Genomic DNA, 72,089 nt, shown 5'->3' with positions numbered 1-72,089 from the left:
CTGCCCCAGGCTCTGGTGCACGGGAGAAGGTAATGTCCAAAATATTCAAAATACCCCGGCACACAGAATAGGAAGGAGATATCCAGTCACTGGTTCTTTTTAATATGCTCGTGATTTTTATTCAAGATTTATTTATAACAGTCAGTCCAACGTTTCAGCCCATACAAGAGCTTTCACCAGGGACATGAAATACTATGACAAGTTGAGACATAAAAAACAGAAAAGAGAAATTACAATTGTATCATGTTATAACAATCAGCATATCAACATATCGCCCATAAGACAAGGTGAATAACTAAGAGATAAAGATACCGTGCATAGGTGAAGAAGGTGTACTGATGTGGGCAACATCCGATTTTATGTAAGAAAGACCCAGGGGAAGAAGTGAGGACATAGAAGTCAAAAAGGGAAGAAAAGGAAAAAAAAGGGGGAGAAAGAAAAAGGAAGACAATGGAAGCAAGGGAAAGAGGGGGAAAAAGGACAGGTGAGACATACCTGTAATGTTTAGAGAAAAAAAGGTCCTATATACACAGGGAGAACTGGGAATAGAGCACTGTAGAGAAAAGAAGGGTTTATAATGTCAGGATCAAGGGGTTAGAGTTGGTAGTAGATGGAAAGAATGGTGACTTACAAGTAGTAGGAGGATTGTAAGAAGAATGTCAAGGTTCTGATAAAATCCGTAGTACTCAATGAGAGCTGCAGAAAGAAAAGGAGGGGAGGGGGAGGGAAAAGGGAATAGAGGTAACAATATGCTGAAGGAAAGGGGAAAAGGAGAAGACCTAATGAGTACATACCAGTATAATGGCTGTGCTTATCTGATGTACTGGGGCTCACATGTGTGAAATACAGATAATGCTGAGCTCAAAATTATGCTGTTACTGTGAAAAAGATAAATTATATGATAAGGGCAGTTATAAGGTATGAGAATAATAAGGATAGAATGAAGTTAACATACCAATATCTTATGTAAAGGGATTACATCAAAAGGAATCCGGGGATTACAATCTGTAACCGGAAAATGGGGGTAGATGCCTCATAGAGCATAGGAGAGGCTAAAATATAACGTGACAGCATAATTATTATATGAGAGAGATTTGTATGAGGTGCATAGATCACGATAAAGCAATCATAGTAAAGGAATTATAGTAAAGGAATTATACCTATTAGTTAGAATGAAGTTACTGGTATGTACTCATTAGGTCTTCTCCTTTTCCCCTTTCCTTCAGCATATTGTTACCTCTATTCCCTTTTCCCTCCCCTCCTTTTCTTTCTGCAGCTCTCATTGAGTACTACGGATTTTATCAGAACCTTGACATTCTTCTTACAATCCTCCTACTACTTGTAAGTCACCATTCTTTCCATCTACTACCAACTCTAACCCCTTGATCCTGACATTATAAACCCTTCTTTTCTCTACAGTGCTCTATTCCCAGTTCTCCCTGTGTATATAGGACCTTTTTTTTTTTCTCTAAACATTACAGGTATGTCTCACCTGTCCTTTTTCCCCCTCTTTCCCTTGCTTCCATTGTCTTCCTTCTTTTTCTTTCTTCCCCTTTTTTTTCCTTTTCTTCCCTTTTTGACTTCTATGTCCTCACTTCTTCCCCTGGGTCTTTCTTACATAAAATCGGATGTTGCCCACATCAGTACACCTTCTTCACCTATGCACGGTATCTTTATCTCTTATTTATTCACCTTGTCTTATGGGCGATATGTTGATATGTTGTTATAACATGATACAATTGTAATTTCTCTTTTCTGTTTTTTATGTCTCAACTTGTCATAGTATTTCATGTCCCTGGTGAAAGCTCTTGTATGGGCTGAAACGTTGGACTGACTGTTATAAATAAATCTTGAATAAAAATCACGAGCATATTAAAAAGAACCAGTGACTGGATATCTCCTTCCTATTCTGTGTGCCGGGGTATTTTGAATATATATGTGGGGTATGAAGACCCCCTGAGGTGCCTAAACAATGGAGCTCCCCCACAAGTCACCCCATTTTGGAAACTAGAGCCCTCAAATATTTTTTCTAGATGTTTGGTGAGCACTTTGAACACCTAAGGGCTTCACAGAAATTTATAGCGTTGAGCCGTGAAAAGAAAAAAAAATTTTTTTTACCACAAAACGGTTCCTTCAACTAGGTAGCTTTTTTTTTCAAAAGCCTATCAGGAAAAAATGCACCATAAAATGTATTGTGCATTTTCTCCTGAGTACGCAGATACCTCATATGTGGTGGAAAATAATTGTTTGGGCGCATGGCGGGGCTCAGAAGAGAAGGAGCGCCATTTGACAGCAAAATTGGTTGGAATCATTAGCGGACGCCATGTCACGTTTGGAGACCCCCTATGGTGCCTAAACAGTGGAGATCCCCCACAAGTGACACCATTTTGGAAACTAGAGCCCTCAAATAATTTTTCTAGATGTTTGGTGAGCACTTTGAACACCTGGGGGCTTCACAGAAGTTTATAGCGTTGAGCCGTGAAAAGAAAAAATTTTTTTTTTACCACAAAACGGTTGCTTCAACTAGGTAGCTTTTTTTTTCACAAGGGTAACAGGAAAAAATGCACCATAAAACGTATTGTGCAATTTCTCCTGAGTACGCAGATACCTCATATGTGGTGGAAAGTAATTGTTTGAGCGCATGGCAGGGCTCAGAAGAGAAGGAGCGCCATTTGACTTTTCAAACGCACAGACGCAGTGCACTGATCGGCCGCTGCAGGACGCACGGTCGGATGCGATAAAAAAAGCGTCGGGGATACGTAAGAAAAAAAGTCACGCCAAAAATTGACCATGGATGCGGATACGTTATGTGCATCCCTGATCAGCGCTTGGCGGGATGCACGGACGGATGCGATACAAAAAGCGTCGCAAATACGGAAAAAAGTCACGCCAAAAATTGAGCAGGGATGCCGATCCGTTATCTGCATCCCTAATCAGCGCTCGGCGGGACGCACGGACGGATGTGATACAAAAAGCGTCGTGAATACGGAAAAAAGTCACGCCAAAAACTGACCACGGATGCAGATCCGTTATCTGCATCCCTGATCAGCGCTTGGCGGGACGCACGGATGGATGCGATACAAAAAGCGTCGTGAATACGGAAAAAAGTCACGCCAAAAATTGACCATGGATGCCGATCCGTTATGTGCATCCCTGATCAGCGCTTGGCGGGACGCACGGACGGATGCGATACAAAAAGCGTCGGGGATACGGAAAAAAAAGTCACGCCAAAAATTGAGCAGGGATGCCGATCCGTTATCTGCATCCCTGATCAGCGCTTGGCGGGACGCACGGACGGATGAGGTGTAAAAATGGACAGGGGATACGGAAAAAAAAAAAAAGTTATACTCACAGTACCCAGAGGACTAGCAGGAGGATCACTGACCAGAAGAGCTGCAGAGGAACAGATGGCAGAGAGATGGACAGCTTTACAGGAGCAGCAGGCAGATCAGCAGAATGCCCAGGAAGGGCCCAGCGATGGACGCAGATGTGATCAGGCCGGTGAAGACAGGTAAGAGGACGTCGGGGGAGAGCAGAGGGGGAGGGGGGGGGTGAGAGCAGAGGGGGGGTTGAGAGCAGAGGGGGGGGAGAGCAGAGGGGGAGGTGGGAGAGCAGAGGGGGAGGGGGGAGAGCAGAGGGGGAGACCGGAGAGGGAGCTGCAGAAGCAGAATAGAGATAATGGGGGAGGCAGTCAAATTGCGGGGGGAGCGGATCGGGATGTCGGGGGGGGTGGGGGGTGGGGGGGTGGTTGGTTGGGGGGAGCAGATCGCGGGGGGGGGGCACGGCAGGGGCTATCACGGCAGCGCGCAGGGGCACCACGGGAGCGCGCACGGGCTGCAAAGTGAGCACAGTACTCACGTGCAGCAGCAGCAGATCGCAGATCGCAACAGGGAAGCACATTGGCAGGGGGCAGATCGCGGCAGGGAAGCACATGGCAGGGGGCAGATCACAGCAGGGAAGCACATAGCAGGGGGCAGATCGCAGCAGGAGGCAGATCGCAGCAGGGCGGCACATCAGGGAGCATGCAGGGGCCATCATGGGAAGCGCGCAATACTCACGTGGAGCCGGAGCGGCGGTGACATCGGCGGCAGCAGCGGTGGCGTGGTACCACAAGTACCAGCCACTGCACGCTGCAGACATGTTGGGGGAGGGCTCACAGGCCAGCACAGGCCTGGGGAGGGCGGCCACCGGCAGATCAGACCACCCCACTGCACACTGATTGGAGCGATTGCGCGTCATAGCACGATCGCTCCAATCAGTGCTGCAGGGGCTGGGGGCGGCATGTTTGAGGTCCACCTATGATATGCTGCTGCAGCTGCGGCATCTCATAGCTGGATCTCACAGGATCGCACTAATTCGGGCATTATTTTTGCCGAAATTAGTGCGATCGATGTGGTTGGCGGTTCAGATTTGAACAGCCAATCACATCGATCGTCGATAGGGGGTGGCGATGCCGCCCCCCCTGGGGTCAAGCAAAGGTCCCCTGCTGTAAGAAACAGCAGGGGACATCATTTGAAAGCCGTTGCTATGGCCACGGCAATCAAATGAAGTTTAGGCAGTAAAATTACGTCCCTGGTCGTTAAGTCACGTTAAAATAGGACGTAATTTTACTGCCCGCGGTCGTGAAGGGGTTAAGGCGTGAGGTTCAACAAAAAAACATTGAACAAAATACCCCTCAAATTACTGGCCCATCACAAAGCTTGGAAGCCATGACCAACCTGTATTCTGAAGACTTTTTTAATCTCTAAATTAAGATTCCCCCAAAAATTTGAGGCTTATTACACAGCTATGTTTAGACTGTAAAATAAAAAAAAGGGTCCTATCCTAAAGAATTATTTAATGTTTCAAAAAAATGTAAAACAATGTGTATGTTTATTTTTACACTGTCAAGTTTAGAACACTGTAAAATAAAATAAAACTAGTTTTCAATTGAATCTTTTTGGTTAAATAAATTGTGAAAAACAGTTTTGACTTTGTGTGTGTGTGTTAACTTCTTATTTTGTTTCATCCAAATTGTGACACAGTAATTACATCATTTTTCATTTAACACATTTATTTCACATAACATAAACATAACATAAATATGTTGCATTTGAGGTATTAATTAGGGGTGACAAAATGTGCGTTCCATTGAGCGTGAAAAAAAATCTTCAACATCTTTTCTTTCATTCGGGGTCCTGTCTTCTCTGCTGGTCTGGCTGCTCAACACCGACACTGGAGTATTGCCAGTGCACGGCACCTTCCGGACTCATAAAGTAGTCAGTGAAGGTCTCTCTCACAGAGACACCAGAATTACTAGGCCGACCAGAAACGGTCAATACTGGCATAAAGCTTCGTGCCTGTGCTTCTTCAACTACATCACTGGTGTACTGACGAGCAAAATTGTGGAGAGCACAGCACGCTTTTATGACAGCATCAACCGTGTTTGGTTTTAACTGGATGGCTGTGAAAGATCCTCCACTGATTACTCATGATTCCAAAGGTGCACTCCACATATCTACGTGCACGACTCAGCCGATGCACTCTTACATGTTTGCCATCGACGGCACCTATGCAGTTGGGGAAGTTGGCCACAGTCTTAAAGCCTGCCGCAACCTGCAGACAAGTCTCTTCGGTTGGGGAAGGCATCACTATGGGCTGCAACTTCTGCCAGATCACGTTGCATGTGCACCTCACAATTTCGGAAATGGTTGATTTACCAACCCGAAATTGAAGATGCAGGGATGCAAAACTCTCTCCAGTGGCCAGAAATCTGGAAAAGAAAAGAAAATGAAATGAAAACCAGTTTGGGACTTTTTTCAAAATTTACATACATTGCAATTTAATTCAACCAATTCGCAGCAGTGACCTCATTAGCGATCTCGCTGTGTGTGACACTGGGCAGCGAGCTAGCCCCTGCTGTGAGAACGCTGCTCGTTACACACAGCTCGGCTTCATTTTTTAGTTGTTGCTCTCCCGATGTGAACCACACATCGCTGTGTGTGACAGCGAGATAGAAACAATCTGATTGTGCAGTGAGCCGGCCTTTGCGGACGCTGGTAACCAAGGTAACTATCGGGGAACCAGCCTGGTTATCAGATATTTACCTTAGTTAATAGCTTCCGCCGCTCTCACGTTGCCAGTGCCGGCTCACTGCACGCATCGCCGGAGTACACATCGGGTAAATAAGCAAAGCGGTTTGCTTATTAACCCGATGTGTACTCTGGCTAGGTGTGCAGGGAGCCAGCGCTAGGCGGTGTGCGCTGGTAAGTAAGGTAAATATCGGTGAACCAAGCGCTTGGTGACCCAATATTTACCGTAGTTACCAAGCACAGCATAGCTTCCACGCGTCGCTGCTGGCTGGGTGCTGGTCAATGGTCGCTGGTGAGATCTGCCTGATTGACAGCTCACCAGCGACCATGTTGAGACGCACCAGCGATCCTGACAAGGTCAAACCGCTGGTGGGATCGCTAGAGCGTTACTGGCTGCGTTGTGACAAGGAGACATTACATTTAAAGGTGTTGGCTGTGCATTGTCCTCGAGTTCTGGCTGCATTGTGTAACAGCTATATTGACTTTAATGTTGCCAGGTTTTTAGAGAAATTAAGTTAAGTGCAACATGAACATTTTCCATCAAAACATAATCTACGTAATTCCCAGTGTCACATGAGGAGTGTGGCCAAAATGTCGAGATTCATCATGAAAGGGTGCAGATTCCTGTAGCAGACACACAAAAAACCAAAAACATTGATTGGTATATATTACGTTACAACTTACCGCAAGGTGATGAGCAGCCTTTCCTCAGCTGAGATAGACCTTCGCATCACAGTGTCCTTGTATGTTAGGTCCGTTTTGACAATTGCTAGTAGATGATCAAAAGCGTGGATCGGGAGCCCGCAAAAAGAAATGAATTTGTCTGGATACCTTTTTTTAAAAAAAAATAAAATAAATAAATAAATTAAAAAAACAATAACAACCAGAAGCAGAGATTACTGAATCCTCTCATGATTAGAAGCACATATAATTCATAATACATATAGTTGGCAGAGAATGCAGAAACATGGCAGAGAATGCAGAAACATGGCCGAGCAGGCGGAAGCATGTCAGAGAAGGCGTTAACATGGCAGAAAAGGCAGAAACATGGCAGAAAAGGCAGAAACATGGCGGAGAATGCGGAAAGATGGCATAGAAGGCGGAAAGATGGCATAGAAGGCGGAAAGATGGCATAGAAGGCGGAAAGATGGCAGAGAAGGCGGAAACATGGCGGAGAATGCGGAAAGGTGGCATAGAAGGCGGAAAGATGGCATAGAAGGCGGAAAGATGGCAGAGAAGGCGGAAAGATGGCAGAGAAGGCGGAAAGATGGCAGAGAAGGCGGAAAGATGGCATTCATAATACATATAGTTCACAATGGTTAATTTAAATAACATTAAGATACAGATTATATATGTCAACTGATACGTTATTAGCAAAATTTATAAAAAAAAAAGATGAAAATAGCCTATAGAGATGCATATAGAAATATGGTATAACATACACATAAACATATGTAGCAACATAAAAAAAGTAGGTTTTGCTCACCGCCTTAAATCTCTGTACAGTGAGGCAAAATGGCCTTTCTCCTCACGTGCCATAACAAGAGGATGCACCCACATCTTTTTTGTCATTGCCTACAACATATTGTATTGGTTAATAGAGCACAACACATAAAAACAGAAACATGATCAAATTTGGGGAAAAAATTACCTGGCGTCTACGACGGCGAAGTAATAACAGTAGAATAATGAGCAGCCGACTTCGTTGTGCCCTGCGTAGACGTATCTGTCCTGTGGGGTGCGCCATTTTTTCAGCCAAGATCACTCTGTTTCCACAATGGAGAATGTAGAGAATGTGGAGAAGGAAATAACATCACAGGTTTTTTTTTTCCCAAGGTCTGTTTTCAACAAACTTTATTGAACAGTGGCTTGGAAAACGTGCCTAAAAAAAACGCATGGAAAACGCATGCGTTTTAGATGCGTTTTTTTACCAATACGTATTGTTTACAATTGCTCCCTCTGCCAGAGGGTGCGTTTTTTTCTGCACCGAAAAATACGCAACGTGCGCACATAGCCTCAGCGTGCTGACGTCAAAGGCAGCAGCTGCTTGCCTCTGATTGGCCAGCGCGCTGCCTTTGAGTAGCGCCTGACAGGGGAACTTCCTCCCTCATCGGGATAGTTACCGGATACACATCCTGTGGAGGGAGGACCTTCCCCTGTCAGCTGCTTCACAAAGGCAGCACGCTGGCCAATCAGAGGCAAGCGGCCCCTGCCTTTGACGTCAGCACGATGAGAGCTGAAGGTCCGGCATCGGTTGCCTTGGTTACCCGATACATGCAAGTTCCAGGAAGCCGGCGAGGGAACAGAAGGTAAGGTGAGCATAATATGTGTGTGAACACGTGCGTGCGTGTTTGTTTGTGTGGACTGCAAGAGCGGGTTAGAGCGCGGTGGATGTACGGAACCGGAAGTGTGTGCGGTGAGTATTTTGCTCGTACAGCAAGGCTTTCTCGTAAACCGAGTTACAAATTTACAGAAAGCCTTGCTCGTTAGGCGAAAATGCTCGCTAACTGGGTTACTCGTTAAGCGAGGTTCCACTGTATCTTAATTTATTTTGATGTATAATAACCCATATACTACACGCTTGTCATTATTTTTACTGTAATACTGGTATATAATGGTATTTTTTTATTTCAATATACACATACGCATATTTTATATCTTGTATAAATGTGTTTCTGTATTTGTAAAATAATTTTTTCTACATCAAAACTTTGTGAATAGCTGTATACCTAGCACTTTATATCCCACTATTTGCATGATCCGTACCCTTAGTGATTCTGTGGCTCACAGGACCCTGGTGTATGTTCCCTACCTTGTGCTCCCTTGTCCTTCCTACCGCTTGTTACTAATTTAATAAAATTATTTTCATTGCTCGTAAATGCTCCTCTTTTGTTGTTGTTATATCGTATTTGGAGTGTGCTGTCTCTTGGTCATTCTGGGGGGTCTACTTATGCCCTTTTCCAGTATGACCTTTTTGAGACCTTAAGGCGAGACCATGAGGCTTTTTGTTTGGATATTTCTTCCTGGCAGAGTGGCCTTTCAGCCCATGTTGTGGTGCTCGTTTCACTGTGGAAAATGACACAATCTTACCAGCTTCCACCAGCATCTTCACAAGGTTTTTTCTTTTGTTTTTGGGTTGATCTGCACGTCTGACCAAAGCATGTCCATCTCTGGTATACAGAACTCGTATCCTTCCTGAATGGTATAAAGACATAGTACGTACACTTATTGTGTGGAAACTTTTCACTCTGCAGACAGTAATAAAAATATCTGAAAACATTCTCTCTCTCATTATTCCGACATTTGGCAAATAGAAATATTTTTTTTTCCTAATTGCCAGAAAACGGGAAAGGTTTATTCTGATTTCATGTCAAATAGTGAGGAAAAAACTGCAGATGTGTCATTATAGAGAGCAGAGGGAAAAACCTGCAGATGTGTCTGTAGAGAGAGGGCGGGAAACTAAGGGTTTACACAGTACCCGTCACTGGGGAACTGCGCCAGCCAGCCTCTCCCTAGGAAAGAGTAGCAGCCGGAGTCTCCCCAGTGACGGGCTGGCTTTTCCTCAGTGACGGTGTTATGGACAAGATTATGAATTATTATGAGTATATAAGTATATAAGAGTTACATGGAGATATCCATAAAGAACAGGATTTAAGATGGTGTTTGAACTGTACCCCACATATCTCTTGGCATAAGACTTAGACAGACAGTCTGGGCTATTCTTGTGACAAGTGAATCATGCTGACATTGCTTAATATAAATGAGGAACCAAGCACATTACAGTAAATTGTATATCACAGAATAAGCTGTTCTACTTTGTCCAATAGGAGACGTGTTACGTATTCTTGGCACCTAGCCAATAAGGTTATATATATTTGTACAACTTCCGGAAATAAATCAGTCTTACTTTCTATTCATATCTGAGCACGTCTCTGGTGTGTGAAAGAGTGGTTATGCATGCTACCACGAGTGACTCATAATTTGGACTGCAGACAGTTTAAGAGGGATGCATGATTAGATTGCATCAACCTAAATTACGGCCATATCATTTGGCGCCCAACGAACCTTAGGACGGAGCTCTGGATGGCGGACGGCCGTGCTGACACCTTCAGTCGAAAGGCAACTACACGAGAGGTGGAGAATTGCGCAACTCCAGCTGCAGGTGAGATCATTTGTATAATCTCACCTTGCAAACCTCCTGCGTGTACTTGCATTTCGAAGGGGGGGTTGGGCTGTCCCAGTCTAGACACCTAATGACCGCCATCTCGCATGAGATAAGCCGTCCTAAGAGATCTCACACCAAGGTGGTCAGGTTCACCTTAAGCTGTCTGTAATTTATGTAATGTAATTGTAAATCACATGAAATGTAATGTGGTTTTTGTCTGCTCTAGGAGAAAAGCAGAAGTTCTATGTTTTATTTTTCTCTGACAACTGCAAGGGAAAAAGAGGAAGTTGTTATATACGCTGCATATATGAATATATATGGTTATATCTGCAGGTGAGATCAGCCACCTGGATGGTGTATATAGTGTCCTTATTGTTATGTCATTGTGTTGACCTGTGTCTACCTGTTGAGATGTCTGTCTATTTGCAGCAGGTGGAATACTTGCTGGTTACGAGAACCGTGAAGTTCTATGTGCTTTGTTCGCTCGTACTTGCTGGTTTACGGGAAAAAAGAGGAAGTTGTGTCACGGGAATATATTTGATATAATTTGATATATTGAATCTGGTTTCTTCTATGAGATACACTGATACTGATGTGTGGCAAGTTCGCTCGATAGTTGATGTTTGATAAGGCCTTGGACGGACCTGATCTTCGGGGATAGAAGATTTGGAAGGGTTTTCTATGTACATGTGCAGTCTTGTATAAAGTTACAAAAGTGGGGGACTGACCCTGACTGTTACCTGGTACGGTGTTCCTGCTAAGCAGTGAGTTTAAGTTGTACTCATTGGTCTTGTTTTAGTGGATGTCAGTGTATTCTTACCTAGGAATTGAATACACTGGGGAAAACCCTTGATGTCAGGCTTAATCATTGAGTATTGATGTTCTGGACGGATTTGTTCAAATAAGGTGTATATAGTGTGAACAGAGGTTACTAGTACATGAAGTAAGAGATAGTGAGGGTGAATTTAGTTTCTATCACCCGCGTGACACTACTTCCTGGTAGGACAGCCCGTTTGTGTTTGTGGTTTGTGGACTGAGGTAGAAATTCTGTGTATTCTGTGGATGTGTATAGTCTATGGTCCAGAAGAGGAAGTGGATTACGGCATAGCAGACATCCAGATCGACGTGTTAGTTTTGGGTCGTATACCCTTGAAGCATGGGGTCTAATCAGTCCACACCTGTCAAGTTAACGGCAGAAGAATTAGTAAGCGAACGAGAAGGAATGGAAAGATGTTTTGTTAAATAAGCGAGGGATCTTGAAAGATAAAGATCTCCTTATGGATGCTGAGGCATGGTATAGAACGTCAAAAGATGTTAAAAGATATTTCTATATTGCATATTGCACCAGCTCAGAAAATGGCTCCTCAGGAAGTGGCCAAGCCCATTAGAAAGCAATGCCCACCACCCTATATGTCATACTCAGAGGGTTGGACTTGTGTAGTTTGTCCCCCTGCCCACCAAACGCCCTCCCTAGCCTGCCCAGACGTCATTTCAGGTTGGGCCGCACCTAGTTCCCTTTTCCAGCCATCTTCAGTCCCAAGGCCACTGGCTTATTTGTTGCTGGGGCAACAGAAGACACCGAGGGGGGGCAGGAAGATGACAATGATTTAACAATGATCCACCCCACCACCAACACTGTCCCTAGTAGAGGTAAACCACAGGTGCTGTCCTTATTTGAGGACGTCAGGCCACACATGGCATCGCACCATTATTCCGATAGTCCCAGACAAGAACGCCCTAAATATGTGACATGGAAGCCTCAAGAGGCTGCAGTCCTTGTGAAGGAACACTGAGATATATACACCTATGAGTGACGTGTCATCAATAATTGATGTTTGATACCTTGGACCTGATGTACAGGTGCAGTGTTAAGGAAAAAGTGGGTGAAAGAGCCCTGACTGTTACCTGGTACGGTTTTCCTGCTAAGCAGTGAGTTGAACGTTGTATGCGTATTCACTGGTCTTGTTTTGGTGGATGTCAATGTATTCTTACCTAGAATTGAATACATTGGGGAAGACCCCTAAACTTTGGTCTTAATCGGAATTATTGAGTATTCGATAGACCGTTCTCATGGAGGTGTATGTATATCGTGAATTCTCTCTCTGACATAATATCTCATATATAGTTTTCCCTGAAAGATGTTTTCACCCAGATTAAAGCTGGGGATTCTTTCTGGCCAGTAATGGAGCCAGGTTTGCAGTGAGGGTGCGTGTACCCTATCACCCAAGTGACACTGGAAGATGTTTTATGTATAATGTACGCAGTTTTTGGTGTGAAACACCATAGGAGAGTTGAAAGGAAGGAAAAAAAAAAAAAAAACAGGGAAGTGTTAGTTTCCATTTCAGTCCTGTGAATGAAATTCTGTGAAGTTTAGTTGTAAATGACACACGTATGTTGAAATGGAGAATTCTAGATGAGAATTGATGAGTAATTCTGAATCTAGCAACTACACTATGTGTATTTTACCTGTCTGTGATAATAAGAAACATAAGCTGATAGGGTGGACTTGTGTGCTCACTGTGTCCACGTAAGCCCACCCCATTATTTTCTGTTCTGAATGTAGATTTCTTTCTGTCACTCAGCCCTGGGTGGGGTATGGTATGGGGATAGTTATCAGGGTCTGACAGGAGATAGGGATACGCTGGAGGCTCGGCCCTGACCACCATCAGGTCTACCGTCGAGATGAGGGCGAGTACAGGGTCCCTAGTTACAGGGTCAGCCCAGGGGTCCCTATATAATCCATATTCCCGGTGACAGATTGAATGCCTCCTGAATGTAAATGTCACAATACATGTCACTCCCTCCCAGGACTCTTCAGACGCCATTTTTGGCCAACACCTACTTCCTCTTTTAGCGGCTGTTTCTTATCGGTAATTATCTTTAGTGGACGTTTTAACTCAGACACTACATAGTTCATCTTTAGACGCCATTTTAGTCCAGCCGACACCCAGTTCCCCATTTTTGTTTCAGCAGCCACAGCCACTGCTCTGTTTATTGCTGACATAGCAGGGACTGCAGAGGGGGGAGACAGGGACCTGGAACAAACACACTCCGTTTTTGGTCATATATGCAGTTTTTCCCACTAATGAACTTTTTCCCATTGTGTTCCCACTCATGAACCTTAGCAGAGGTTATTACTGATAGTCCTGTGGAAACTTTTCCCTTCACTTTTGCATGTTTGTTTTTGCTGTATCTAGTATACAGTGTTTAATAGACCATATAGACTGTTCACTATTAGTCCTGGTGGACAGTGAATATTTTTCTGCCTATGGCAGTTGCTGCTTAGCCTGGTTTTGAGATATTTTCACTTGTATGTTATCCTGTCCGGTATCTTGCACAAGAGTTCCCTGATAGAGAGGGTGGAGGTTCATGTGGTCCCAAGGGGACATTGATCATCAGGAGTTGACATATATTAGGGTTTTCGTTGGCAGCACCCAGTAATCCTTTGTGTCTTAGTTTTCAGGGTCTGACAGGAGAGAGGGATACGCTGGAGGCCTGACCCTGACCACCATCAGGTCTACCGTCGGGATGAGGGAGAGTGCAGGGCCCCCAGTTACAGGGTCAGCACAGGAGAGGTAGAGTAGATACGCTCCACTGCTTTTTCCTAGTTGTGTATATGTAGTCAGGGGGTGCTGCTTGGTAGTTTCCAAACCCTCTTGTGCTCTTTTCTCTTTCCCCGGGGTTTTAGGGGATCTTAGTTTTTAGAATTTCAGTGTTCTCCTGACCCCAAGTTACACTCATTGCTCTTTCTTACAAACCTGGGTATAGTCCTTTGTATCAGGTCTCCGAGAGCCCACATGTAAACTACAGCTGGTAAAGACCAAGACACCCTCCTTCAAATGGCAAGACGTATGGAGATGAATCTAGCAGCTTACAAGATCACCCCACATACAGATGTGCAGCAGTCACAGTCACCTGAGTTACAGTTACAGTCACCTGAAGAGTATCATCACGTCATCTCCAGCCCAGAAGTCATTCTACCTGTTTGCCATGGAGGAAGACAGCAGCCCTGTGAACACTACTCAGCCAGATTGAACACCTACCTAAAGCACCACTTGAAGATCAGTGCCCGTATGACATCACTGCTCCCTGACAAAGTCACCATCTCTCGGTGTGGGGTCCTTAATCCTGCTGAACTTCTCCCTCTTCCAAGGGGGGAGGAGTGTCCCACCTCTGACACCTTGGTGGAAGAGGTAGTCGACTCTGGCATAGCTGAAACTCTGGATTCGATACCCTGACTTAACACCTTTGGACCCTGACTTAACACCTTTGCGGATGGATCAAGATGTGCATCAAGAAGACGGTTCCACATGGGTATGGTGCTGGTAGCAGAAGACGCTGTGCTGATAGAGCAGTCGCTACCCGCATGCCTGTCTGTGAAGAAGCAGATGTATGTGCTCTCGCTGAAGCCTGCAAGATGGCAGCCAGCATCTACTCTGTGGAGGACAAGAGACTTGATCACTGCCAAGGGAACTGTACGCCGCCATGAGGCCATAGAAGAACGGATGGAAGCTTTGCTATTGCCAGACAGAGTCGCGGTGAGCAGGGTTGAGGCCTACATTGGAGGAGTCAAGGGAAGCAGTAAGAAGTGCCCTCACTGACAGAACATCCAAAGAAGCCCCAAGACCACTTACGAGAGAAACAGTCAGTCAATCTGTGCTTTTCGAATGACCCAGATGTGAAGAAGAAAGGAAGGATGGAAAGTCTTGAGAAAATGTTGTCCTGACCCTACAAGAGCAAGTCCCAGAAGAAGAAGACTGAGATAGGGTGCAGCTGTGGGCTCCCGGAGACCATAGGAAGTGGCTAGTGACCTGCTTTCACTGCCAGCCAAAGAGATATGGCAGGCCTTAGACACAGAACTGACTCTACACACCCCATACCAGCCACAGAATAGAGGGAAGGTTGGGAGGATGGGGCAGTGTAGAAGGCAAGGGCATGAGAGTCTTCGCTTGCATTGTTCAGTGTCAGACACACCCCAGCAGGGATCACTAGGTTGAGACCCTATGAAATCCTGTTTAGAAGTACCCCCAGATACTTCAACTAAGCTTGTTGTTTGTTTAAACATGTGCCTAATATACGTTTTTGAGTTTACTCCTCCAGATCCAACCAGATCTAGATTTCTCTCTCTTTTCTTTTTCTCTCTCCTCTTTTCCTCTCTCTTTTCTCTTTTCCTCTCTCTCTCTCCCTCTCTTCTCAATCTTTCTCTCTCTCTTTCTCTCTCTCTTCTCTCACTCTTTTTCTTTCGGACGAAGATCCATGCATTCCACTACAAAGAGATGTCGGACCTGCCTGAGACCAGGAGATGGCTGTCTTCCCTCTTCTACCCGATACTTTGTGCCAGGACGATGATATCTAAGCATGTGGACCAGAAGACGACTCTACATCCCACCTTTGATGTCCCACCATTACCGCCTGAGGACTGAGGAGCATGAGACTTTGAGTGAAACCAACCCTGATAAATATTAGCCCATTAGAGGACTACTGCCACGTTCCCCCTTCCTGAATAACGTGTGCCAGCGGAATATAGCCATGAGGACAGTCTAGAGAATACGGTCAGGATCTGGCTTCCTATGCATAGTCTGTTGGGTGGGAAGATTCATCCACAAGGGATGGGGTATCTCGTATGTGAGTGAGGTAACCATCAGCATTAGGACAGATCAATAGACCTGGAAAAGTAAGGAAAGACTTTTTGGCTATCTCCAAAGGGGGGACTGTTATGGACAAGATTATGAATTATTATGAGTATATAAGAGTTACATGGAGATATCCATAAAGAACAGGATTTAAGATGGTGTTTGAACTGTACCCCACATATCTCTTGGCATAAGACTTAGACAGACAGTCTGGGCTATTCTTGTGACAAGTGAATCATGCTGACATTGCTTAATATAAATGAGGAACCAAGCACATTACAGTAAATTGTATATCACAGAATAAGCTGTTCTACTTTGTCCAATAGGAGACGTGTTACGTATTCTTGGCACCTAGCCAATAAGGTTATATATATTTGTACAACTTCCGGAAATAAATCAGTCTTACTTTCTATTCATATCTGAGCACGTCTCTGGTGTGTGAAAGAGTGGTTATGCATGCTACCACGAGTGACTCATAATTTGGACTGCAGACAGTTTAAGAGGGATGCATGATTAGATTGCATCAACCTAAATTACGGCCATATCAACGGGTCGGTCCCTCCCCAGTGACTGGCCTGCCTCTCCCCAGTGACGGACCGGGCCCTCCCCAGTGAGGGGCGGCTTTTCCTCAGTGACGGGCAGGCATTTCCTCAGTGACGGGCCGGCTTTTCCTCAGTGACGGGCCAGTCCCTCCCCAGTGACGGGGGGGGGGGGGGTTTCCTCAGTGACGGGCCGGTCGTTCCCCAGTGACGGGCCGGCTTTTCCCCAGTGACGGGCCTGCCTCTCCCCAGTGACGGGCTGGCTTTTCCTCAGTGATGGGCCGGCTCTTCCTCAGTGACGGGCCTGCCTCTCCCCAGTGACAGGCCGGCTTTCCCTCAGTGACGGGCCTGCCTCTCCGCAGTGACGGGTCGGCCTCTCCCCAGTGACGGGCCGGCTTTTCCCCAGTGACGGGCCGGCTTGTCCTCAGTGACGGGTCGGCTTGTCCTCAGTGACGGGCCGGCTTTTCCTCAGTGACGGGCCGGCTTTTCCTCAGTGACGGGCCGGCTTTTCCTCAGTGACGGGCCGGCTTTTCCTCAGTGACGGGCCGGCTTCTCCTCAGTGACGAGCCGGCTTCTCCTCAGTGACGGGCTGGCTTCTCCTAAGTGACGGGACGGTCCCTCCCCAGTGACGTGCGGCTTTTCCTCAGTGACGGGCCGGTTTTCCTCAGTGACGGGCCGGTCCCTCTCCAGTGACGGGCCGGGTTTTCCTCAGTGACCGGCCGGCTTTTCCTCAGCGACGGGCCAGTACCTCCCCACTGATAGGCCTGCCTCTCCTCAGTGATGGGCCGGTCCCTCCCCAGTGACGGGCCGGCTTTTCCTCACTGACGGACCGATCCCTCCCCAGTGACGGGCCGGCCTCTCCGCAGTGACTGGTCGGCCTCTCCCCAGTGATGGGCCGGCTTTTCCTCAGCGACGGACCGGCCTCTCCCCAGTGACGGGCCTGCCTCTCCCCAGTGACGGGCCGGTCCTGCCCTTCAGCACTGCAGGGCCGGCCTCTCCTCAGTGACGGGCCGGTCCGTCCCCAGTGACGGGTCGGTCCCTCCCCTTCAGCACTGCAGGGCCGGCCTCTCCTCAGTGACGGGTCGGTCCCTCCCCTTCAGCACTGCAGGGTCGGCTTCCCTCAGTGACGGGCCGGCCCCTCCCCAGTGACAGGCCGGCCTCTCCCCTTCAGCACTGCAGCGCCGGCTTCCCCCAGTGACGGGCCTGCCTCTCCTCAGTGACGGGCCGGTCCCTCCCCTTCAACACTGCAGGGCCTGCCTCTCCCCAGTGATGGGCCGGTCCCTCCCCTTCAGCACTGCAGCGCCGGCTTCCCTTAGTGACGGGCCGGCCTCTCCTCAGTGACGGGCCGGTCCCTCCCCTTCAGCACTGCAGCACCGGCTTTTCCTCAGTGACGGGCCGGCCTCTTCCCAGTGACGGGCGGCTTTTCCTCAGTGACGGGCCGGTCCCTCCCCTTCAGCACTGCAGCGCCGGCTTCCCTCAGTGACGGGCCGGCCTCTCCTCAGTGACAGGCCGGTCCCTCCCCTTCAGCACTGCAGCACCGGCTTTTCCTCAGTGACGGGCCGGCCTCTCCCCAGTGACGGGCGGCTTTTCCTCAGTGACGGGCTGGCCTCTCCCCAGTGACGGGCGGCTTTTCCTCAGTGACGGGCCGGCCTCTTCCCAGTGACGGGCGGCTTTTCCTCAGTGACGGGCCGGTCCCTCCCCTTCAGCACTGCAGGGCCTGCCTCTTCCCAGTGACGGGCCAGTCCCTCCCCTTCAGCACTGCAGCGCCAGCTTCCCTCAGTGACGGGCCGGCCTCTCCCCAGTGACGGGCGGCTTTTCCTCAGTGACGGGCCGGTCCCTCCCCTTCAGCACTGCAGCACCGGCTTTTCCTCAGTGACGGGCCGGCCTCTCCCCAGTGACGGGCGGCTTTTCCTCAGTGACGGGCCGGCCTCTCCCCAGTGACGGGCCGGCCTCTCCCCAGTGACGGGCGGCTTTTCCTCAGTGACGGGCCGGCCTCTTCCCAGTGACGGGCGGCTTTTCCTCAGTGACGGGCCGGTCCCTCCCCTTCAGCACTGCAGGGCCTGCCTCTTCCCAGTGACGGGCCGGTCCCTCCCCTTCAGCACTGCAGCGCCGGCTTCCCTCAGTGACGGGCCGGCCTCTCCTCAGTGACGGGCCGGCCTCTCCCCAGTGACGGGCGGCTTTTCCTCAGTGACGGGCCGGTCCCGCCCCTTCAGCACTGCAGGGCCTGCCTCTCCCCAGTGACGGGCCGGTCCCTCCCCTTCAGCACTGCAGGGCCTGCCTCTCCCCAGTGACGGGCCGGTCCCTCCCCTTCAGCACTGCAGGGCCTGCCTCTCCCCAGTGACGGGCCGGTCCCTCCCCTTCAGCACTGAAGGGCCTGCCTCTCCCCAGTGACGGGCCGGCCGGCTTTTCCTCAGTGACGGGCCGGTCCCGCCCTTCAGCACTGCAGGGCCGGCTTTTCCTCAGTGACGGGCCGGCCTCTCCCCAGTGACGGGCCGGTCCCTCCCCTTCAGCACTGCAGGGCCGGTCAGACTGTCGTTAGTCCCAAGACTTCTATATAAGTAAGCCCGCCCATTGGAAGACATCAGCCAATCATCAATGAGAATGTCATTTCAGGGCGCTCTGGGCCAGCCCCTCCCGCTGTGCTGTGCTGTGACGTCACGTGGTCGATGACGCATAGCCCCGCCTGTCCCGGGCGTAATATAGGGCGGACAGACACACCTTCCAGCACAGAAGATGGCGGCGGCTTCCTCCGTAGTCATATAGACTCCTATGATCATAGGGGCCACCTCTGCCTTCGGGATCTGATCTGCCAGAAACAAATATGGCGGAGGAATGCGCGTCACGTGACATAGGCGGCAAGTTTGAATGCAACGAAGCACCGGAAGTGATCACAGAGAATCTGCGACTCCTAGAACGGGTGAGTGGCGAGGGGCGGACCGGGGCCTGCACACGGCATGACACCCATCCCCCTCCTCGTACACCATGTATAGCCCTATATGCCGTATATACTCTCCTGTACACTGTGTATACCCGCCTGCACACTATATACGCTCCTGTATACTGTTTACACCCCTCCGTACACTGTATATACCCTCCTGCACACTGTGTATACCCGCCTGCACACTATATACGCTCCTGTATACTGTTTACACCCCTCCGTACACTGTATATACCCTCCTGCACACTGTATACGCTCCTGTATACACTCCTCCGTACACTGTATATACGCTCCTGTACACTGTGTATACCCGCCTGCACACTATATACGCTCCTGTATACTGTTTACACCCCTCCGTACACTGTGTATACCCCTGTACACTGTATACGCTCCTGTATACACTCCTCCGTACACTGTATATACGCTCCTGTACACTGTGTATACCCGCCTGCACACTATATACGCTCCTGTATACTGTTTACACCCCTCCGTACACTGTGTATACCCCCGTACACTGTATACGCTCCTTTATACACTGTATATACCCGCCTGCACACTATATACGCTCCTGTATACTGTTTACACCCCTCCGTACACTGTATATACCCTCCTGTATATACGCTCCTGCATACTGTATACACTCCTCCGTACACTGTATATACCCTCCTGCACACTTTGTATACCCGCCTGCACACTATATACGCTCCTGTATACTGTTTACACCCCTCCGTACACTGTGTATACCCTCCTGTACACTGTGTATACCCTCCTGTACACTGTATACGCTCCTGTATACTCTCCTGTATACTGTATACACTCCTCCGTACACTGTATATACGCTCCTTTACACTGTATATATCATCCTGTATATACGCTCCTGTACACTGTATATATCATCCTGCACACTGTATATACGCTCCTCCATACTATATACATCCCTCCTGTACACTATATACCCTCTCACCCCTCGTACACTATATACACCTTCTGGAACACTGTATATACCACCTGTATACAACCCATGTATACTGTATATACCTCCCATACACGCTGTATACCCCTGTATGCCGTATATACCCTCATGTACACTGTATGCCGTATATACCCTCATGTACACTGTGTATACCCCATTACAGTGTGTATACCCTCCTGTATATAATCCATGTACACTGTACCTCCCATACACTATATACCCCCTTTATGCCGTGTATACCCTCCTGTATACAACCATGTACACTGTATATACCTCCCATACACTGTATATACCCTTATATGCTGTATATACACTCCTGTATACAACCCATGTACGCTGTATATATACCCCCTGTATGGCGTATATACCCTCCTGTATACAACCCATGTACACTGTATATACCTCCCATACACTGTATATACCCTTATATGCTGTATATACACTCCTGTATACAACCCATGTACACTGTATATACCTCCCATACACTGTATATACCCCTGTATGCCGCATGTACTCTCCTGTACAACGATGCTGAAGTTGGTTTCTTATTCAGCAATTTAGTATTTTCAGTTTTTTACAGGTTTAACACATCACAATAATAAGATACACTGCACTGATGCCCTAATATAAATATACTAAATCAGCTGCGAAAATTATAAAACTGGCATTAAAATGGGCACCGAAGTATGTTAGTGAAAGGGTTAAATGGCTTTGTTCCACTGATCTCACACCACATTTACATACCTAATGATGCCCCACATCAAATTCATGTCACTCCAGCCTGGCCCAGAGGGGTTCTAGGCATCAACTGGCATCAAAGTGGGCAAGCTTTCACAATTGCCCACTTTGATACCAGTTCTGATGCCCAGAACCCTCTGTTCTATTTGATTATTTGCACTTTAGTTTTTTTTTTTTTTTTTTTGTTCCATTATTTTCAAGAGTACCTGATATACTGGGAGAGAGACCCAGTGGTCTCTGTATTTTTTATCAGGAGATTGCTATTTTTTGCTGGCCACAATCAGTTATCTGTCCTGTTCTATCTAGAAAGTCGGGCCTCGCCTTTGCTAATCCATATTGCCTATCTGTGTATTGTGTTTTCTTACATCATCGTTGGCTTTATATGTTGGGGGCTTGCTATTCCTTTGGGAACTACCCTAAGGCAAGTTAGAAATGAGGAAACTTATCTGTGAAGTGTAATAAGTTTCTCCGGCTGTGACGAGACGTCTAGGTGTGTTTAGGAACGTTCCACGGCTACTTCTAGTGTGGTATGACAGGGGATTATGGTCAGCTCAGGTTCCAACTTCTTGTGTTTTTCTGCTGATGGGATTTTTGTGATTGTCCACGGTGACCAGATCATAACATGTCCCGTTCTGTATACTGATAGCGCGGTTCCGTTATGGGGCCGATCCTCAACCCCGGATCCTATGTGCTATTTGCTGCAGACCGATGGGACGTGTCCGGTGACTTTTCATAGCCGTTCCCCGCGACCCTTGCAGAGTTGGTGAACGACGTGAAGTCTATCTGCGCTAGGATTCTGTATCCCGACAGCGCCGGTCCTGTGGAAGCAGCTGCCTGCTTCTCCCAGCGAGTGTTGAACGCCTTGGCCTACCGAGCTGCTCGTGGCACGTCCGCTCCGCTCTGTGTCTGAAGCTGAACTCCCCTGTTCTGGTGTGTTGTGTGTTCTGAGCTGTTGCCCCCAGCCGCTGACACCGGCTGGTTCACTACTCTCACTAGGTCAACCTGCTCTTCCCACTGTGCTCCTAAAGGCTGCTTTACACACTGCGACATCGCTAGCGATAGCACCCGCCCTCGTCGTTTGTGTGTCACGGGCAAATCGCTGCCCGTGGCGAACAATATCGCCGGTACGCGTCACACGAACTTACCTTCCTAACGACGTCGCTGTGGCCGGCAAACAACCCCTTTATTAAGGGGGAGGTTTGTCCGGCGTCACAGCGACGTCACACAGCAGGCCACCAATAGAAGCGGAGGGGCGGAGAGCAGCCACATGAAAGTCACTCCCACCTCGTTGTCGGAGGACGCAGGAACGCTGTTGTTCATCGTTCCCGGGATGTCACACGTAGCGATCTGCTGCCTCAGAAACGACCAACAACCTGCATCCAGAACCAGCAACGATATTTTGAAAATGAACCAGTGGCGAATGGCAGCACTCCCACGCTTCAACATTTTACAGCAATCGCCACATTTTTGTTATGCATTAAACTAAAAGCATTTCTTCCCTGTATGGGAGGCACAGCATCTTGAACGTTGCAAACTGGTTAACTCTGTACTTTTTTTTTTTTTTTTTTCCTTTTTTTTTCCTCTAGCATTATCATCACATTCACACACAAGATATACATTCTGTACATGGCAATATTAACATTACTTTAGCAGAGCATATTTACATGTCATTTACATTTTCAGCAGAGCATTATCATACCTTCAGTAAGGGAAAACCCGTCATTAACGTATGACTTTGGAGTCCAGTGTGTCACCGGTCGGTGCACCACTTCGGCAGTTGTCCCGAAGGACCTAAAAGGTTGCAACAATTCTGGTAGGGTGCACAATGTGTGTAATTATTTACAGGTAAAGTTCCGACCACACAATGTCCAGCAGCATGGTTGTCCATTATTTTCAAACAATAAACATATTAAAACTCTACTGGGAGCGTGGGAGTTCCTGACCAGCCGGTCTTAGGTAACTTTCCCTTGGTGTTTTTGTGGCTTTGTGGCAATACCCCTCTTTGCAAGGCTCTCTAGGCACAACAGGTACCGGTTTTGGCTGCAACGACTGGTATGGGTGCTATTACTGCAACTGCCACGTCCGGACGACAGAGTCCCAAATCCAAAGCAAACCAGCCCCACACCCCTTTTTGCCGAGTGTAGATTACCCCATTACCAGGGTATAGGTCCCTTCCAGGATGACCACTAGGGAGAAGGGCTTCAACATCCCGCCGGGACACAAACCCTTTCCTCCCCAGTCCAGTGATGAACCCCCACCCCTTACTCAGGTCAAACTTGGTAACCGTACCTTTATGGATGGCCCGACGGCACTCCTCATCAGCGTCCACAAACATGGAGTCCTCTGTTAGGGCCGCGTAGGAGGCAGAATTGGCCCATTCCCAAACCAGTCCTGGGTGGGTGTCATCCGGTTGGAGCCTCAGCTCCAGATTCTCCACACGCTCCCGATTCAGTGCCAACAGGTCCCCCCTGTTACCGATGCTCGTGAAACGTGGCAGGCGGTCTAGTCTTCGCCAGCCTGTTCTGTGGCTACCTGGCAAGCAGTAGCTGGATCTGGGTCGCGGTCAGCAAACTGATCTTCCCCACTCTGGTCGTCGTTTCCCTGGGCTGCCGGGTTGGAAGCAGCAGGATCGTCGGTCACTGAGATATCAGCTACCGGGTCCTCTGTCACCTGGTTGGCATCAGCCTGGGCGTTGGCTGCTGGTTTGGAAGCAGCGGGGTCGTTGGCTACTGGGATGTTGGCGCCCGGGTATGCAGCCCTAGGTCATCGGCGGCCGGTTCCAGGGTTTGGTCACAGAGCTCCCGATCAAGGGCTGTAGCAGGCAGACAGGTCTTTGGTCCCTAGACGGCATCGCTTTCAGCAGGGGCAACAAGGTCAGTTATCACCCCTCTGCTTTGCTCTTCCTCCAGGTGTAGTGTCCTTGGTTTAGCGTAGGCCCGCATCACCGAGCCCATTCCTTGATAGTGTCCAGCTGCTGCTGTCTTAGCAGCTGAGTTAGGCGTAGCACCTCCACCTCCAGATCCTCCGATATCCAAATGCAAAGGTGCATGGGTTTGCCCCCTTGGCGGCCGGGTTCTGCCGTCCTGTAAGCTCCTCAGCGCATGAAGCTAAAGTGCGACTGTGACGACATGGACACCCAATGCCTTGCATGGGTTAAAGTTTCTTAAAATTCAGCCAGACGTATTGTTCTTCTGTGTGTTAACTCATGTTTTCTAAACTATAGTTTTGGACCAGACCCTTCGGAGCAATCATTGTAATGTAGTTGTGCATTGCTAATTTAATGTAAATTACCTTTTGTAGCCATTGTCTAGTCTGTGACTTGCAGTCTTCATGTAAATATCCTCAGTCTTTCTGTCCACATCATTTAAATGAACATTATCCATGCAGCTTGAAATTCATCCAATAAGAGAAGCAACCTTGTACAACCAATCCGATAAGGGCACAGTTTATCCTAAGGGAAGGTTATGGCTATAAAAGGGATTTCTTTAAGTCACCAGAGGTTGTTGGGTGTCGCATGATCCAGTCTTAGCTCTTAGGAGCTGGCTAGGTGATCAGGACCAGGATACCTTGTGGACTCGGTCTAGGGACTTTGGCTCTGACTAGAGGAATACTTGGCTACATGACTTCAAACCAAAGACTACTTAAGGAGGAAACCCAGGTTGGGACAATTTGGTCACCTGGTACAGACTTTGCAGACCTCAGCCAGCTTCCTAAATCTGGCGTTATTCCAGTCTCGGTGGGTGCCCGCCAAAAGCGGGGTGCTGCTGGATTGGAGTAAATAGCCCTGGAACCTCTGAGGCATGGACATTCTAAATCCCTGGTGAGCCAGTGGAAGGGGGAGACTCTGTTGCCTGTTACATTTGTGTGTTTTGCTGGTTATGTGTTATGTGCCGTTAATAATTTGGGGATCCAATAAAGTCTTAATATTGTGATTCCCTCACCCTGTGTTGTCTGATTAGTGTTCCGCCCACGGTTAAGGAGGTCGTGAGTTCAGTTGGGATGAGCCCTGAGCCACGCTATCTTTCTAAAGGCGGCCAGGCCAGCGGACAAGAGCACCCACTGAGCCCCGTGTCTCCACAGCGACCACCTCCTTGGAGCTCCAGGCTAGAGAAACTCCGGAACACTAATGACCTCCAAAAAAGTAGTCAAGTCGAGTTCATGCTGTGATCATTTTATTAATCAAAAAATTGATTCAATTGTATATTGCTGTATAAGGAAGTGTCCACAGAGGTCTTCGTTTCGTCCGGCAGGCCTTTGTCAACAGGGCTGTGGAGTTGGTAAGCCAAACCTTTGACTCCGACTCCTCAATTTCCCTTGCACTGACTCAGACTCAGACTCCCACATATAGTGCTTATAGTTAATGAAAAATTTATTGTAGTACAGTGTGAACATCAGACGTTTAATCATTTTTATAATACAATAATCAAGATATTTAGATAAAATATATTTACTGAAATACAACTTTAGAACACAAAACTGTAAATTGTAAATATGTAATACACTATGTAATATACAGTAGATTACATATATATCATGTGTGTGTAAAATATATTAAACATATTGTATTACATATTTACAATTTATTACAGTTTGTGTTCTAAAGTTGTATTCCAATAAATATATTTTATCTAAATGTCTTGATTATTGTATCATAAAAATGATGTCTGATGTTCACATTGCACTACAATACATTTTTCACTTAAATATAAGCATTATACTAATTGTTTATTATTATTATTATTATTATTATTATAGCGCCATTTATTCCATGGCGCTTTACAAGTGAAAGAGGATATACGTACAACAATCATTAACAGTACAAAACAGACTGGTATAGGAGGAGAGAGGACCCTGCCCGCGAGGGCTCACAGTCTACAGGAGGAGAGAGGACCCTGCCCGCGAGGGCTCACAGTCTACAGGAGGAGAGAGGACCCTGCCCGCGAGGGCTCACAGTCTACAGGAGGAGAGAGGACCCTGCCCGCGAGGGCTCAGTCTACAGCAGACCTGGGCAAGGGGCGGCCCGCGGGCCACATCCGGCCCGCCTGCTCTCTGTGACCGGCCCGCCCGTCTTCAGCCGGTGCAGTGGAGCCGGGCTGCAGCGTGCCGAGCAGGAAGAGATCCTGTGCAGGTCCGCACTCCGCACAGTCAGTGCAGGCAGCGGAACGCAGGAGTCTTTCCTCTGTTCCCTGCCGGCACTAATTGTCAGTGACACACGCGCGCTCTGACGTTGTCAGTACTGCGCTGCGTGTGTCATTTCAAAAGTTCCCGCCGGGCAGGAGAAAGAAGCAGCACAGCAGACGGAGTAATTCATCTTGCAGGACCTGCGATGATGTCACGCCCATGTGACTGTGTGGGAGGAGACACAGGATGCCGGGCAGAAAGCAAAGATACTGAATCCTGAAGGAGATGTGGACACATGATGACTGGTAATAAGAAAAGAGGGGACATGAGGGGGAGGGGGGCTACAGAGTGAGTGCATATGAGGGAAGATGGAGTTGCAGGGTGAGTGCATATGAGGGAAGATGGAGTTGCAGGGTGAGTGGCATATGAGAGCTGCAGACTGACAGAAGGATGTGAAGGGGTGCAGAGTGTTTGAGAAGGGTAAGTTGGGGTACAGGCAGGGTGAGATATGTGGGCATGGTGTGTGACATATGGGGGTGTAGTGTGTGTGATATGGGGGTGCAGGCTAGTGGTGTAGTATATGGGGGTATAGTGATGTAGTATATTACAGGTGTGCTATATGGAGGTGTAGTATATTACAGGTGTACTATATGGAGGTGTAGTATATTACAGGTGTACTATATGGAGGTGCAGTATATTACAGGTGTACTATATGGAGGTGTAGTATATTACAGGTGTACTATATGGAGGTGTAGTATATTACAGGTGTACTATATGGAGGTGTAGTATATTACAGGTGTACTATATGGAGGCGTAGTATATTACAGGTGTGCTATATGGAGGTGTAGTATATTACAGGTGCTATATGGAGGTGTAGTATATTACAGGTGCTATATGGAGAGATGGGGAGCCAGCACGATCTGAAATTGGCATGCATAATATAAAAAGTGAAAATTCACAGATTTATTCCAACTGTACTACAATAAAAAAAATGAGATTTTTAGCAAATAATTGATCAATTTTTTGAGCCACCCCTGCCAACGTCACGGCAAATCTCAATAGGGGGGTCCTACTCTACATTCTGTATTTCATGTGCCATGCGGCCTCCTAGATAAAGTTAAAAGCAGAACCATAATAGAGCACACATACCTGTAACCTGTATATAACCGCTTCTATGTTGCAAAAAAGGCACTTGTGGATAGAGACCAGCCCAGGTCCCAGCATGTGGAGCAAGCTCTGCACCATACCAGGACTATATCAGAACTGATCCTCCCAGTGCCAGAGAGCAACCATTGATAAAGGCGGACCAGATCCAAGATGGTGCTTAATTAGCATTGCCTGTGGAAAGGGGTGAGGTAACTGAATCTGAACAGCTACCAACAGGAGGAATACATAGCAAACCAAAATCAGGCGTGCATGGCATGGTGGTGACCGGCCACCAGAATTTGTAGCATAACTACGACCAAACCCCTTTCCACAGGCAATGCTAATTAAGCACCATTCTTGGATCTGGTCCGCCTTTATCAATGGTTGCTGTTTGACACTGGGAGGATCAGTTCTGATATAGTCCTGGTATGTGTAGGGCTTGCTCCACATGCTGGGACCTGGGCTGGTCTCTATCCACAAGTGCCTTTTTTGCAACATGGAAGCGGCTATATACAGGTTGCAGGTATGTGTGCTCCATTATGGTTCTGCTTTTAACTTTATCTAGGAGGCCGCATGGCACATGAAATACAGAATGTAGAGTAGGACCCCCTATTGAGATTTGCCGTGACGTTGGCAGGGGTGGCTCAAAAAATTGATCAATTATTTGCTAAAAATCTCATTTTTTTTATTATAGTACAGTTGGAATAAATTTGTGAATTTTCACTTTTTATATGATGCATGCCAATTTCAGATCGTGCTGGTTCCCTTTTTTTTCTCTATATGGAGGTGTAGTATATTACAGGTGTACTATATGGAGGTGTAGTATATTACAGGTGTAGTATATGGGGTGTAGTGATGTAGTATATTACAGGTGTAGTATATGGGGTGTAGTGATGTATATTACAGGTGTATATAGGGGTGTAGTGATGTAGTATATTAAAGGTGTACTATATGGAGTTGTAGTATATTACAGGTGTGCTATATAGTGATGTAGTATATTACAGGTGTGCTATATGGAGGTGTACTATATTACAGGTGTAGTATATAGGGGTGTAATGATGTAGTATATCGGAGGTGTATTATATAGTGGTGTAGTATAATACAGGTGTATATGGGGGTGTAGTATATGGAGGGAGTGTAGTATAATACAGGTGTAGTATATAGGGGTGTAGTGGTGTAGTTTATTACAGGTGTAGTATATGGAGGGGGTGTAGTGATGTAGTATATTGGGTAGAACTGAGGTAATTATATTAGTCCGGCCCTCTAAACCAATCCCAATTTCTCATGCGGCCCCATGGGAAAATTAATTGCCCACCCCTGGTCTACAGGGAATGGGTGATGGTACAATAGGTGAGGACAGAGCTGGTTGCGCAGTGGTCTACTGGACTGAGGGCTATTGTAGGTTGTAGGCTTGTTGGAAGAGGTGGGTCTTTGGGTTCCTCTTGAAGCTTTCCACGGTAGGGGAGAGTCTGATTTGCTGAGGTAGAGCGTTCCAGAGTATGGGGGATGCACGGGAGAAATCTTGTACGCAATTGTGGGAAGAGGAGATAAGCGAGGAGCAGAGAAGGAGATCTTGTGAGGCTCTGAGGTTGCGTGCAGGTAGGTACCGGGAGACAGATGTAGGGAGGAGACAGGTTGTGCATGGCTTTGTAAGTCATGGTTAGTGTTTTGAACTGGAGTCGTTGGGTGATGGGAAGCCAGTGAAGGGATTGGCAGAGTGGCGAGGCTGGGGAGTAGCGAGGGGAGAGGTGGATTAAGCGGGCCGCAAAGTTTAGGATAGATTGGAGGGGTGCACGAGTGTTGGCAGGGAGGCCAGAGAGCAGGAGGTTGCAGTAGTCGAGGCGGGAGATGATGAGGGCATGCACTAATGTTTTTGCTGATTCTTGGTTAAGGAAAGCACGGATCCGGGAGATGTTTTTGAGTTGTAATCGGCATGAGTTGAAGAAGGCTTAGATGTGTGGCTTGAAGGATAGAGCAGAGTCGAGTCACTCCAAGGCAACGAGCTTGTGAGACTGGGGAGAGTAAGCAACCATCGAGTTTGATGGAAAGGCTTGTTGGAGGAGGAAAGACAATGAGCTCTGTTTTTTTCCATGTTAAGTTTTAGGAATCGCGCAGAGAAGAAGGATGAAATAGCACATTGTGAAATTTTGGTTAGTAGAGATGTAATGTCAGGTCCAGAGAGGTAGATCTGTGTGTCATCGGCATAGAGATGATACTGGAAGCCGTGGGACTCTATGAGCTGTCCCAGGCTGAAGGTGTAGATTGAGAACAGCAGGGGTCCAAGAACTGAGCCTCGGGGGACACCGACAGATAGGGGACGAGATGAGAAAGTGGTGTGAGAATGGGAGGCGCTGAAAGTTTGGTCGGTTAGGTATGAGGAGATCCAAGATAGGGCCAAGTCTGTGATGCCCAGAGATGAGAGAATCTGTAGTAGGAGGGAATGGTCTACTGTGTCAAAGGCAGAGGACAGGTCCAGTAGGAGGAGGATAGAGTAGTGTCGCTTGGCTTTGGCGGTTAGTAGGTCATTAGTGACTTTAGTTAGGGCAGTTTCAGTGGAATGATGCGGTCGGAAGCCAGATTGTAGCTGGTCAGAGGGAGCAGGAGGAGAGGTATGAGGACAGGTCAAGATGGACATGCTGTTCTAGTAGTTTTCAGGCATAGGTGAGAAGGGAAATGGGGCGATAGTTTGACAGAGGATGGGTCAAGGGATGGCTTTTTGAGGATGGGTGTAATAGAGGCATGTTTAAAGCATGAAGGGAATACACCAGTTGTTAGTGATAGGTGGAAAAGATGGGTTAGGGCTGGGATGAGGACTGCGGTGATGTTGGTGATAAGGTGCGATGGGAGCGGGTCCAGTGCACAGGTTGTTAGATGTGATCTTGAGAGTAGAGTGGAAATATTGTTTTCTGTCATGGTGGAGATGCTGGATTTGGAGGAAGAGGGATGAGTAGCTATGATGAGGGGTTGTGGTGATTGTGGGCCAAAGCTTGCTCTGATGTTGTCAATCTTCTGCTTGAAGAAAGAGGCCAAAGTCTTCAGCTGAGAGGAGAGGAGAGGGAGTTGGTGCTGGTGGACGGAGGAGAGAATTAAAAGTGTTGAATAGCTGTTTAGGGTTGTGAGAGAGAGAGGATATGAGGGATGAGAAGTGGGTTTGTTTTGCAGCAGTGAGTGTGGACTGGAAAGTGGTCAGGGACTCTTTATATGCAATGAAGTGGTCAGTGGAATGAGACTTCTTCCATCTGCCCTCAGCAATTCTGGAAGCCCGTCTTAGTTCTTTAGTCTGACTCGTGTGCCAGGGTTGCCTGTTGATTGTGCGGGTTTTGGTGTGTGTGAGGGGGGGGGGGGACGGCTGATTCGAGAGCTGCAGAGATTGTAGTGTTGTATAAAGTTGCAGCAGCATCTGCATCGTGTAAAAATGCAATATCCGTGAGAGGGAGAAGGGACTGAGAAAGGGCGTGTAAATCAATGTGTTTGATATTTCTGCGAGGGTGTGAAAGTTTGTGGAGGGGGGGTTGCGTACTTGGAGAAGAGAGGGAAGAGAATGTGAGTAGGTTGTGGTCAGGCAGGGGGAGAGGTGAGTTAGAGAGGTTAGATAGGGAACAGAGGCGAGTGAAGATGAGGTCCAGCGTGTGGCCATCTTTGTGAGGAGCTGCAGAAGACCATTGGGTGAGGCCGAAGGAGGAAGCGAGTGTTAGAAGTTTGGAGACAGATGATTGGGAAGTGTCAATGGGGATATTGAAATCACCCATGATGACGGTGGAGATGTCAGTGGAAAGGAAATGTAGTAGCCAGGTGGTGAAATGGTCAAAAAAAGCAGTGGCTGGCCCTGGAGGGCGGTAAATGACAGCCAGTTGAAGGTTGGAGGGGGCATAGATGCGTACGGAGTGCACCTCAAAAGAGGGAAGAGTAACAGAGGGTTGTAGTGGAATTGGTGTAAAGGAGCATTGGTCGGACAGGAGCAAACCAACTCCTCCACCATGCTTGTTGCTGGGGCAGGGGGTGTGAGAGAGTTGGAGATCGCCATAAGAAAGTGCAGCAGGAGAGGCAGTGTCAGAGGGGGTGACCCAGGAGAGGCAGTGTCAGAGGGGGTGACCCAGGAGAGGCAGTGTCAGAGGGGATGAGCCGTGAGAGGCAGTGTCAGAGGGGATGAGCCAGGTTTCAGTGATGGCGAGGAAGGAAAGTTTATTAGTGATGAAAAGATCATGAATGTAGGATAGTTTCTTGCAGACAGAGCGTGCGTTCCATAGAGCTCCTGTTAGTGGGACTGGGGGAGTGGGGGCTGGGTGGATGTGTATGAGGCTTGAGAGGGTGCGGAAATTTGTGTTAGGTTGTGGATGAGGGTTTGAAGTAACAATAGGGATGTGGTGAGGAGGACCAGGATTAGGAGAGATATCCCCAGCAGTGAGGAGAAGCAGCGAGAGTGTTAGTAGGTGGGAGCAGGAGAGGCCATGAGGTGGCCACGTGTCTGGAGACACTGGGTGCAATGTGCAGTGGAAGGAGAGATGGGTGGGGAGGATGGAGGGAGAGATGGGTGGGGAGGATGGAGGGAGAGATGAAAAGTTCATTACTAGGTGTAGAGATCAGTAGGGGCAGTAGAAAGTGAAGTATTATAGAGGTGAAAGTTAAGAGACACACGAACATTGTTTACTGTGACTATGTATCCAGTTACCTTCCGGTCACTTCTGGCCTAATTCAATGCATCATACTTATATGGTGCATACTTATATGGTGCATACTTATATGGTGCATACTTATATGGTGCATACTTGTCATGGTGCAGACAGTCTTGTGCAGACTTTGAGTTGCCCCAGTATATACACATACAAGTGCAATCAGCTGTGAAGGGGTGGGGTGCCACAAGAACCCCTTGATCACTCAATCAAATTGCCAGATGCAGCTTCACATAGGCAAAATAAACAAAGGTCATAAAAGGAAGGTGGGGGAAAAAGGGGGGGAGAGGTCAGTGAGATGCTGGAGCATGCCAGGGAGATATTGAAGCAAAGAGGGAACAGGTCACATATATTGGGAAAGTAGGATGGATGATATACCATACCATTTAGTATGTTTTCGTTGAAAACTTTTTTTTTTTTGCCACTTAGTGTATTACATAGTGTTATCTATATGTAAGTGGCAAAAAACAGTTTTCAACAAAAACCTAGTAAATAACATTTGCACAGTCTATGAATTTGTTGTAAGAAAAAGAATTGCCTCCATCAGATCCTCCTTCGCAGATGACCTCAAATCTGACCTAATTATTTTAAGGCTGGAGAACAACCTCTCTACAGTAACTTGGGTTGGAGGCAAAGCCGTAACCACATGGGCAACATCTCTAACAATTTCCGGGTATAAAGGAATTGCCTCATGCACACTCAGTTTTGATGAACGGTTGAAATTTTCTATTTCTTTGAGAGCAAGTGAAACATTTTACTGAAATCTGGTCAATCTGCTGCTATAGGAGACGGAGTGAAATCTTTTTCCTTTCAGCAACGCTTTGCCTGCTCTGTCATCCAAATACTTGTCAAAGTTAAACTCCTCATCTGTTGAGGATGAAGATATGGCAGCAGTAGCACTGTCAGGCCCCAAGTCCTCTTGCGCCTGGCAGTCCTGTAGCCGCTCATCCTAACTGCTACCTCACTCAAAGCTTCTTTTCCTTTAGTAAGCTGTTGATCATCAAGCAGTATACGATGACTTGCGTCCACATGAACAGCTGCCAGAAGATTTTTTTTTTTTTTTTTTTTTCTTTTTCCAATAGCTGTGTCTCTCTCTCCGTTTCTTCAAAGCAGAAATGCCATCTGCGATTAAACCTCCTCTTTGGGACAGGTAAAATAGCAAGTTCTTCCACTCCCTTATGAAAATGCCAGGAGTTAAATCCTCAGCTTGTAATTTTTTAGTCACAGTAAATGGGTGATTAAGCAATTCCTTCAATTCAGCCACCTGTGTCCATTGACCTTCATTTAAGGTTACTTGGGGGTTCACCATATCTATAAGAAATTATTTTAGTTCAAGCAATCGCTTAGTCATTAAATAAGTGCTGCCTCACCGAGTGGCTTGATCGACAATTGCCCCTTTCCCAGCACGTCTCTTCAAGATGAAATCAATTTTAGGGGTTCTGGTGGCAATAACCAATTTCGATATTTCATTGGGATAATAAACCAACATTCATTGATAATTTGGATTCTAAGAGGACCCTCGCTAATTCTCTCCACTACCTAGCAATGGAGATATAACTGATGTTACACACACCCTAAATGTGAATTGGTGCCCCCATTCCTCGGCGGCTGTCCCTTGGTATCTATCCCTATATCTCCCTCCTTATTAATCAGGATAAATAGGGTAATAATATGATACCAGAAAAAGTACTTATCTCAGATGTTTTCAAGAGAACACCTCCATTCTACTCATTCTCTCCAATATTCAATAGTTCCCAGGCTCTCCATAGTCCTTATCCAAATCAGTAACACATATCAAAAGTCTCGACGCGTTTCTCCCTACTTATACATAGGGTTCATCAGGAGACAGTTACGGCTCAGTCGCCTGTGGAACAGATAACTTAAGAACCCAATTCACAGAGAAAAATAGTGTAACCAACGTCATATATTAAAGTCCATACATACCACAACAAAATTTCAGCTGCACATGTAGCAGCACAAGCCTCTCTGGGATGAGGCCTATGATAAACAGTGAGCACCTTCATTCATCCCACTTATATACCCTTTCTAATGTGCTCATCATTCACCTGTGTAAGTAACGCCCTGTTACCATGGGCACCACCGTTTGTTTATACTGGCGCCCAATCAATGTTCGTATACCAGGAAGTCAGTCCAGTGAGCAGTCACGTGATCATATTGGCTCCGCCCCCCACCTTCCCTGCGTTATTAAATGTAATACAGAATCATAACTAAAGCGTTAGAACGGTCTAACGATCCAAGGGGATAGATCACATCAATCTCGTGTAATCATATAATTATCATTAGTATTATATACGCATGGCAGAACAGAGCGCACTGTGCGCTCCCTCTTCTCAGGGCGTCACGTGAATTCTCTGGTTCCGCCCCTTTGTCCGATCACGTGACCCGTTACGTTTTCTCCTCAGGAGCCCGGCATCATGCGTTCCACCTCATGCAAAGTAGTTTAGAAATAAACAGGAAATCGTAACGGAGTGCATTCATGTTTCACTGGCGCCAGGTTTATACACCTCCCATATGGTGCACCCTCTACTGCAAAAAGATATTAAAAACACAGGAAAGGGATCTTTGGAGGCTATAATTCTTAAATTGAGATGGATTATAAAAATTTACCATGGATAATTATATTGTATTCGTCGACATCATCATATTAGGTAGATTTTATCTCATATCACACTATATGAATTAAGGGTTCAAAAAATAAATATCAATAAGTAGAATTCTCATAGCTCAATATAATGCAAATGGGGGTGATCTCATTTATCTCCCCATTTTTTTGGGCCCGTCCCTTCACGGGACTATAAGCCAGGCGGACATAGACTAAATTCCTTACCCCGAAGAAAAAGTTTTTCTGAGTGAGTCTGGACGTATCTACAAAAAACATCCGTAAATCAATTGTCCATTTAATCCTTTAGGCTGTACACAGTCAAAGTGGTAGATCCACTTGCACTCCCTTTGCAGGAGCAGCTTGTTCCAGTTGCCCTTTCTGGCAGGTTCTGGAACTACCTCATTAACTTTAAATCTTATGGACCTTGTGTCTCCCGCATGAATTTGTCGGATGTGCCTAGATACAGAAGTGTCTCTACTATTTCGCACATCCCCCAGGTGTTCGCCTATCAGTTTTCTCAGTTCTCTCTTCGTTTTGCCAGCGTAGTCTAGGGGGCACGTGCGTGTCGCCACGTACTACAATTGGCAAAATCTCGGATTTCATAGCCTTTGTAGAGGCAGACGTCACCTGTTTACGTGGGGAGTTCCAGTTACAAAATTTACAGTGCCCACATCTGTAAACTCCATTGATTTTTCTCTCCAGCCAAGTCCCTTCATGTCTTGGTGCCTGATAAAAGCTGTGTACAAGTCTATCCTTTTAGTGATTTCCCTTTCCTGAAGGTGATATTCGGACGTATTCCAATAAACTCTCTCAGGTTCGGGTCAGCTCTTTAAAATGCCCCAGTGTTTTTGTAAGATCGTATACACTTCACGATTAAGCGTAAGTCCCAATTATCCATGTGATGTGTTCCGTCTCATCCTTATTCCTCAATCTCAAAAGATCTTCCCTATCTTGGACTACCGCGTTTTTTAGGGTATCTGCCGGGTAACCTCTGTTTACAAATCTACGCAGAGCTCCCCTGCCTGTTTATGAAAGGTATGGCTATCTGAACAGTTCCGTTTTAACCTTAGATACTGTCCTCTTGGTATTCCCTTCTTCAAGGGATCAGGGTGATGACTTGTCCAATGTAAAAAGCTATTGGTTGCTGTACTCTTCCTATGCAACCGAGTCAGTTTGCCCCTCGGCCTCCCTCATTAGTAGTACATCCAAGAAAGCCACTTTCTCCATCCCAACCTCACACGTAAAGGACAAACCAATACTATTCATGTTTAGATCTTTAAGAAAGTCATAAAAAGAGCTGACTGTCCCGGTCCATAGGACCAGGATGTAGTCTATATAACGACCCCAAAAGGTTATGTGCTCCACCCACTTTGAGCGTGCTTCATGGAATACCAGGGTGTCTTCCCACCAGGAACAAATTTGCGTACGACGGGGCGCAGGAGCACCCCATCGCAGTGCCCCTGAGCTAGTGGTAATGCTTTTGATTTGAAGACAAAGAAATTATGAGTTAGTATGTATTCCATTAACTTTATTGTAAACCTATTATATTTCTCAAAGGCCCACCGCACGACCATTAGATAAGTATTATAAAGTGTTTATAATGTTCTCACAGCGGCCTGGGCTCTTATATACAGCATGTTAGAATACTGTTTATAAGAGCCCGGTGGTGGTGGCTGCAGCTTATACGCCAAAAAAGTGGTGACAGGTTCCCTCTAAACTTTCAATAAACTGCATAAATCATTAGTCCAGTGTACTGCGCGTCCCCTCTGTATGGCGCGCGTCCCCTCTGTATGGCGCGCGTCCCCTCTGTATGGCGCGCGTCCCCTCTGTATGCCTGGTGCTGGTTTGTTTTTTCTTTGAGCTCATGTACTTTTGGGAGGATAGCTTCTATACAATATACAGGGAAAATACAGCAGCAGGATTGCTGAGGACTTATATGAGGACTTGTATAGAAGCTATTATCTGTTATCAGTTTCTTTGCTTCCTCCTCTCTTTATAGACTGAAGCATCTGATGGGAAACATTTAAGCTGGTGTCACACATAACGACGACAACGACGTCGCTGCTACGTCACCATTTTCTGTGACGTTGCAGCGACGTCCCGTCGCTGTCGCTGTGTGTGACATCCAGCAACGACCTGGCCCCTGCTGTGAGGTCGCCGGTCGTTGCTGAATGTCCAGCTTCATTTTTTGGTCATCACTCTCCCGCTGTGACACACACATCGCTGTGTGTGACAGCGAGAGAGCGACGAAATGAAGCGATCAGGAGCCGGCACCGGCAGCTGCGGTAAGCTGTAACCAGCGTAAACATCGGGTAACCAAGGGAAGACCTTTCCCTGGTTACCCGATGTTTACGCTGGTTACCAGCCTCCGCTCTTGCTGCCAGTGCCGGCTCCTGCACTGTGACATGTGGCTGCAGTACGCATCGGGTAATTAACCCGATGTATACTGTAGCAAGGAGCCAGCGCTAAGCAGTGCGTGCGGCTCCCTGCTCTCTGCACTGTGACATGTAGCTGCAGCACACATCGGGTTAATTAACCCGATGTGTACTGTACCTAGGAGAGCAAGGAGCCAGCGCTAAGCGCGGCTCCCTGCTCTCTGCACATGTAGAACAGCGACGTTATGATCGCTGCTTCTGCTGTGTTTGACAGCTAAGCAGCGATCATAACAGCGACTTACAAGGTCGCTGTTACGTCACCGAAAATGGTGACGTAACAGCGACGTCGTTGTCGCTGTCGCTTAGTGTGACACCAGCTAGTGATTGGAAATTCACAGTAAAGCTATCTAATGACAGATTTTTACAAACTTCGGAAAAGAAGCAAAGAGAGGGCACAGCTAACCTCTGGGATCCCCCCCGGCACAGAACATTACATGTAAAGAACAAGGAAAAGAGCCAAATGAGGGATCGACCAGGCACAGTATGGGAAAAAAAGTAACAAGCGATTTTTTTATTGGTGTTTGCACAAAACACAAACCAGACATGAAGTATCAAAAGAGCCTTAAACAGTGAACACATACAATTAAAAACATTTAAACACTCTCGTCCTTGTACGGAGCTAATATCCTTAAAGTTTTGGGGAAGATAGAGGCGGATCGCCTGAATTGGAATAAGCTGCCAATATCCTGGTTAGGCAGGATAAATGCCATAAAGATGGATATTCTGCCTCGCCTGTTATATTTTTTCCAGGCAATTCCCATACCCTTGCCAGCTTCCCTTTTTTCACGATTAAAAACGGCCATAACCAGATTCGTCTAGGCACACAGACGCCCTCGGGTGGCCTATAGAGTCCTGAACAAGCCTAGACTTGAGGGGGGAGCAGTCCTTCCAGACCTCAAAAAATATCACTTTGCTTCATTGGGAACATGCCTTCTGGATCTCTACCATAACAAAACCTCTAAGCGCTGGGTGGAGGTGGAGATATCTCAGACAGACTGCACCCCTCTCATAGCGTTGTGTTCGCCAGCCCCTTCGCACCCATGCACTCAGGCCAGGCCGTTACTCGTAAAGAGCTTGTCCTCATTTCTCAGGAGTTCGACCACACTCCTGGGCATTTCCACTATACCTGGACCACTGACACCTTTACATAATAATTCTCTACTCCCGACAGATTTAACAGGCAACATATTTCTTCACCTGTCCATAGGCATGGTGCCCATAATGAGGGATCTAGTGTCCAATATGGGTATGAGGCCCCTTCTTTCTTTCCTGACAACCGCACTCCCGCAGGAGCTTGGTTTGGTTATGAGCAATAGGGAGTTAATAAAGCTCTTCATTCACCACAAACTAACTTTTATAGGCCCTTGACGCCCTTTGAGTCTCTGTGTCTGGGCGGAGACCTCTGGAACACACCATTGCCCTGCTATTCAAAATGTTCCAGATTGAGTTGTCTGGACGGGAGGATGATGCCCCTTTCTTCTTGAAATGGGAGGTGGATTTGGGGAGACCCCCCTCACGTGTGAGGAACGCTCAAAAATATTACTCTCTACCCACAAGTCATCTCTGGATGTAGCGTCACAGGAACGGGGCTACAAAATAGTTTCTAGGTGGTATCACTGCCCCTCCAGAATCCATTCCATGTTCCCATCTGTCTCTGAAGAATGCTGGAGATGCTCAAACGATAGGGGCTCATACATCCACATGTGGTGGTCTTGTCCTCTCATACAATATTTTTGGCTAGACGAGTTTGCCCTTCTGAATAAAGTGTCATCCACTAGGTTTGAGCCGACGCCAGAACTGGCTCTTCTATCATTAAGCAATATCTCGATCGCCAACTTCAAGAGAAGCCTGTTAAGGCATTTTTTGACGTGGGCAAGGAGATTAATCCCAAGGTACTGGAGGCAGACCAAAGTGCCCTCGCGGGCTGAACTGGTGTCCGAGATGAACCAGAGCTATAGGATGGAGGAGCTGGTCGGCCAGGCGTCTGACTCGGGGGAGCGAGTGTTCAGGCTGTGGGCGCCGTGGACTTTGTATAGAGAGACACCAGACCTGGTACTATGGCTTCAAGCTTCAGTTGGGGGCGTGAGACCTCTGTGATTGTCCATTCCACAAAACAAAAGTGCCGGGGGCTGCACACGACCCAGATGAGACATCTTCTTCCTTCTTTTCTTTTCCCTCTCCCCCTACATTTCCTCTTTTCTCATCTTTCTTTCCTCTTTTTGTACATTTTATGTTATGTTTACATTGTTAGAAAGGATTGCCATCTCAGGGACTTTGTTCTGCTACGTTGCCTCCTGTTTCTAAACGAGGCTGCATACATTTTTGTATGGGGGTCGGATTGTTGGTCACCCAGTGGACATCATCTCCAAAGCAAAGCTATTACATGGGTGATGATGGTCTGACCTGAAGTGTGTAATCAAAGGAATTATTAAGCAAGTAGAAAGTGTTGTATTACTTATTACCTCCAAGATTTGTTATTCTACCGTATATCATATGTTTCCTCTCCTATAACTTGTAAACATGTTCTTTATTCGAATAAATTCTGATTTACACAAAAAAACAAACATTTAAACACACATGGACCACCAGAGTATCCATGCATAAGCAATAAGTCAATACAGGACTGAGGAATCAAAATATCCATTCAAGCAGATTGATGATATCATTGTATCCTATCTGCTTGAATGGATATTTTGGTTCCCCAGTCCTGTATTGAGCATGGATACTCTGGTGGTCCATATGTGTGTTTTAAATGTGTTCACTGTTTAAGGCTCTTTTGATACTTCATGTCTGGTTTGTGTTTTGTGCAAACACCAATAAAAATCTTACTTTTTTTTTTTTTCTTTTTTTCATACTGTGCCTGGTCGATCCCTCATATATTTTGGCTCTTTTTCTTGTTCTTTACATATTTTACAAACTTTATATTTGTCATCTGTTCTATTGATTTATGCAAAGTTTTATTTTATTTCTATCTAAAATTATACAGTGGGGACAATAAGTATTTGATCCCCTGTCGATTCCCACCTACAAAGAATGGAGAGGTGTGACATTTTTATCATAGGTAACTTCAACTGAGAGAAACAGAATCTACAGGAAACGTCTGACCTCTAACTGCAAACAAAGGTTTCTACCAAATATATAGTTTTTCTATTGTATCAAATACGTATTTTTTTTTTTTTTTAGACTTTGTCCCTCACAGGTGAAGTGTACAATTACAGACCTCTCCATTCTTTGTAGGTGGGAAAACATGCAAAATTGTCAGTGTATCAAATACTTATTTTCCCCAGTGTGCATGGTTCCCTGTTCTTTCTGGAATTATTATATACATTTATTTTTTTTTTTTTTTTTTATAGGACAAAATTATTTTGAGACATTTTGTAATCATAAATTCAAAGACGCTCCCTATGAAGTCAGTTGTATTTCAGCATTTCACAGTGATTCAAGATGAAAAATATTGTGTCAATGTATGACAAGTGAGAACAAATGTTAAAAACAAATGCTGGGATGCTAAAATCAGTGCATACTGAGGCAGTGGTAAAAAATGCTCCTACAAGAGCTTCCAATCTAATGACATTTACAATGCTTCCACCCAGACGTTTTCAAAGCTGTGACTGAGACAGATAACAGCAGCACCAAGAAACCAGTGCCCAGCACATCCTGCCAGACAAAGGTGGAGGAAAGAGCAGCTCAGACGTCATTAACAAGATATTTTGTAAGTGACAAAGTTACTGTAACAATGACAGCAGAGATGTGTTAAGACGCTCATACAGCTTGTTGTGAAGGATGGTGTACCATTATTTACTCGACCAGCTTTTACAGCTCTTAATGGAGAAATGGCCCGCAAACTTGGTGTTTCTCTAGACAGAGAAAGTATTAGAAAATTAGTGATTGAAGAAGCCCTTAAACAAACGGAAGATCTTAAAAAGACTCTCAAAAGACGCTTCATGTTTTTTAAAGGGAACCTGTCATCAGAAATGTTGCTTTAAACCTAAAAGTTTCCCCTTCTGCAGCTCCTGGGCTGGGATTCTAGCAGGTTCCTGTACTTTTTGTGGCCCCTTTTAAACCAAATTAAATACTTTATAAACTTGTACCTTTTGCTATGTAAATTTTGTAAATCGTCCATGGGGGCGGGCTCAATTGCATCCGTTGCTGTTCCTCCAGCACATTGACGCTGTCCCCCAATGCTGAATTTCATATCTCAGGACACCGCCCCTGGGCGCCCGCGCATACGCTGTGCGACTGTAGTGGTACTGTGCACTGTGTGCACGTGTGACCGCTGGTGACGTTTTGCGCAGGCACGAGGTTATGGGCGGCGCTGTGTGTCATCAGCAAGTGCCGCCCATAACCTCGTGACCGCACTTTCCCCCACTGCCTCCAGTGTTCTGCGCTAGCGCTTGCTGGCCAGATGACCCGACACCTCTTTCCCATCTTGCCCTGCTGCAGGGTAGGATGGGAAGGAGGTGACGTTGGGTCTTTTGGCCGGCGAGCACTTGTGCAGAACACTGGAGGCAGTGGGGGAAATCGCGTCCACGAGATTATGGGCGGGCACTTGTGATGCAATCACAGCGCCGCCCATAACTCGTGCCTCTGACACACGTCACCAGCAGTCCTGGCGTGGGTGGCACCTTGGGCGCAGTGGGCGGCGTCCTGATGGATGAAATGGAGCGTGGGGGGACGGCGTCAATGTGCAGGAGGGGCAGCAACAAACACCAGAGAGCCCGCCCCCATGGACGATTTACAAAATTTACATAGCAAAAGGTACAAGTTTATAAAGTATTTAATTTAGTTTAAAAGGGGCCACAAAGTATAGAAACCTTGCTAGAATGCAGCCCAGGAGCTGCAGAGGGGGAAACTCATAGGTTTCAAGCTAAATTTCTGATGACAGGTTCCCTTTAAAATGGATGCCTACACATGTCAGAGAACTATTTTGCCATCAATGTTTGATATGTTTGTGACAACAAATTGTTACGAAGACCCTGACAGAAAAAAATACTAAAGCTCATCACACCGGCCAGTTTCTCCAAGCCTTAGGCGGGCTTTGCACAATGTGTTACCGATGCTGCAGCGATAGTCCCGCCCCCGTCGCACGTTCGATATATAGTGAAAGCTGCCGTAGCGATTATTATCGCTACGGCAGCTTTACACGCACATACCTGCCGTGCGACGTCCCTCTGGCCGGCGACCCGCCTCCTTCCTTAGGGGGCGGGTCGTGCGGCGTCACAGTGACGTCACACGGCAGGCGGCCAATTAAAGTGGAGGGGCGGAGATGAGCAGGATGTAAACATCCCGCCCACCTCCGTCCTTCTCATTGCAGCCGGGAGGCAGGTAAGGTGAAGTTCCTCGCTCCTGCGGCTTCACACACAGCGATGTGTGCGGCCGCAGGAACGAGGAACTACATCGTACCTGTCGCTCCCCCGGCATTATGGAAATGTCGGAGGCTGCAGCGATGATACGATGACGACGATTTTGCGCTCGTTCATCGTATCATCTAGGATTTACACACTACGACATCGCAAGTGACGCCGGATGTGCGTCACTTTCGATTTGACCCCACCGACATCGCACCTGCGATGTCGTAGTGTGCAAAGCCCGCCTTAGTGGAAAAAGTTCTGCAAGATTACGAATTTAAAAAGAAAAAAACAGGTTATTGCTATTGTAATGGACAATGCTTCAAACATGATAGTTACAATTAACTGATGAATGAGAGTAATGAACAGCTATAAGAAAATTTAGGATTCAGTATGTTTGAGATGGAGCCACAGTGCTGTTAATAACAAACAGATATTACAACAGAAGAACAGCAAAATGATACTTTAGAATTAGATGATATTTGTTGAAGCTGCTTCAAAACAGTTTCCTATTCATCACATGCGCTGTGTTGTGCGCACACTGCAGCTGTCCATAAGAGAGTCTGCAAGACGGACATGCTGCAAATCTAATTGAAAAACTGAGGAAATTGGTTATTGCCTCCAGAACCCCTAAAATAGATTCCATCTTGAAGAGATGTGCTGGGAAAGGGGCAATTGTCGATTTAAGCCACTCAGTGGGGCAGCACTTATCTAATCATTGAGCGATTGCTTGAACTATAACCGTTTCTTATAGATATGGCGCCCCCCCCCCCCCTCAGGTAACCCTAAATGAAGGTCAATGGACACAGGTAGCTGAATTGAAGGAATTGCTTAATCACCCATTTACCATGACTAAAAAATTACAAGCTGAAGATTTAACTCCTGGCATTTTCATAAGGGAGTGGAGGAACTTGCTATTTTGCCTGTCCTAAAGAGGAGGTTTAAAAACTGTAGGAGGGGGAAAAAGCGCAATAGGGTCTTATCCGATATGAGGGTAGACAGACAAGACAAAAAAAAAACACTCACCTGGTGAGGTTGTGCCAGTCACAACCCCTTATGATAGCCTGTGAGTGCCTGGTGGTTTAGCTGCAGCCCCGAGAGAGGATCTTTGTATTATAAACAATATATGTGGGAGTATGAGTCGGTGCAAGGGAAATTGAGGAGTCTGAGTCGCAGGTTTGGCTTACTGACTCCACATCCCTGGTTATGGGGTCTGTCCTCAACCCTGGATCCTAAATGCTATTTTCTGCAGCCTTGTGGGACGGGTCCGGTGACTTTTTGTAGCCGTTCCCCGCGACCCTTGCAGAGTTGGTAGACAACGTGAAGTATATCTGCCCTAGGATTCTGTATCCCGACAGCGCCGGTCCTGTGGAAGCAGCCGCCTGCTTTTCCCCAACGACCGTGTTGAACGCCCAGGCCCACAGAGCTGCTCGCGGACGTGTCTGAAGCTGTTCTTTTTTGTGGTAATTGTGTTGTGTGTTCTGAGCTGTTGCCCCCAGCTGCTGACACCGGCCGGTTCACTACTTTCAGTAGGTCAAGCTGCTCTTCCCACTGTCCTCCTGACTACCCCTTGTGGCTGCAGTCCAGTGGATCGGGGAGCCCCTGGTGTGAAGGCGTCCTGTAAACCCACCGCTGTAGTGCCCACCCCCACCCCCACCTACTGTGATCCGACCCTGGGTCGGTCCCCATCGGGGAGGGCAACCCACTGACTGTATGTTTGTGTATGTGTAAACTGACCTCGATCTTCCTCGGACCCAGGATGAGTACTACACCCCAATGGGGGTGCAGCACCCTGTGGTGCCTGAAGCCGCAGGGGTGCCACATATACACCCCTAAGTACACTGTGTATATACCCTCACTCCCTGTAGACTCTACATACCCCCCCATACACTGTGTATACACTTCTGTACACTGTATATACCCCCCCCGTACACTGTATAAAACCCTGTATATGCGTGTGCCCTGTGTGTACACACTCCGCCCGCTTCATTCCTCCCCTGTATCGTCACCTCTAATCTGTGTATATTCCCCTCTTGTTGTGCCCTGTATATACCTGTGTGTACACCTGCCACCCTGTATATTCTCCTGCGTGGCTGTATTACCCCCCCCCCCCTCCCGTGCGCTGTATATACCCCGCCTGCGCAACTGTATATACCTGCCCTGCTGCTGCACGCTGTATGTACCCCCTGTAATTGTAAGGCAGTAGTGGGGAGTGACGGGATTTGCCTGTTTGTGTTGACGTACATTTCCCCTCTGACACCTCAGATATGGCTGGCAGATGTGGGGGTGCTCGGGGAGGCGTGATTCGGACCTACGCCCGCCTGCGGCCTGTGAGGAGGGTGGAGTCTCAGAAGTGGTTTTCTCCTGTAGATCGGAAGCATCTCTTCTCTAGTTCCTCTTCTCACCTGGAATCTTCACATGAGGCTTCCTCTACTGATGACCCCGACTTTATACCCAAGAGGTGAGCCCTGAGCAAAACCGGGGAAAAGGACAGCCTCACATATCACATCTCGCTGTCTGGGGGGAGGGGTCGTACGTCACTGTTTAAGGGTGGCATCACTGTTCGCGGGGGAAAGCATTTCATCATTCATGACACACGTCTCCACCTGGGTGGGAGCATCACTAATATTACACATGTTGGGGGGGGGGTTGGGTTTTGGTGATGCGCGTGCCTGGGGGGAGGGGGTTGGGTGGCGGTGATGCGCGTACCTTGGGGGAGGGGGTTGGGTGGCGGTGATGCGCGTACCTTGGGGGAGGGGGTTGGGTGGCAGTGATGCGCGTACCTGGGGGGAGGGGGTTGGGTGGTGTGATGCGTGTACCTTTTGCTCACCTCCTGAGGGTAGTTTCTTGCGGCCCATGTTCATTATTGCTTTTTGGTCTTTGTAGAAAATCTCTTTTGCCTTGTATTGGAGTAAATCTGAAGCCAAAGAGACGAACCACTAGGAAGAAGAGATCTGTGCAGCCTTTGGCGCCGCATCTGAAGACATCCAGCACCCGGTGTAGTGTTCAGGAGAAAGAGAATGATGACATGTGAGGACTTGGGTAGAGAAGGGCAGAGGCCATCAGAGAGCTCATGTGGATGACCACCGCTGCCTCTTGCATGTTGTGGCAGAGCTGTCGTACTGCCACTGATTGATTGTGCTTGGCCAATTACTGATGCCTACGTGGTCATTACTGCCCGATGACTGGAGATGGTGGCATGCAGCGGTGCTTACAGGGAATTTCTGGCATCAGCATTGATCATATAAGGGAGTGTGAGGAGCGGTTGGATGCGGGCGCCTGTATGGCTCCCAGGATTCAGGGGCCCAATTTTTATATAGATGTCCCCCCATGTGGGTGGATGTCCCGTCTGTCACGTGACTGCTGGGTTACTGTCCAGTGTCTCCGGCCCTCACTTCTCACCTTCTCATTACATGTTTTTACATAAATGTTTTAGGCTGCACCCGTCCTCCCCTGGCATCTTGTCAACGCCATTGAGGAAATTTGTGACCATTCGTCGTAAACCTCCAGGATCTGTGGTGGAAATGAAGCGTCTGAGCTGTAAACCCAGAAGAGGAATGGTAAGATGTGACTGTGTCCTTCATCGAGGAAGTGATGAATGATGAGTATGGATCGAGGGAGCACAGGGAAAGCGTATGGAGGATAATGGATTGGGGAGCATGGGAAGCATATGGAGGACGATGGATCGGAAAGCGAGTGGAGGACGATGGATCGGGGAGCACAGGGGAAGCGTATGGAGGACGATGGATTGGGGAGCACAGGGGAAGAGTATGCCAGAGGAGAAGGATGGATCGGGAGAACACAGGGCAAGAGTATGCCTGAGGAGGTCGATGGCTCGGGGGAGCACAGAGGAAGAGTGGCTGAGAAGGATGGATCTGGGGAGAACAGGGGACGTGTATGGCTCAGGAGGAGGATGGATTGGGGTAGCACAGGGGACAACGCTTATGGCTCAGCAGGAGGATGGATCGGGGAGCACAGGGGATGCGTATGGACCAGGAGGAGGATGGATCGGGGAGCACAGGGGATGCGTATGGACCAGGAGGAGGATGGATTGGGGTAGCACAGGGGAGGCTTATGGCTCAGGAGGAGGATGGATCGGGGGAGCACAGGGGACGCGTATGGCTCAGGAGGAGGATGGATCGGGGGAGCACAGGGGACGCGTATGGCTCAGGAGGAGGATGGATCGGGGGAGCACAGGGGACAACGCTTATGGCTCAGCAGGAGGATGGATCGGGGAGCACAGGGGACAACGCTTATGGCTCAGCAGGAGGATGGATCGGGGAGCACAGGGGATGCGTATGGACCAGGAGGAGGATGGATCGGGGAGAACAGGGGATGCGTATGGACCAGGAGGAGGATGGATCGGGGAGCACAGGGGATGCATATGGACCAGGAGGAGGATGGATCGGGGAGCACAGGGGATGCGTATGGCTCAGGAGGAGGATGGATCGGGGAGGACAGGGGATGCGTATGGCTCAGGAGGATGGATCGGGGGAGCATAGGGGACGCGTATGACACAGGAGGAGGATGGATCGGGGGCGCACAGGGGACGCATATGGCTCAGGAGGAGGAGGATGGATCGGGGGAGCACAGGGGACGCATATGGCTCAGGAGGAGGAGGATGGATCGGGGGAGTACAGGGAACGCGTATGGCTCAGGAGGAGGATGGATCTGGGGAGCACGGGTGACGCAAATGGATCGGGGAGCACAGGGGACATGTATGGCTCAGGAGGAGGACGATGGATCGGGGAAGAGTATGGCTGAGGAGGATGGATCTGGGGAGAACATGGGATACGTATGGCTCAGGAGGAGGAGGATGAATCGGGGGAGCACGGGACGCGTATGGCTCAGGAGGAGGATAAATCAGGAGAGCACAGGGGAAGTGTGTGGCTGAGGAGGATGGATCGGGGGAGCACGGGACGCGTATGGCTCGGGAGGAGGATGGATCGGGGGAGCATAGGGGTTGCGTATGGCCCAGGAGGAGGATGGATCGGGGGAGCATAGGGGATGCGTATGGCTTAGGAGGAGGATGGGTCGGGGGAGCATAGGGGATGCGTATGGCTCAGGAGGAGGATGGATCAGGGGAGCATAAGGGATGCGTATGGCTCAGGAGGAGGATGGATCGGGGAGCACAGGGGACGCGTATGGCTCAGAAGGAAAATGGATCGGGAGCACAGGGGTAGAGTATGGATGCCACTGAAGGACATTATGGAGGCCTGCTGGTCACATGTTTGCTTCTCTTCTCTCCATTTCTGTAGCGTACCTTCTTGTCTCCTGGCTCAGGACCAGACATTACAGCTGATAATGTCAGGAGGAAGAAGCAGAGGATGTGCACAGATTTGACCAATCTCCTGAACTCCTCGTCTGAGATGCTGCACAGTCCTCTCCAGAAGCCTCCGCTCCTCTCCAGCACTCCGTCCATGATGCTGACCGCCGTGCCCAGGAAGAGAAATGCCTTTGTTCGGCAGCTGGCTTTATGTGAACCGCTGGAGGATAGTGTTGTCCTCTGCGGGGCAGACTCTGATTGTTCCTGTGATGAGCGCCCCCCATTCTCATGTGGTGGCCCCCAGGACGGGCTGTCTCTGCCACAGAAAGATGCCATTATTTCCTATGGAGGGAGAAGCGGCACACCTCGGACATCTAGTGAAGAACGCGGGAAAAGCGCAATGGAGACTAAACTCCCAAAGTCAGTCCATCAGGAAAGTGCTGAACCCGGCTCTGGAGTGAAACGTCTGATGATAAAAACGAGTAATGACCGGAAGTCGTCGTCTGTCTGCCTCTTGTCACCCATTGTGGTCTCTTCCCCAAGATCACAGTCCATTGTCTTCATCGGTGAGAAATCCGCGCGCCAGGAATGCTTCGCTGCATTTAGCCCCAGCGCTGAACTGTTCTCAGGTGACTTCCCCGTAGAGGAAGAGACGTCTCCGACCCTCCAGGTGAATCGGGAGAAGACACAGCAACCATACTGCAGCAAGAACTCCACCGCCTGTGTGCAGGGTCTGGGGAGCAGCCCACCGACTGACCATTTACAAGTATTTCCTCCTAGGAAGTCAAAAGATTTCTCCAGAAAAAGATTTCAGCCATTCGTCAGATTAAACTCCCAGACAGTGACCGAATATTTCCGTCAGAAGGGAGTAGATTGTATGGATACAGGCCGGGAGCGTTGTGACCTGCAGCTCCATGCTGTCACCGCCATGAGCAGAGGTCCTTCTCCCAGGATGGACCGCTGCGGGCTTCTGATGCAGCCTGTGGTGATTCTGGATTCTGTTGAAGTCTCTAAGTATAAACTAAAAGAGGCAGCATCTGAAGACTTTAAGAACCTCAATTCTCTTCCTAAGGTCGAGAACTCCGTGGTACTGGCCCACAGTTGCTGCTCACCCACTATCCAGACTCCCCAGATCACTGCCTCGGTGCTGAAGAACAATGGGCTGAAGACTGAGGCTCCACACACCATGGGCACGGGCAGAAAAGTTTGCATAAGTGGATTTAGTGCCAAGAGATGGGGCACACACAAGAAGAAAACTAAGCAGCAGCTCTCCTTCCAAGACAGAACCAAAGAGGTGGGTGATAGGTGTGACTCTTGTAATATGGGGGATATGGGTGTTTTGTGGGTCCTCACCATTGTCCACTGGTTTGTGTTCTTTAGGATCTTGGCTTTGGAGACGTGCACTCCCCCTCCCTTCTCTTCTCCACCTCACTGTTGACCTCATCATTCATGAACTCTACCACGGTCTTGAACCTTAATTTATCTACAGACTCCCTGACTGGTAGAGACCCTCAGAAGGACCATCAACGATGGGCACGACTACGGGCAGCTCTGTCGCTCCACAGACGGAAGAAAGGTGAGAACTCGTGTAATACACAGCAATGGTCTGTCAGATGTGCACTCCCCCGAACACCCCCCTCCCAAAGTGCTCCCTGCCTAATACACGCGGCCCCGTGGTCCGCCCTCCCTGTGGTGTGCTGTGGGCTCCTCCTGTACAGCCTGTGGCGTCCTCCTCCCTACACGCGGCCCCGTGGTCCGCCCTCCCTGTGGTGTGCTGTGGGCTTCTCCGGTACAGCCTGTGGCGTCGTCCTCCCTACACGCGGCCCCGTGGTCCACCCTCTCTTTGGTGTGATGTGGGCTTCTCCTGTACGGCCCCCTCCTCCCTAGACACGGCTGTGTGTTTCGCCCTCCATGCGGCGTAACGTGCTCTCCTCCCTACATGTCGCCCCATGAGCCGCCCTCCCTGCGGTGTGACGTTGGCTCCTGCACGGCCCACGGTGCCCTCCTTGTCTACACGCGGCTGTGTGGTCCACCCTTCCTGTGGTGTGCTGTAGGCTCCTCCAGTACGGCCTGTGGCGTCTTCCTCACTAGACGTGGCTGTGTGCTCCTCCCTCCCTGCGGTGTGACATGGGCTCCTCCTGTACAGCCTGTGGCGTCCTCCTCCCTACACGCGTCCCTGTGAGCCGCCCTCCCTGCGGTGTGACCTTGGCTCCTCCCTCACGGTCCGCGGTGCCCTCCTTGTCTACATGCGGCCGTGTGGTCCGCCCTCCCTGTGGTGTAACGTGCGCTCCTCCCGTGCGGCCCCTTCATCCCCTAGACATGGCTGTCTGATCCGCCCTCCCTATAGACTTTCTTTTTCTTCTCTCTCCCTCAGTTGAGGCTGAATCTCCTTCCACTTACCCCGTGAGGAGAAGAAATGGAGGGAAGATGTCGCTGAGGTCCCAGAACTCGTCTCTGGTAATGTGTCTGCTGTGTGTGATCCTGATAGTCGGGTCACCAGGACACTGGCTGTCTCTTTCCCCATATGATTTGCCTCTTTTTCTTTCTGTTATCAGCTCTTGCTGTCACCCTTCCAGTCGTCTCTCTGCGCAAATGAGTTGACTGATGCGGAGAAGGTGTTTGCTGAATGCCAGCAGGATGGACCGGTCCCGTTTTCTGACTGCCTTACCCTTGAGCAGCTCAGCCGCTGTCAGAAAGTGGGGGAAGGGGTGTATGGAGAAGTGTTCCGGACCCTGCGCGCGGCGCAGCATGTAGCACTGAAGGTGGGTTCTAGTCAGTTTAGAATGCAGATGTGTTCACCCTACCAGGGAAGGATGGTGGTGGGGGTGTTTGTGGCTACTCTACGAGTGAAAATTGGTGGTTGGGAGTGCCCTGATGCCACCGAATTGTAGTGGTGGCAGTCTGTGGGTGGCTGTTCGGGAGGGAGCGATGCCGGCTGGATTCATTTTGAGCTGTATTTGGTGATGGCTGCAGTAGAATAATTCCACCTCCCATGTTGTGCTCGAGACACGGCATGTGCCGTTGTTCTGTCCACTCGCCCTGACTCTCTGACCTCGGCCGTTGTTCTCTTCTCACAGGTCATCCCCATAGAGGGTTCCCAGAAGGTTAATGGGGAGCATCAGAAAAGATTTGCAGAAATTCTTCCAGAAATCATCATCTCCAAGTGAGTGTAGACTCAACTGGTGTCTTCTAGTGTTTTGTTTCTGGCACCACTGTGCATGCCGGATGTTGAGTATATTCCAGTGTGGGTATACAGGAGGTGTGGGGGGGGGTGGAGTAGTGTGGCTATACAGGAGGTGGGGGGTGGGCATTGTAGCTATACAGGAGGTGGGGGGGGGGGGGGCGGGGGCGGGCGGGCAGTGTGGCTATACAGGAGGTGGGGAGGAACAGTGTGGCTATACAGGAGGTGGGTGGGGGGAGTAGTGTGACTATACAGGAGGTGGGGGATGGGCAATGTGGCTATACAGGGGGTGGGGGGGTGGGCATTGTGGCTATACAGGGGGTGGGGGGTGGGCAATGTGGCTATACAGGAGGTGGGGGGTGGGCATTGTAGCTATACAGGAGGTGGGGGGCGGGCGGGCGGGCAGTGTGGCTATACAGGAGGTGGGGAGGAACAGTGTGGCTATACAGGAGGTGGGTGGGGGGAGTAGTGTGACTATACAGGAGGTGGGGGATGGGCAATATGGCTATACAGGGGGTGGGGGGGTGGGCATTGTGGCTATACAGGGGGTGGGGGGTGGGCAATGTGGCTATACAGGAGGTGGGGGCGCGGGCGGGCAGTGTGGCTATACAGAAGATGGGGGGGCAGGAGCAGTGTGGCTATACAGAAGATGGGGGGGCAGGAGCAGTGTGGCTATACAGAAGATGGGGGGGCAGGAGCAGTGTGGCTATACAGAAGATGGGGGGGCAGGAGCAGTGTGGCTATACAGAAGATGGGGGGGCAGGAGCAGTGTGGCTATACAGGAGGTGGGGGGACCAGTGTGGCTATACAGGAGGTGGGGGGGAGGGAGCAGTGTGGCTATACAGGAGGAGGGGAGCAGTGTGTCCATGCAGGCATGGAGGGGAGGAGCAGTGTGGTTATACAGGGGGGGGAAGCAGTGTGGCTATAGAGGAGGCGGGGGGGAGGGGGATAGTGTGGCTATACAGGAGGGGGGCAGTGTGGCTATACAGGAGGAGGGGAGCAGTGTGTCCATACAGGCATGGAGGGGTGGAGCAGTGTGGTTATACAGGAGGGGAGCAGTGTGGCTATGCGGGGGGGGGGTGGGGAGCAGTGTGGCTAGAGGAGGCGGGGGGAGGGGGGCAGTGTGGCCATACAGGCATGGGAGCAGAGTTGCTCCCAGCCGTCCATGTTTGTAGTGGCTTCCTATGTTGGTGCAGCTGGTGATTGTGAGGGGCCGTGCACTACGTCACTCCGCTGGTGGGAATCTTTGTCACTCTTCAGGTTCCTTCTTCCTTCTTGGCTCGTTCATGTCCGGCAGCTCATGTGTCGCCTTCTGTTACAGGGAGCTGAGCTTACTGAATGGAGGAGAGGAGAACCGGACCGGAGGCTTCATCCAGCTGCATTCGTGAGTATATCTGTGCGCCGCTCCTCCCGTGTCTGCGGGCCGGCGAGTGTGACATTGGTGTCGGCGAGTGTGACATTGGTGCCGGCACTGCACATCGGCACAGATTGAATGTCTGATACGTCCTGCACTCGCCCCAAAGGAGACACATATTCCTTCATTATGGTAAAATCTGTGACTACCAGAGGGAAGAAGATTAATGAGAAAAGTCTTAGTGTGGTAAATGGAGCAGGTATCCACATATGCAAATAGTATAATGGGGAAAATCCTGGTCAAAAAGTGCCGTATAAACATCAGAGTGCAGCAGTTCAGCAGAGCGCATGTCAGGGAGGGGGAGAGGAGACCTTCAGCAGAGCGCATGTCAGGGAGGGGGAGAGGAGACCTTCAGCAGAGCGCATGTCAGGGAGGGGGAGAGGAGTCCTTTAGCAGACCGCATGTCAGGGAGGGGGAGAGGTGTACTTCAGCAGAGCGCATGTCAGGGAGGGGGGAGGTGTCCTTCAGCAGAGCGCATGTCAGGGAGGGGGGAGGTGTCCTTCAGCAGGGCGCATATCAGGCAGGGGGAGAGGAGTCCTTCAGCAGAGCGCATGCGCACGCCCGTGGTATTATAGGGATATCATCCGGAATCCAGGAATATACATCGCATATACAGGTAACAAAGCCTCCATTGTGTAAAGATCTTGTGAATCCATCTCATGGCATATGGTCATTTTCAGAAAGAGATGTATGTTGATAAATGTCATTGCCTAAAACTGAAAAGGCTGCAGTGTGGGCGCAATCAAAAGGCAATAGAGAAGTGAGAACCGAAGTGAGCAATGTGTAGAAATAAAAACCAATAGACACAAGTATAAATGGCAGAAAAGCCACCGAAACCAAGGGAAGCTCAAAGTCTCATATAATCCACTGGGCGCCAGGGCCCCCCGAGACACCATCCATTGTCTTTCCGTTTCTCTTTTGTCATCTTCCACATTTTTTCCCATCTTGCCCTTTTCTTTTGTTGCCGCCGTCCCCTTTTGGTGTGCCTGCTCCTCATGCGATGATCTCAATGCACTTTATCTTATATGTGTAGGCACGATAGCCACTAGTGAGGCCACACACCCACTTACAGCACCTACATCTAACACTACACTGGGACCTTTCATGGGTATGAGAAAATAATGGCAGGAAAATATCTCATCTTACCCTCCCATCTGCATCATGGGGACGAACCAGTGGCACTTTACAATCAATATAAACTGCAGATATTGAGGCCATCTAAGCTATATACCCACTGTATGTATACTGTACAGTAACCCTCCACAGGGTAATGTAATGCTGTGTATACATTGTATACTGTGCAGTATCCCTTCATTGGGTCATATTGGGAGTGGGGTATTATCAGTATATACGATTATACTACTGTCACGATTGTGTCCCTATTGTTAGAGAGTAGGGTCAGCGTTAGGACTGGGGCCTCTCATCTCCATTTGGGACTGTTCATTTAAATGTTTCGTTTCTCTTGGTGCTGAAACAGTTTTGTTGCTGGCAGCTTCCCAGCAGGGGAGGTCACCTGCAGCCACGCCCATTTGTGTTTTAAGTAGTAAAGTTTCCCAGCAGTCTTTGCTGATAATACAAAACCACTTGTATTCTGGCCACCTTGGTGAAAGGAGCTGCTGAGGATTCATCCTGAAGTCGTATATTCTCCATTTTGGTTATTTCCCGGTTTGTCTCATCTACTCTCGTCTTGTATTAGTGCAGTGGTGGGTCTAGTGTCTTTTACCTGCCCATTTCCATTGTAGGGTCACTCTGGGCTTCAGGTTCTTGCTCAGCGACAGGTGAAGAACCTGTATAGGGTCTGGCTAGGAGTGCAGGGTACAGCGCCGGTTAAGGGCAGGAGGTGTGCCATCTACCCTATCCCTAGTGCCAGTGCCCACCATTGCTATTGTATTCCTGGTGTCCCCCTTGGTTGTTGTGTGTTTTTGCTGTGTCAGACATCTGTTGGTCTTAACGCGCGTGCCACGTCCAAAACATGACTGTATAACACTATGTAACGTGATTTTTGTTGCCAGGGAATAAATGTAATTTCTTAATTGGCTATATCATAAAAACGTGGAAAAAATGTATTCGCTTGGAAAATCATTGCTTGTGCGGTCAGGACACTGAAAAGCTGAAATTGGAATTCCGTCTTAAGGAAAATACAATTGTTTGGATTTAAATTAATAATGAAAACGCAATACAATACATTTCAAATCATTAGCATATTTTAATCAAAATGCTACAAATTGATGAAAAGGAACCTAGAAATGTTTATTTTTTTGAAGGGCTATGTCACATCACTTTTACACATTAATCCCCAAATGTAGTCCCGCATCAGGTGGTTCTTGTAGCTTCCCTGGCATCCTATATCTTGAGGAAAGCGCTCTCCTTGCTCCTTGGAATCCATCTTCTGTGTGAGTCTATTAAGATGGGCACCGAGGATATGGACTTTGAGACCTTGTGCGGCCCATTTTGCTTCACCAGTCTCAACCAATGCAACATACAGTGCCGTGCGAAAGTATTCAGCCCCCTTGAATTTTTCAACCTTTTCCCACATTTTAGGCTTTAAACATAAAGATAACAAATTTGAATGTCATGGTGAAGAATCAACAACAAGTGGACACAATTGTGAAGGTGAACGATATTTATTTCTTATTTTAAACTTTTGTAAAAAGTAAATGACTGAAAATTGGGGCGTGCAATATTATTCACCCCCTGACTGTCAGTGCAGCAAACTCACTCCAGAAGTTCATTGAGGATCTCTGAATGAGCCAATGTTGTCCTAAATAACTGATGATGATAAATATAAGCCCCTGTGTGTAATCAAGTCTCCGTATAAATGCCCCTGCTCTGTGATAGGCTCAGGGTTCTGTGTAAAGCGCAGAGAGCATCATGAAGACCAAGGAACACAACAGGCAGGTCCGTGATACCGTTGTGGAGAATTTTAAAGCCGGATTTGGTTGCAAAGAGATTTCCAAAACTTTAAACATCCCAAGAAGCACTGTGCAAGCGATCATATTGAAATGGAAGGAGTATCATACCACTGCAAATCTACCAAGACCCGGCCGTCCATCCAAACTGTCATCTCACACAAGGAGAAGACTGATCAGAGGTGCAGCCAAGAGGCCCATGATCCCTCTGGATGATCTGCAGAGATCTACAGCTGAGGTGGGAGAGTCTGTCCATAGGACAACAATCAGCCGTACACTGCACAAATCTGGCCTTTATGGAAGAGTGGCAAGAAGAAAGCCATTTCTCAAAGATGTCCATAAAAAGTGTAATTTAAAGTTTGCCACAAGGCACCTGGAGACACCAAACATGTGGAAGAAGGTGCTCTGGTCAGATCAAACAAAAATCGAAGTTTTTGGGCACAATGCCAAACGATTTGTTTTGGCGTAAAAGCAACACAGCTCATCACCCTGAACACACCATCCCCATTGTCAAACATGGTGGTGGCAGCATCATGGTTTGGGCCTGCTTTTCTTCAGCAGGGACAGGGAAGATGGGTAAAATTGATGGGAAGATGGATGGAGCCAAACACAGGACCATTCTTGAAGAAAACCTGTTGCTCTGCAAAGACCTGAGACTGGGATGGAGATTTGTCTTCCAACAAGACAATGATCCCAAACATAAAGCAAAATCTACAATGGAATGGTTCACAAATAACTGTATCCAGGTGTTAGAATGGCCAAGTCACAGCCCAGACCTGAACCCAATCGAGAATCTGTGGAAAGAGCTGAAAACTGCTGTTCACAAACTCCTCCATCCAACCTCACTCAGCTCCAGCTGTTTACAAAGGAAGAATGGGCGAGAATTTCAGCCCCTCCATGTGCAAAACTGATAGACACATACCCCAAGAGACTGCAGCTGTAATCGCAGAAAAAGGGGGCGCTACAAAGTATTCACTTACAGGGGATGAATAATATTGCACGCCCCAATTTACAGTTATTTATTTTTTATAAAAGTTTTTAAAATAAGCAATACATTTCATTCACCTTCACAATTGTCACTTGTTGTTGAGTCTTCACCAGAACATAAAGATAAAAATGTTATGTTTGAAGCCTGAAATGTGGGAAAAGGTTGAAAAATTCAAGGGGGCCGAATAATTTTGCAAGGCTCTGTATATATAAGCAGTGTGAACAGCCCTATACAGAAGTCTGCAAACAGGTCCCAAAATGATATTACAGAAAAGCAGTGTTATACATTGTTACAAAGAAGTATAAAAAGGTACATAAAAAAGGACCCCTGCAGTACATAACACTCGCCTCCCAAACGAGTACCTGCAGTAAATGAGTGAATGTCCGTGTGAATAAAATCTCCAGATGAGTCTCCCCAACTAGTGCCCCCCACACTTGGAGATGGGTGCAGATAAATACCACGTCGCTCCTGTAGACTATTTATTCCAAAATGTCCGGGTAGCTGGAGAGTGCTGTGAGGTTACGAGCTATCAGACCTGCTACCCCACGCTGTTAGATTGTGGCTATCCCACCAGTAAAGCAGAGCGGCGCGGTTGTCAGAACGGCACATGACGTCACACAGGCAGAGGCCGAGAAGAAGACTTGTACCAATCCTTACATGTTTCAAAACCCAGCGGGTTTCTTCTTCAGAAAAAAATGTCCAGCTCTTTGGACCTTTTGTCTGTCCTAGGCTATGTTCACGCACGGCATCTTTTACTGCGTTTTTGGTGCATTTTTGATGCCACAAAGATGCACCTAAGTGCATGCGTTTCCTTCTCCCAGCAAATTCTGAGATTTCTATTTTGCTGTCTACACAGTGCTTCTTTTTTTGGCTGCATGTTTGAAGATGCAGCTAACATGCAGCATGTCAATTCTTTTTGCGTCTTCTCTGCGTTTCGGAGGGCTGGTGGATCAATCCCCCTCTGACTCTAGGTCGGCGGTGGATTGATCTCTGGTATTCTGGCTAGAATGCTGGTTCCCATAGAGTCAATGTGAACCAGAATCTGGCGCAAAGGAGTAGGAGCAAACGCTTCATACTTACCGAATCACCGCCGCAGCTGTCACACTGCTCCCGCTGCTGGTCATTCACTTCTCGAGCTGCTCATTACCTTCATAAAATATGCACTGCTTTCCGCGCCCACTAGTGGCTGTGATTGGTTGCAGTCAGACGCGCCCCCCATGATGAGTGACAGCTGTCTGACTGCAACCAATCACAGCTGCTGGTGGGCAGGTCTATATCGTACAATAAATAATTAAAAATTGACATGCCATTTCCCCCCCTCAATTATTTTGATGCACAGCCAAGATAAAGCCTCGCAGCTGAGGGCTGGTATTCCCAAGCTGGGGAAAGCCAGGTTATTGGGAGCCCCCCCCCAAGCCTAAAAATATCAGATAGCAGCCGCCTAGAATTGCCACATCCATTAGATGCGACAGTCCCAGGACCTTACCCGGCTCATCCCGATTGCCCTGATGCGGTGGCAATCGAGGTAATAAGGAGTTAGTGGCAGCTATGGGCTGCTGCCATTAAGTCCTAGATTAGTAATGGCAGGCGTCTACTCAAGACACCCTCCATCACTAATCTGTAAGTGAAAAGAAATAAACACAAACCGCAAAATAATGCTTTATTTGGAATAAAAGACAAAAAAAGCATACACTTTCACCACTTTATTAACCCCAGCATAACCCTCCAGGTCTGACGTAATCCACACGAGATCCCACGACGCTTCCAGCACTGCTACATATCTGAAGCTCACAGTGAAAGCCATAGAACAAAACTGCTGCTGTGAAGTTCGGGTGGCAACTGAAGTGACCCGCACGCTCAGTGGTGACGTCACTCAGGTTAGCCATGGCTGCCACCTGTGACCGCAAATCACCTGAGTGAAGTCCCGCTGATCGCGCGGCTCACTTCAGTCACTCGGGTGATTTGAGGTCACAGGTGGAAGACTCCAGCTGTGGCTGTGGGTGACCTGAGTGATGTCACTGCTTATCGTGTGACTCCCTTCAGTTGCTGTGTGGAGCTCACAGCAAGCAGTCTTGTTCTATGGCCGCTTGCTGTCATTGTCATATCTAGCAGAGATGGAAGTGTCATGGGACCTTCATGGTGTGGATTACGTCGGACCTGGAGGGGTGTTTGGGGGAGTTAATAATAAAGTGGTGAAAGAGGGGGCTTATTTGTCTATTATTTAAAATAAAGGATTTTTTTGGGTGTTTGTGTTTTATTTACTTTCACTTCCAAATTAGTGATGGGGGCGGGGTCTCATAGATGCCTGCCATCACTAAGCTAGGGCTTAGTAGCAGCTGTAGGCTATTAACTCTATTACCTTGATTGCCACCGCACCAGTGCAGCGGCAAGAGCAGAGGCCAGCACCAGAATTGGCGTATATTATGGATGCACCACTTCTGGGGTGGCTGTGGGCTGCTATTGTTAGGCTGGAAAGGGCCAAATAACGATAGTCCTTCCCACCATAATAATATAATATCAGCCCCAGTTGCCTGCTGTACCTTGGCTGGTTTAAAAAAAAACAAAAACATCTTTTCTTTTTTTTTTTTTTTTTAATAAAAAAAAAAAAAGAGTAGGATCCCCTCAAGTTATCATAATCAGCCATGGTACAGCGGACAGCTGAGGGTTGCAGCCTGCAGCTGCTCCTGTGTCGGATCTGAAAAATGGGGGGACCCCACGTCATATATTATATATATTATTATTTTATTTTATTTTTTTTTTTATAAAAAAACAGCAGTTCACGGAAGCAGTCCCTCTATTGAGCTATTGTTGTTTCTTTCTATCTATTCTATATGTTCTTTCTATTATGATAGCTATCCATTCTCTATCCATCTACCCTAGCGATCTATCAATTATCCTATCATGTTTTGTTTCTCTTTTTAAAAAAACATTAACAAAAACGCAGTAAAAATGTGGCAAAACGTCATGCATTTTTTGGGCCACAAGATGCGTTTTCTGAGACCACAGGAAAAAGATGCAGTCAAGATGTACTCCGAAAAAAAGATGTAGCATGTGAACATAGCCTTGTTTGCTTCATCTGAATGATCTTTCTCACAGAATAATGGACCCCTCGCCCAACCCTCCCCCCCCCCCCCACCCTATAAATGGCTTTATAACGTCTTCCCAATTAATGGGCAGCAACAACTGCTTCTGTAGAGTCATTGCTTGCAGTAGTCCTTGTAATAACACCGGCTTGAATGCCCCAGAGCAGCACACTGGCAGAACTTCTGCTCATATAGAGGTCCTCACTTATTGGACAGGTAATTGGGGCAATTATTGTAATTGACAGCAGCTGGCTGCCACTCGCCCTGGGACTCCTATGGAAGCCGTAAAGGTTCTTGGTTCTCCTCCCACTGCTTCTGTATATGGCTTCGTTTTTGGTAAATAATAATTCGTCATTTGTCAGTGGTATTTTTCTGAGATTGAGTTCCTCCTATCGGCCAGATGTTTGTGGTTTGTTTTTCATTATGCCTGATGGAATACCTATAGACCTCAGCAGGTGTACTTATTTTTTCATAACTATATATCTCAGAGGTAAAAAAAACAGAAACAGACTTTCTCAAATATTCCCTGGAGGAACCCGAGCTGTTAGGACCTGTCACTATTCTTCTGGTGGATGACGTTAACCCTTTTCTTGTCTCACAGGGCTCACTGTGTTAGGGGCTCCTATCCCCTGGAGCTGCTCTCTGCTTGGGATACGTTTGCTGAAGAGAAGGGGACTGACAACGAGCGGCCTGGTAAGACCAAAGTAACGTCATCTCATGATTTTAGGACTACACCCCTCAGTGGTCTGTTAGGTTCAGCTCCATTATTTAGGGTCCAGGTTGTCTTCCCTCTGCTTGTCTTTGTGTCCAATCTTCTGTGGTCTCCTGTATGACATCGGTTGGGGTAGGAGATGTAGATTGCACAAAGGATCTAGAGAGAAACCTTAGAAGTGATATTGGACCCCAGTGTGAGGAAAGCTCCTGCCAGGGGTAGATGAACAAGTCCTAGGAGCTGGAGTCTGGGCTTTGTAATGGTTGGATACTCTGCAGCACCTCTTCCTCAGTCATATTTTATCTGCCCACAGACTTGTTTGAAGCAGAGCAGATCTTCATGATTTTGGAGTTTGAGTTTGGTGGAGACGATTTAGAGCGGATGAGTTCCAAGGTGGGTGAAGACTTTGGATCTCATGTACAGGACTGTCCTAGAAGTTTCCTCTTTTTGACTTTCTTTCCTTTTGCTTTCTCAGCTGCCATCTGTGGTAGCCTCTCGTAGTATCCTGCACCAGGTGACTGCAGCCTTGGCCGTGGCTGAGGAGGAGCTGAGATTTGAGCACAGGTACTGGTCCTGCATTAACCCTTCATGTCCTCTGATGATCCATGACACTTGTTTAGGGTCTACTTCTTTTCTTGTTTTTAAGGGATTTACACTGGGGCAATCTCCTGATTGAGAAATCCTCATCCTGCACCATGTCGATGTGTCTTCGTGGAGAGAGGCTTGATATTCCCAGTGGCGGGATTCAGGTGAAGATCATCGACTACACTCTGTCTCGGCTGGATAAAGGTGGATGATCCTGGTGGTTTACGGTCCCTTCATTGTCCATTTCAATTGCCACATGACTATAGCTTGTACAAATCTGCTGTGTCTTTCAGATGGCCTGACTGTGTTCTGTGACCTGTCCACGGACGAGGAGCTCTTCCAGGGGAAGGGAGATCTGCAGTTTGATGTTTATAGAGGGATGAGACACGAGAACAAGTAAGTGACTGAGCAATCTCTGGTGAGCCATGCTGGACTGCCCGTGGGCCTCTTCTCTGCTGGTGGTCCCACCACTCCCGTCCTGCCATAGTTGTCTCCTCAGCTGTCTTAGGTCATTGGCCATTAATGTATTATTTTGTCTCCCCAACTTTTTTTTTTGGAGGGTGGGCTCCGCTAATATAATTTGACTTTATTCACAATTGATTATCAAAGGTAATCTCACAGCAGATCCTTGTTCCCCATCTGAGGCCAACATCATGTAGAGACAGAGACCCTGATTCCAGCGATGTGTCACTTATTGATCTGTCTGCCGTCTCTGCTGCAGATCTAGCAGTTATATAGACCCTGATTCCAGCGATGTGTCACTGAGTTCTCAGCTGTCTTCTCTGCTGCAGATCTAAAAGTTTTGGAGAGCTCATGAATATGCTGGACTACCTGCAGCAGCCAAGTAGTTCTGTAATGATGATCTCCTGCTGATTAATCAGTGATTTTATCAAAACTACACCGCTGGAATCGGGGTCTCTGCCCCTACATTACACTGCTCTCATATTAGATGACTTATTAACGGAGATAGAATAAAATTAGAACATATTAATCAAATAGGTAAAATAGAGAATACCTTGATACCCAGCAGCGTGTATTGTGACTGAATCTCACATTGTGTGCGTGTCCCCTGGGGCCCCCAATTGTGTGCGTGTCCCCTGCGGCCCGACTGGGGCCCCCATTGTGTGCGTGTCCTCTGGCCTCCTTTGTGTCTGCTGCGTCCTGCACTATGCAGCCTGGTCACCGCTTCTTGCGTCTCCTCTGTAGACTGTTTTTGTGGCTTCTGCTGTTGGTAACTGCTTCTGTGTGTTGATCAGGGGCAGACCAGGCCGCACTCACCCTCCTGTTCTCCTTTTCCTCAGGAACACTTGGTCCTCATACAGGCCACACTCCAATGTCCTGTGGCTCCATTATCTGTGTGATAAGCTTCTTACTGAAGTGAAATACATAAAGAAGCCGACGTCTGCTCCCCAGCGCCGGGAGCTGCGCAGACTCCAGGACTTCAGGAAAGAAGTAAAGCAGTTTGGATCCGCCACAGAAGTCCTGAAGAAAAGTCGTCTGTTTAAGTGACCTCTCACTGGTGCACAGTCAGAACTATGCAGGCCCCGCCCCTCCCACGCAGGCCCCGGCCACGGATTGCAGCACTTAACGCTCTGTGTCTCCTGTTGTAGCAGAAGTGGCTCCACAGACGTTTGCACCATAGATGGTGACTGTGGCTGCCAAGAACTGCAAAGTTTTATTGAAATTTGTTGCTTTAATTAAAATTGTCCATGTTTTACCGATCTCTCCTCCGGTTACTCGGCTTCCTCGTACTGGGGTCCTTGTCCAGTGTTGTGCGTTAAGTATTTAGCCCTATGCGCACTAGAAAATGGAATTTTCTTAAGAAAATTCTGCACCCTCTGAAAGATTACCGCACCTACGGTAAAAAAACCGCATGCGGTGTTTGCCGCAGTTTTTCCGCAGGTTGGTACCTGTGTTTTTATGCCTTCAATGCAATAAAGTACATTGGGAAAAAAAGTGTCATTTTTCCTTCTTCATAGATAGAGGGAGGGATCGATATATACATAGAGGGATGGATAGATATTACAGCATTTATTTGTGATGTATGTGTGTCCCACCCCCCCCCCCCCCAACAGTATGTGTGATACAGCAGTGACCCTGTGGGACCTTGGGTCTGAGTTCTCGCAGGGTCACTGCCGGTCGGTGACGTCACTCTATTACCGCTCGTCAGGCCCTGAAGTTCTCGCGAGCAGTAATGTGTTGATATCACCGACTGTGAGAAATCTCCTCGAGTTACCCCTGCAGTCTCATTCACGGAACGAGGCTGCATTGAGTACTATGTCTCAGACGCCGCTGGAGCAGTATGCAAGCATCGTGGGACCTCCTTGTGTGGATTACGCTGGACTTGGTGGGGTATTTGGGGATTTTAATAAAGTGGTGAAAGAGGGGGATTTATTGCCTTTTATTTCAAATAAAGGATTTTTTTGGTGTGTGTGTTTATTTACTGTCACTTACAGATTAGTCATGGCGTGTCATAGACGCTGCTATTACTAATCTTGGACTTAATGGCAGCCCAGAGCTGCCACTAACTCCTTATTACCCCAATTGCCACCGTATCACGACCAATCAGGATGAGTCGGGTAGAGTCCCGGGACTGTTGTATCTAATGGATGTGGAATTTCTGGGCGGCTGCTCGCTGATATTTTTAGGCTGTGGGGCGCCCTATACTGAGAATACCAGCCTTCAGCCGTGTGGCTTTATCTTGGCTGGTATCAAAATTGGTGGGGGGAAGCACATTGTTTGTTTTTTTTTTTTTTTTTTAAAAAAATTATTTTGCTGCACAATAAAGACCCGCACACCGGCGGCTGTGATTGGTTGCAGTGAGACAGCTGGCACTCAGTGTGGGGGCGTGTCTGCCTGCAACCAATCACAGCCACCAGTGAGCATGGAAGGCGTGAATATTATGAGCCTAATGAGCAGCGGCTCTGAAAGAGCTGCCTTGGCAGCAGTGTGACAGCTGCCCGGTGATCGGTGAGTATGAAGCGCTTGCTCCTACCCCTTTGCGCCCGATTCTGGTCCCCATAGATTTTATATGGGGAGCAGTATCTGGCCAAATACCAGCCCTCCGATCGTATGTTGCTGATTTCTATGTGTCTGTGCATTATATATGTCTGTGTGGGAGTGTGATTGATTGATTATATATATATATATATATATATAATCTCAATGTGTGTGTGTGTGTGTTTACTCTCTGCTCAACTTCCTCTTCCTGTCCTAGTGACATCACTTCCTTGCAAAACGCAGGGTAGTGATGAACATTGTCTCGAAAAACGTGAAATACCGCGGGAATATCGCAATGAAACGCACATAATTTGCTACCTGCGTTATTCCCTGCGGCATTTCATGATTACAGTACATTACAGTCAATGGTGTAAAATACCGCAGGTACCTGCGGAAAAGAAGTGACATGCACATTAATTCTACAGCAGAAATTCCGCAGCAAAACCTGTTGGTGAAAAAACTGCAGTGTGCCCACAGCATTTTTTTTTCCCTGCCGCCCATGACCGCACCACCTGAGAGGTTCCACCCAAATCAGGACAGGAAACCCAATGATAAAAAGGCGGTACCTCTCCTCCGCATCAGTTTGGTTTCCTGTCCTGGTATGAACAACCCATTGCTGTCCCAGGTCTGACCCGGTGTGGAAGCCTGGTACTTACCAGAAGCCGGTGCTCGGGCCTGGATGCACCCCCCCCCCCCCCTCGGTCTCAGGCGCGTGAACCCTGGTGACGTGCGCAGTGCGCCCAGGCAGTGACTAGAGGACGCATCTGCACTAGGATCCAAGATGGCGGCGCCCATGAACTGGGGCTCTCCCTTTAAAATGTGGCTGGCGTAAGGGACGGGTTAGGGTCACCTGATTACAACAATTTCTTCTGTGCGGGCTGTATCCAGCAGACCCTAATCAAAGAACAGCCATGGTTCTCCACAGAATTGCGGACCATTATCAGGGCGGAAGTACAGGAATCCCTAAAATCCCTCAAGGGGGCAAGAGACGCAAGAAGTCTCAGCATCTTAAGCTGTCTACTCCTGATACTTCGGCAGGTTCGGCTCTTGACTCTCAGTTGTCGGCCTCATCGGGATCCTCCTCGTCCGATTCTGACTTCTCCTCCTCCTCCTCTACAGACAAAGGTGGTAGACCTTGTTTCCCTATTGCTGATGTGGGCCCCTTAGTGAAGGCGGTGCGATCAAGCATGGGGATGGTGGACCCCAGGGGACCCGAATCAACCCAAGATGTCATGTTTGGGGGATTGGATTCCAAAAACGTAAAGGTTTTCCTATTCCCCAGAAGGTTCAAGGTCTCATTGATGATCAGTGGAGAAAAGTGGATAGAAGGTTAAATCTTTTTTCATCCCTTAAGAAGAAGTACCCGGTGGATGGTGAGTCGTCTACATCCTGGGATAGAACACCAAAGATTGATGTCGCCATTGCCAAAGCTTCACGCTCCACTACCTTGCCATTTGAGATTATGGGGTCCCTTAAGGATCAGCTAGATAGAAAGGCTGATGGGTTTCTGAGAGGGACTTGGGAGTCCACAGCGGGTGGCTTACGCCCTGCGGTGACAAGTGCCTTCGTTGCCCGGTCATTGATGGTATGGCTTCAGCAATTAGAAGACCAGTTGAGAAATGACACTCAGAGAAAAGATACAATCTCGTCTTTGCCCTTAATACAGGGTGCTGCAGCCTTTATGGCAGATGCCTCAGTTGATTCCTTAAGACTTTTCGCCAGATCAGCAGCACTTTCCAATTCCGCGAGAAGGGCCCTCTGGCTGAAAAATTAGAAAGGTGATGTCCAGTCCAAGGGACGGCTGTGTGGCATGCCTTGTGAAGCGACATATCTCTTTGGCTCGGGCCTGGATGACCTCCTCACCAAAGCATCTGATAAGAAAAAAGGTTTTCCGGTTTTCCCGGTGACATCCTCTCGCAGCCGGCCCTTTCGGAGACGTCAATTTTTCAGTAAAAAGTCCCAAAAAACACAAGATCAGTGGAAAGACCATAGAAAAACTACCTCAGGTTTTCTCTTTGGCAAACACTCCGACAATAAGAACAAACCAACCCAATGATGCCAGACATCAGGTGGGGGGCAGGCTGTCCCACTTTTTCATGCCTGGAAGAAGATCTCATCCAACAAATGGCTCCTTCAGATAGTGGCGGAAGGTTTGAAATTGGAGTTCAGTTCGCCCCCTCGGGGGTCTCTAATTATAACATCCTTGCGGTCCCCAGTGAGGCAGCAGGCGTTAGAAACAGAAGTAATGACTCTTCTCAAGGAAGGTCATTCAAGATGTCCACAAGGGACAGGAAGGGTACGGCTTTTACTCCACTCTATTTCTTGTTCAGAAACCGGACTTCTCCTTCCGTACCATCATCAACCTGAAGAAATTGAATTTGCATCTGGTGCAGCGAGCCTTCAAAATGGAGACCATGAAGTCAACTATCCGGCTGTTTTATCTAGAGTGTTTTATGGCAGTTCCCGACCTAAAAGACGCCTATTATCATCATCCCTATTTTTCCGACTCACCGACAGTTTCTCAGATTCGCACTACACATCTCCGGGAGGCTGAGACACTTCCAGTTCACAGCGCTGCCATTCGGGCTTTCTATGGCCCCAAGAATCTTCACCAAGGTCATCGCGGAGGTCATGGCGCATGTCAGGGAACAAGATGTTTTGATCGTCCCATATCTAGACGACTTCCTAATAGTGGGTCAGTCGGAGACTCGATGTGCAGATCACGTGTCCAGAGTCATCACTATCCTGGAAGGCCTGGGTTGGGTGGTGAAACGGGAGAAGTCCAGACTTCAGCCTCTTCAGTGTCAAGTCTTCCTAGGTCTCATCTTAGATTCCACCAGGCAGTTGTGCCACCTGCCCGAGGACAAGATCACCAGGATCCTGTCCTTTACTCTCTTCAGTAAGGAGTTGCCCCTGCATGTCCTTACGACAGGCTATGTCACTAGTCGGGACTCTCACCTCTTGCATTCCATGAGTATGGTGGGCCCAAATACATTCCAGAGTCCTCCAGATGAAAGTCCTGAGGTTTCAAAGACTGTTTGGAGCGGAAATTGACCCTGACGGCAGACACCTTGCACTCCCTGAGTTGGTGGCAAGACACTTCTCACCTACGGACGGGGGTTCCTTGGCTTTCCCAAGTCACAGACACGATAGTCACGGATGCCAACCGTTGGGGGTGGGGAGCCCATCTGCGTGAACAGGTGCTTCAGGGTACCAGGGACGCTCAGTTAGTCACTCAATCCTCCAACTACAGAGAGCTCATGGCAGTTCTCAAAGCACTAGAAGGGTTCCTGCCTTTCTTACGAGGACACCATGTTCGGATCCTTTCAGACAACCGGGTGACGGTGGCATATGTCAACCATCAGGGAAGCACCAGGTCCCCATCACTTCTGACTGTGTCTCTACAGATCTTCCAGCTGGCCGAACAACATCTCTCCTTAACGGCTCTTCATATCAAGGGAACAGACAACGAGGAAGCAGGCTTTCTCAGCAGGCACTGTCTCAGTCAGAGGGAGTGGTCCTTGAGCCCAGAGATCTTTCGCCGGATCACGCTTCTATGGGGTGTACCCGTACTGGACCTGTTCGCCACCAAGGCAAATCGGAAGGTGGACAAGTTCTGCTCACTTAACCCCAGACACAATCCAGTTGCCCTAGATGCGTTCCACATATCCTGGTCTGAAGGTCTCCTGTATGCGTTTCGTCCCCTGATCCTATTGCCTTCGGTTCTCCGGAAGATAAGGGACGACAGAGCCGATGTTGCTCTCATTGCCTCCTTCTGGCCGAAACGAGCATGGTTCTACTGGCTGCGGAGGTTGTCTCTGGTGGATCCTTGGGTTCTCCCAGATGACCCACATCCCCTCTCCCAGGGCCCAGTTCATCACCACCATGATCCGGCTCTCCATTTGACAGCCTGGCAATTGAGCGGCAGCTTTTAGCTAGACGGGGTTTTTCACCTGGATTGGTAGACACTCTTCTTAAAAGTAGAAAAGCAATCACTATGGCCATTTACGGAAGGGTCTGGAAGTGTTTTCTCCTTCAGTCAGGAGCTCGGGCGGAGGGCCCCCCACCTATCTCTGCTATACTAGAATTTCTCCAGAAGGGCTTAGAATTGGGTCTATCCACCAGTACACTCAAGGTGCAGGTGTCAGCTTTTGGGGCACTGTTTAATTGTGGTCTGGCACAGAATGAATGGATTTGCAGGTTTATTAGATCTAAGTCCAGGTCCGTGCCGGTTCATACTCCCAGGGTTCCCCTGTGGGACCTCAATTTAGTGTTATATGCCCTCACAGAGCCACCATTTGAACCCTTAGGGGAAGTCCCTCTCAAAATCCCTTTAAGGTTTTGCTTCTCGTCTCACCTCGGCCAGACAGGTGGGGGATCTCCAGGCCTTGTCCATAGTTCAGCCTTATACCCAAATTCTGGATGATAGGGTGGTGTTGAGGACTGATCCCTTATACCTCCCCAAAGTTGCTAAGACCTTTCATCGCTCGCAAGAAATCATGCTCCCTTCCCTTTGTGACCTCCCCTCATAACGAGAAAGAGGCTCGGTTGCACACATTAGATGTCAGGAGGGCCTTACTCATGTACCTAGATAGGACAAAAGAGTGGAGAAAATCTCAGGTACTGTTTATCACATTTCAGGGGCAATCTAGGGGGAATGGGGCTTCCTTGGCCAGATAGATCAGGGATGCTATTGTGGCGCCCCTGAGGCTTCTGTCGCCACAGAGACATTGCACCCCAGTCAGAGGTGTGATGTCCCATCCTGGGTAAGGAAAGGGGTACATGCCAGTTCACAGGTAAAACTGCACTACACCCATTGCTAGGCACACACTGGGACAAGGGATAGTGGCAGTAACCCTCTCATGCTGCATGCTGGGAGGGGTCGTAAGACACATCCCTGCTCCCATAGGGTGGTAGCTTAGCAACCGGGGGGTGGGGAGAGCCAGCCGAGTGTAGAGCAGAGAGGAAGGTCAGAGTTTCAGTTTACCTCAGAGAGTGAGAGAGTGAGGAGCCAGCATGTAGCTGTGAAAGAGAAAGGCGCTCTGTGAGTTCAGAGTGTCCGCAACAGAGAAGGAGAGAGACAGAGAGTAGAAGAAGAGCTCTAGTCAGGCAGGAGCTAAAGAAAGAGGAAAGTGACGCTTCCTGGTGAAGACCCTGGGACTCGGAGGGTCCAGGTGACACCAAGCAGGGAACGAAGGGATTCCAGGGCCACAGATAGCTTCAGAGCTGGTGGCCAGTGAAGTCAGCTGAGAAAGGACACAATTAGAGGGGTGCACTGGCATCAACCCCCAGATCTACCCGGGATCGGCGGAGGTCCCTGACGGTGGTCCCAGCAGTCCAAAGGCTCCTGCAGGCCTTGACAAGAACTGTGAGTAAAGACCTTGAAACTGCACCCCTGGTGTTGCCTCAGTTATTTCTCTGCATAGACACGAATAAGCACCAACAGTGTCCCCGGGGCACCTCTCCACCTGTGGGGAGCAGTACCACCATTGCTGCCATATCATCACCCCGGAGGCCTCACACAGCAGCGGCGGCTTAATAGCCGCATACCACAGGTGGCGTCACGAACACAAACCCCAAGTCATCAGCCATATTTAACTGACACCCACCAGGGCCACGGAGTCGGGCCCCACCACCACTGATTACCCCCGGACTAGCCCTGGGGTGGGCGAGTCACTATCACTCTGGCATACAAAGCTAAGGACACCACACCTCCTCAGGGCATTAGGGCACACTCCACTAGAGCGACATCTACGTCATGGGCAGAGAGGGCTGATGCCTCTATTGAACAGATCTGTCGGGCGGCTACTTGGTTGTCTGCTTGTACTTTCTTTCGCCACTATAGGCTGGACTTATCCTCCACAACTGATCTTTCCTTTGGGAGACGGGTCTTACAGGCGGTGGTCCCTCCCTAAGGTGGTAGTTCTCTATAAATCTCTCAGGTGGTGCTGTCATGGGCGGCAGGGAAAAATCTTAATTACTTACTGGTAATGGGATTTTCAATAGCCCATGACAGCACCCTTAGTACACCCCCCCCCCCCTTCACTGGTTGTGGGCACCCTTCGGGGACTGTTAGCGTTATTGGTGTATTCCTTGGTGGTGGTATGATTTAATACTTTCTGTTTTGTTTTGTTGGTCCTTTCTGGCTCTGTAAACCTACTCATGAGGAGGAGAGGTACCGCCTTTTTATCAGTGGGTTTCCTGTCCTGATGTGGGCGGAACCTATCTCTCAGGTGGTGCTGTCATGGGCTATTGAAAATCCCATTACCGGTAAGTAAGATTTTTTTTTTACCATAGGTTTTGCTGGGGAAGGTCTGCAGCAAGGTTATGAACACTTTCTGCAGCAAAATCGTGATAAAAACCGCAGTGTACGCACAGGGCCTAAGAGGTTTTCTCATGAAGTTAAATTTAAAGTTAATTTTTATTGATGGATCTTGGATTAATACTTTCCACAATTGGACGTTATATAAAATGTTCCTGTGCTGAGATAATCTATGTGTGTGCCTGCTGTGGTCAGACCGTGTCCTCTACAGTCAGACATGGCCATTACACTTTACATTACAATTGTGGAAAGTATTATTAATCCAAGATCCATTGATTAAAATAAACTTTAAAATTAACATTGTGGAAAACCCCTTTAAGCTCCACCGCAGGCCAAGTCCCCACTGGGTGTGGTACCGAATACTGAAGTTGTTTCTCTAGGTCCTTCCCAACCCTCCATCCGTAGGCCAGGCTTCCCGGAGTGGGCTTGTTGCCCCTCCAGGCCACCCAATCCTCAATCTATAGCAGGGGTGGGGAACCTCCGGCCCGCGGGCAATTTGCGGCCTGCCATGACTTTTCCTGCGGCCCCTGGGCACATTCCTGGGAACCGCAGTGCTTGGGCGGCAGTCGTGGTCTTACCGGCTGCTGGCCCTTTAAATCCTAATAGTGATGTGAGGATGCGCACTCTACTACGTGCTCATACCATTAGGTCCTTGCGCTGCTCACGGCTTACCTTGTGGGCGGGGTACGTAGCGCGAGTTTCCCTCCCGTCCACAGAAGAACAAGAGGAGCAGCAGTTTACCGGCCTCCCTGCTGCACATGAATCCCGGACCTGTGAGTGACTGCCCGCAACCCCACCCCCCATGCTGCCAAGTGCTGTGCACCCCCTAGTAGTGTGTGTGTGTGTGTGTGTGTGTGTGTGTCAGCCCCCAATGTAATGCTGTGCACCCCCTAGTAGTGTCCCCCTAGTAGTGTGTGTGCCAGCTCCCGGGGCTGTGTGCCAGCCCCCAGCGCTGTGTAACCCCCGAGTAGTGCTGTGTGCCAGCTCCCGGTGCTGTGTGCCAGCCCCCAGTGCTGTGTACCCCAAGTAGTGTGTGTCAGCCCCCAGTGCTATGTACCCCGAGTAGTGTGTGTGCAATATCCCCCAGTGCTGTGTACCCTCTGTGTGTGTGCGCCCTCCTCGGTGCTGTGTAACCTCCTCACTGTTGTCCGGGCTCCCTAGTGCTGTCTATGCCCCCCTGATGATGTCTATGATCCCCCAGTACTGTCCGTGACTCTCAGTCCTGTCCGTGCCACCCTAGTGCTGGTTGCACCACAGTCAGTGCTGTTCATGCCACGGTCAGTGCTGTCTGTCCCCAGTCTTGTCTGTGCCCCCCCCCCTAGTGCTGTCTGTGCTTCTCAGTGCTCTGTACTCCCCAGTTCTGTGTGCCACTCCCCAGTGCTGTGTGCCATCCCCCAGAAGCTGTGTTCGTGCCCCCCCCCCATTGCTGTCCGTGCTCCCTTGGTGATGTCTATGCTTCCCCAGTGATGTCCGTGCCGCCACCAGTGCTGTCCGTGCACCCTTGTGCTCCAGCCACCATAGTAGGGGTGAGTTAATTAATTGTTTGACCAAATATAGCAGGGTAGTTTTCAAGTTGATAATTTGGTGCGGCCCCCAGTTCATGGAATGGCCCCGGCGGTAAAAAGGATCCCCACTCCTGATCTATAGGCTAGGCTTCCCAGAGTGGGCTTCCTGATCCTCCAGGCATGGCACTGTATGGTGGAACTGAGCTTCCAGGTCCCACTCAAGCCTCCATCTGTAGGTTAGGCTTCCCTTCCCAGAGTGGGCTTGCGGCCCCTCCAGGTAGGGTACTGCATGGTGGAGCAGTCTGCTCAGTCCCCATATCCTGTGGAACAGACCTTTCTTTTCCTACCCAATCCCACATTCGTAGACTAGGCTCCCCTGAGTGGGCTTCTTGTGGCATGGCACTGTATGGTGCAGCAGTGTGCTGACCTTCCATGTCCTACCCAATTCTTTATCTGTAGGCTTGGCTCCCCGGAGAGGCCTTTTTACCCCCTCCAGGTGTGGCATTGTATGGTGGAGCAGACCTGTCTGTTCCTAACCAATCTTCCATCTGTAGGTTAGACTCCCCTGAGTGAGCTTGTTGCCCCTCCAGGCGTGGCACTGTATGGTGGAGCAGTCTAACCAGTCACCATATCTTATACATGATGTAACAGACGTTTCTTTCTCTAAGGGTCACAGACTCCGGATTGGCTCTCACTGACATACTTTAGTTTATACAAAAAACTT

At 48.5% G+C, this 72,089-nt stretch overlaps 1 protein-coding gene across 1 annotated transcript; it reads left to right on the top strand.

Moving 5' to 3' along the window:
• The first annotated feature begins 19,069 nt into the window (after nucleotides 1–19,069).
• Nucleotides 19,070–62,481, top strand: HASPIN (histone H3 associated protein kinase). Its single transcript, XM_075315937.1, has 16 exons — nucleotides 19,070–19,325; nucleotides 44,666–44,861; nucleotides 45,287–45,430; nucleotides 45,837–45,960; nucleotides 47,659–48,960; nucleotides 49,047–49,242; nucleotides 50,041–50,123; nucleotides 50,222–50,428; nucleotides 50,744–50,829; nucleotides 52,169–52,231; nucleotides 59,843–59,934; nucleotides 60,267–60,346; nucleotides 60,429–60,517; nucleotides 60,600–60,742; nucleotides 60,832–60,934; nucleotides 61,840–62,481. Exons 1-16 carry the CDS (start codon nucleotides 19,274–19,276, stop codon nucleotides 62,045–62,047), a joined length of 3,168 nt encoding a protein of 1,055 aa, XP_075172052.1. The 5' UTR covers nucleotides 19,070–19,273; the 3' UTR covers nucleotides 62,048–62,481.
• The last annotated feature ends 9,608 nt before the right edge of the window (nucleotides 62,482–72,089 follow it).

The sequence above is a fragment of the Anomaloglossus baeobatrachus genome, chromosome 6 (assembly GCF_048569485.1).
Source record: "Anomaloglossus baeobatrachus isolate aAnoBae1 chromosome 6, aAnoBae1.hap1, whole genome shotgun sequence".
NCBI classification, from domain to species: Eukaryota; Metazoa; Chordata; class Amphibia; order Anura; family Aromobatidae; genus Anomaloglossus; species Anomaloglossus baeobatrachus.
The sequence above is the reverse complement of the archived record's forward strand: the minus strand, read 5'-3'. Positions and strand labels throughout refer to the sequence as shown.

Coding starts and splice junctions, on each gene's coding strand:
- HASPIN (XM_075315937.1), top strand. CDS start 19,274: ATGCAACGAAGCACCGGAAGTGATCACAGAGAATCTGCGACTCCTAGA. Junction 50,830..52,168: donor CCAGAAATCATCATCTCCAA/GTGAGTGTAGAC, acceptor CTTCTGTTACAG/GGAGCTGAGCTTACTGAATG. Junction 52,232..59,842: donor GGCTTCATCCAGCTGCATTC/GTGAGTATATCT, acceptor CTTGTCTCACAG/GGCTCACTGTGTTAGGGGCT.